The sequence below is a fragment of the Oratosquilla oratoria genome, chromosome 18 (assembly GCF_046742065.1).
Source record: "Oratosquilla oratoria isolate Oo_2021 chromosome 18, ASM4674206v1, whole genome shotgun sequence".
NCBI lineage: Eukaryota > Metazoa > Arthropoda > Malacostraca > Stomatopoda > Squillidae > Oratosquilla > Oratosquilla oratoria.
In genome coordinates, this window is record NC_134794.1 from 5,393,341 (window position 1) to 5,465,429 (window position 72,089).

The 72,089-nt window shown below is 43.3% G+C and overlaps 2 protein-coding genes across 4 annotated transcripts; both read right to left on the minus strand.

Moving 5' to 3' along the window:
- Window positions 1-3,086: 3,086 nt before the first annotated feature.
- Window positions 3,087-8,908, minus strand: LOC143035011 (uncharacterized). The gene is made up of 5 exons (XM_076201402.1): window positions 8,005-8,908; window positions 6,599-6,737; window positions 4,979-5,076; window positions 3,246-3,329; window positions 3,087-3,118 (listed from the first exon to the last, which is right to left on the minus strand). The coding sequence occupies exons 1-2, from the start codon at window positions 8,906-8,908 to the stop codon at window positions 6,721-6,723; spliced, it is 921 nt and encodes a 306-aa protein (XP_076057517.1). The 3' UTR covers window positions 3,087-3,118; window positions 3,246-3,329; window positions 4,979-5,076; window positions 6,599-6,720.
- LOC143035013 (uncharacterized) lies at window positions 8,788-28,137 on the minus strand. 3 transcript variants are annotated; one of them, XM_076201407.1, is made up of 6 exons: window positions 27,612-28,137; window positions 24,583-25,182; window positions 24,179-24,492; window positions 22,229-22,321; window positions 20,298-20,412; window positions 8,928-9,088 (listed from the first exon to the last, which is right to left on the minus strand). In XM_076201407.1, exons 3-6 carry the CDS (start codon window positions 24,434-24,436, stop codon window positions 8,928-8,930), a joined length of 627 nt encoding a protein of 208 aa, XP_076057522.1. In that variant the 5' UTR covers window positions 24,437-24,492; window positions 24,583-25,182; window positions 27,612-28,137. The 3 variants fall into 3 exon arrangements, with proteins under 3 accessions (XP_076057520.1, XP_076057522.1, XP_076057521.1); XM_076201405.1 differs by lacking the exon at window positions 24,583-25,182 and having other exon boundaries at window positions 8,788-9,088; XM_076201406.1 differs by having other exon boundaries at window positions 24,179-25,182.
- Window positions 28,138-72,089: the final 43,952 nt, after the last annotated feature.

The following is a 72,089-nucleotide window of genomic DNA, read 5'->3' on the forward strand; positions in this document are numbered from 1 at the left end:
CAAGAGAAACACAAGAGGACATGGAAGGAAATTAAGAAAACATAGCTATAGAAGAGAACTGAACAAAAACAGTTTTCCACATAGAGTTTTAGACACTTGGAACAAACTGGATAATGAAATAGTAAGCGCAAAAACCATTCACAAGTTTAAAAGCAAACTAGACACTGAGAGATACAATGGCGGGACAACACGAGCATAGCTCCCCTTCCCGCAAAATACAATTAGGTAAATACAACTAGGTAAATACAGTCTCCTCTTAGCATCCATTCCCAGATGTCTATTTCTCATTACCGTATTTTTCGGACCATAAGGCGTGGGCAAAATCCTTAAAATCGGCCAAAACCAGGTGGTGCGCCTTATCGTGAGGGGCACCTTATGTGTGGCTTAAGTGAGAAAAAAAAAAAAGGCCTCGAACAGTGACATAGTATTTTGACACGTTTCGTAGCTAGCCTGCTGACGGCGACAGTGCATAGACCTAGCAAATGTTACAACCAAGTTATAACCAAGATGCATGTATCTTGACAAGAGAATTGCGAAAACTTCGACAGCTTTCGAGTCCATACCACCGCATTCATTCACGCTATCATGGCTATGACATGATAGCGTCCACAACACAGACAGCCATTTTGCATTGGTCTAGTCTTGCTCCACTCCGACTGTAGTCATTTGGGTATTTTTTTAGTTTCGACCATGGGCACAATATAGCAATAGAAAATTAATTATTAATTTTTTAAATTAAAATGTATCAACGTAATGTGCAATTTTGAGGGCGGAAATGAAAATAAAAAATACCTTGCTACAAGCAAATATGCTAATGAACGAAGTCAGTAGCATAGGATCGGGACACCGTCTTGTCTGTCAATTGACGGCCTCGGTACTAACGACAGTACCTTGCCAGGTACATTTTCTTGAAAGAATGTTATGGAGTGGAGATACATGCATTCCTTCAAGCTGCAAGAACTTTGTATACCCCGCAATCTGAGAGAGTGGTTGAAAAGCCCATCAACGTCTCTCAAGACGACGACAACGAGGACGAGCTGGATGACATTTAATTTGCAGATAATGATTTATTAAACACAGGTTAGGTTAGGTGAATTCATCATACTTTCATTTCTTCGATGTCGGCATCTATCATAACAAGCATGGCGTACCATTCGTCCTACACGGCTTCGTTACTTAGGAAATCTGTTTTAGCACCTTTTGTTTTTTATTTCCGATCACAAAATTGCATATTACGTTGATACATTATGATTCACAAAATTAATAATTAATTTTCTATTGCTATATTGTGCCCATGGTCGAAACTAAGAATTTACCGTCATTTGTAATAAATCTTGTGTTTTTAAGTGAATAGAAAATTGCGGGAATAAAACTGCTGTTGGTTTTATTCCCCACAATTCCCGTAACGTGTTTATGTTGTTTTTTAGGGGTATTGGTAGGGCAGACCGTCCATGGAGGTGGTCTGATCTCACTGACCAAAATAAAAAAGTATATCATTTATTTTTGTAATTTTGCTAAATCCCAACAGATTTTTCTCATTCAACAATGAAAATGTTCAGTTCTGAATGCACTCACATATGCATGATTATCTGATGACGAGACCAGGTGCGCCTTATAGTCAGGCACGCCTTATGTAAGGACGGAGAATAGCAAATTATGGGTGCGCCTTCTGGTAAGAAGCGCCTTATGGTCCGAAAAATACGGGAAACTTTTCAATCCACCAAGGCATTTACTTGCTTCTCTCAATCTACATTCTACCTCCACCCTCACTCCTCCCTTTCCTGCCACATTTGCACCCAAGTATCTGAAACTATCCACTTCCTCCAGTTTCTCACCCTTGATGCTCACTTCCAGCCTGCTGCCACTCTCTCCCCTTGTATACATCTCATCACCTTACTTTTGCCCACATCTATCTTCAGCTTCCTTCTTTCACACACCTTCTCAAATTCTGTCACTAACTTCCTCAATCCTTCCTCTGATCCTGCTACAAGTGCAGTGTCATCAGCAAACAACAACTGGCTCACCTCCCACTTTTCTCCATTTTCTTTAATCATCTCCAACCCCTGACCCACTACCCTTGCATTCACCTCTCTCACCATGTATAGATTAAACAGCCAGGGTGACATAACACATCCCTGACGAAGTCCCACCTTTACCTCAAACCACCCACTCTCTCCATTTCTAATCCTAACACAAGCTCTATTACTCTCGTAAAAACTCTTAACTACTCTTAACAGCTTCCCTCCTATCCCATATATCTGCAGTATGCAGTGTCTTCCTGTCTACCATGTCGTAAGCCTTTTCCAGATCCATAAAAGCCCAAAAGACATCCTTACCTTTTTCTATAGCTTTCTCACATATCTGTCTCACCACAAAAATCTGATCTACACAACCCCTACCTGTCCTAAACCCACACTGTTCCTCACCATTACTCCCTCTGTTCCTCTCCTAATCTTCTCAATCAAGACCCACCCATAAGCCTTCCCAACTACACTTAACAAGCTGATCCCTCTGAAACTACTACAATCACACTTGTCCCACTTTCCCTTGTAAAGTGGAACTATACAGGCACTCCTCTGGCACTCTATCCTCTCTCCAGCAAACATTAAATAACCTCACCAACCAGTCCACCATCACTGTACCTCCTTTCTTCAGACATTCTGCATAGCATCCATCCAACAAAGGTGCCTTACCTGCTCTCATCATCTTAACTGCTGCTTTCACTTCATCTTTCCTTATTTCTCCTCCATTTTCCTCACTCATCACTCTCATTTTCTTTGCACTTCCGACTGCAACTATCTTTCCCTCCCTATCCTCCTTCACATTTAGCAACTCCCTAAAATACTCTGCCCATCTTCCTCTTACTGCCTTCTCTTCCATTATCATCTCACCATCTGCACCTATTAACCTTTCCTTCTCTACTTGATTCGCCTCCTCTTCCTCTCTTAATTTCTTTCCAAAACATCTTTTTATTACTTTCAAAATTTTCTGTCATACTCTTACCCCATTTCACATCTGCTCTCCTCTTTGCTTCCTTTATCTTATGCTTAACTTCCCTTCTCTTTACTTTGTACCTCTCATACGATTCCCTTGTCCTATTTTGTAACCAATTTCATGCCTGGAATAAAAAAAGGGAAATCAATTGATCCGTTAATACAAATGCAGTACATTTGAAGAAGCTGAGGAAACGAAGTTCTGATGCAAATTTTATGTCCACAGGTCACAAGAGACGAACAAAATCTCACCTCCAGAGTCAAACGTCTTTCTTCTGGACCGTACTGATGCACCTCGACTAGGAATCAGCAAACTTGAACCAGACTCTCGTTTTCCTGAAGACGAAAAACAATGGCAGATTTCTTCAACCATAATTTCAAACAAGGTTCTTCCATTAGAATATATGGCACACTCTCTTAAAAAAAAATAAACAAATGATAAAAACAAATAAACAAATAATAATACATACATACATATACCAAAGTCTTTTTGGCCAAAAAAACAAAGGCATAAAATCCACTCCCACCCATTCCATCCCCAACATACTCCACTCCCATCCACCCTCTACCCTCCCTCTTATCTTGGCACCTCCTGGATGACGGGTCATCCCTGCATCCTGCCCTGGGTCATAAGCAATGCAGCAAGAGACAGCACATCCATAGCAAGGGCACTGAATGATAATAATGATAAAAAAAAAATAAATAAATAAATAAAAAATAAATACATACATACATATACCAAGGCTTTTTCCCCCTTCCAAGGGAGGTAGCCAAAAAGGGAAAGGCATAAAAACACTCCCACCCATTTCATCCCTAAATACACTCAAAATAAAACACACTCAAAATAAAACATAAAAGACGCAGATTCCAAAAACTTGTTGGCTCATCCTAACAACTGCCTGCAGTCAATCACGTCTAGCGACTTGTGACGGCTTTGTCCATCTGCGGAGGGCAACTGACTCTCTCTGTCCTCGGTGGCTGCCGTCTGCAGTTGTTCGTCCATACGGCAGAGAGTTAATCCACAATGGACAAATTCGAACTTACAAAACCATTCCGAGACCCTCTACCTTACCTTCACGGTTGTCATCACACGCTCCAACACACAGTGCATCTGCCAAGAGGCGAAGGAGGGTTTGACCTCTTCAATATGAGTCAAATATTCGTGTGCACGTCAGGTTGCCTGATGTACAACGATGCATCACAATGCATGTATTATAAAATACGTAGTGGGCACTTGTAAAGTATGTTGTATTTGTACATACATGCATAAATACGTATACCAAAGGCTTTTTCCCTCTTACACGGGAGGTAGCCAAAAAGAAAAAGGCATGGAAACCACTCCCACCCATGCCATCCCCACATACTCCACTCCCATTCACCACCCCTCCCTCCCTTCCTCTTTTCTTGACTTCTCCTGGATGACAGGTCATCACGGCATCTCACCCACTGCCCTGGGTCAGAAGCAATGCAGCAAGACACAGCACATTCACACCAAGGCCACTTCATTATATCGGCGATCCCCCCACTCCGTCCCCTCAAGCAGAAAAGGAGAAGACGGGGAGAAATACCTTCGGGCTGTGTCAGATTATTTTTCACACATACTCCCTCACTCCCTCTCATCCATCACAACATCATCCATACACAACCATTTTCCATTCACCCTTATTCCTCAACAGACATTCCTCTTTTGCAATGCCCCTTTTACCCCATCCATCCATCTCATCCTAAGTCGCCCCCTCATGTTCACTCCTTCCACCTCTGCCTTCCAAACCTCTTTTACTAGTCTTTCTTCACTTATTCTTTCCACGTGTCCAAACCATCCCAATACTCTTTCATCCACTTTATCTCCCAACTCCCCTACCACCCCTGTTCTCTTCCTCACCTCCTCATTTATCACTAAATCCAACCTAGTAACCCCTACCATACTTCTCAGACACCTCATCTCAAACAGAAAAATAAATAAGTAAAATAAAGTCATTTTCCACCTTATTGACAGGCCCTGCCTGTCCATGAGCGTCATTCCTCCTGATAATTAAGCAGCAATCCAGCCCAGATGGTGCTGTACAGTGACGTCGCGGTCATCCTGAAAACAGAGAAACATTCTTATTCGGCAGTGTGGCCACTCTTTGGCTTTTTTCCCAAGATCTTGGGATTTTTGCCATCATCTTGGAATCTTAGATATAAATGGTAAAAAATGAACAAATCTTGGTGAAAAAAATAAAAGATTCGTTACTTTTTTACAATTCATATCCAAGTTTCCAAGATGATGGCAAAAATCCCAAGATCTTGGGGGGAAAAGCCAAGGAGAGGCCACACTGTTATTCGGAACGTAATATTCAGAAAGTCTCCACCCCCGTTCCTTGTACTGACTTTCACCCGAGCAAACAAGAGATTTTCTTCACATATTAAGTCGCAGACATGCAGATTTTTTTTTTTTTTTTTATTCAATTATCTTATTTATTTTCTAAATCCTGCCCTAGCTACAAATTCATGTGTGGTTTCATCTTGGTTTATATCTTTAAATTCCAACAGTCATATCAAGATTTGGGTTATATCATCCAAGTTATTCCAAGTAGAAATGTTTAAGGTATCAGTCTGGGGGTATTTGCATTTGGGGACAGAGACAATGGTGGTGGTGGGGGGTACTGTAAGTGAATTGGCCCTGCTGCATATGTGCTGTGCCTTGCTGCATTGCTTCTGGCCCAAGGCATTGGGCGGGAGACAGGATGACCCGTCATCCAAGAGGAGCCAAGATGAGAGGGTGGAATGGGTGGGACTGGGTGCGTGCCCTTTGATTTGGCTATCTCCCTTATAAGGGGGAAAAAGCTCTTGGTGTGTATATATATATATATATATATATATATATATATATATATATATATATATATATATATATATATATATGTATATATATAGATCAAACTGAGTAAATACAACAGGCATGATAGTGGGTAAAAAAAAAAAAATACATTGGCCGGGGGTCCAGGGGCAGGGGCAGAGCCCCCAGTGGGGGTCAGGGGGTCTGCGGGCCTAGGCTGAATCCCTGGGGGGCTGAATCACTAGTAAACAAATGCATGCAAGCTGTTCCGTTGATGTTACTATTGATATAATTCAGCCAAAATAAAATCTACCCCAGTCATCACCTTGCTATACATACACATGCGCACCACACCACGTAATGCTCCACAAAACGAATCACTTGCGGGCCAGCACAAAATAAACTGCTTACACACAGGTACAGCCGACATACGATTCGCCCAAAACTTCACATCAACCAAAAATCATTCGACCACAACAATTTTTTTTTATCAAGATCATTTATTAAAATCATTAAGATGATGTTCTCAGTTTTTTGGAAACCAAGTTGCAACCGTCACAAGATAAACTTCCCCTTTCAGTTTCTAAATTGATTAGTTTAACACGTCTTTGTATTACCTCCAATGTTTTCTCCTTCAAAAATTCTTTTTTCAGGCAAAGGTACGGTTAATGACAATCAGGAATTAATGACAAAAAATCGAGCTCATTGTCAGGAAAAGAAAAAAATCGGAATTCCGATTTAAATTGGAAGAATATCATGCCTGATACAAGATAAGTCAATAACCCACCATTGGATAGCTCTGTAGAACTCTGTGCCCTGGGTCCGTGGAGGAACTTGTCGAGTACCTTTTCTCCAAGTCGTCCCACTCCAGTCGAAGATTCTGCTGGTACAAACGGACCTCCCTGTGGCTCAGGATTTGGCTCGTGCTGTACGGAGAACCACAAGAATTATAAGGCACCTTAACTTACACTCTCTGGAAAGATGCAGAGTGCAGGGTGATCTAATAGGTGTTCAAGTGGATCAAAGGCTTTAACAAGGGTGATGCAAACAAGGTCATCATATCAAAACAACAGGGCAGGACTCACAGTAATGGTTATAAACTGGACAAAATTAGATTTCAGAAGGAAATAGGCAAGAATTGGTTTACTAATAGGGTGGTCGACGAATGGAATAGACTTAGTAACCATGTAGTGAGTGCTGAAACTATCAGTTGTTTTAAGAAACGGTTAGACAACTTTATGGATGGGGATGACAGGTGGTGATGGATACGGAGCTGCCTAGTGTAGGCCTCATGGTCTCTTGCAGTCTCCTTCATTCTTATGTTCTTATGAGAACGATGCAGATTCGCAAATAAATACAAATGCACTTTGGTGTGGCTCGGCTTTAGGCTCGTGCTGTACGGAGAACCACAAGAAGGTCAAGAATTAGGAAGATATAATGTAGCAGCACATTTGTAAAATGAGACTTATTAACTCACTGTCGGAGAACGAGATAAGACAGAAGATCCGTATATTTCGACCACTATCTGTGGTCTCCTTCATCGATCTGCTGAAGAGGACCACAGATAGTGGTCAAAATATACGGATCTCCGGTCTTTCTTATCTCATTCTTCAACAGTGGGTTAACGTGTCTCGAGGACAAGAATGATGAAGATTTGCAATACCCTCAATCCCTTCCACAAAACGGCAAACTTATGCGGTTTAATCCAATCCAGCTTACGAGACAGCAATGACGATATGGTTTAACGTCACAAACTTGCCCCCTATCAGGAGGCTAGGACGGGGCCCTGTAGTGGACTTTGTAGCGTGGAATCTAATGAACCATGCCTTTGCTTCAACTCGCCCTACACCTTCCCAAATTCTGTCACTAAATTCCTCAATCCCTCCTCTGATCCTACTACAAGTGCAGAAAATGAGATGACAGAGAGAAATCCCTTCGGGATATGTCAAATTATTAGTCACACATAAAATATATATATATATATATATATGTATATATATATATATATATATATTTATATATATATATAGACAGATATATATTTATATATAGATATATATATATATATATATATATTTATATATATATATATATATATATATATGTATATATATATATATATATATCGTATACTGATGAAACGTCACTAACCTCAAGGGAAGAACCTGTGGTGTAGAAAAAGGTACGACTCACCTGACCTCCAATCCAGTTTCTTGTACGATACGGTACACTTCGGAAGACCTCTTTCGTTACCGCTGGCTCCTGAGACTGGGGTCACTGTTGCGGCAGGTGCCCCGTGCCAGCCAAAAAGTGGTTCCTTGGTAAAACCCTGAGGTCTCTGAGGATGAGTCAAGTGTCTGCCTGGTCCCTTCTTCCCTTTGAAGTTGTACCTGGCTTTGGTTGTCTTTGGTGAGGCCTTCTGGCATGGGGATGTGGATCGCACTCGAGAGGAGCAGGTCTCCGATGGTGGGGAGACACCAGGTGGATGGGACGGTTGGACGACAAGACCCAGGGATGTTTCTTGTGCACACTGCTGGGCCAACACTCCGCTTGACCGAGACGGTAACGAGCACAGTCGGGACCGAGGTTCACAGGAATGGACTGAAGACAACGTTGCGAGCTGCTGAGTCGGTGACACGTGAGGATGAGGCAGTGAAACAAGTGGCGGTGGTGGAGACACGTACGGTTGGTGTGACGAGAGAGGAGCTTGAAATCGGGGTGACACACAACTTTGGAATGCTGATGCATACCCTTTGGACGAAGGCACGTGTAGCAGAGGTGGCAGGGGGCACGGGTGCGAGGGTGATCCGACGGGGTTGGGTAGAGGGGGGCAAGGCTGACCTGTCGTAATATACCCCTGGTGTGTCGGCATGCACGGCTGTGGAGAGGACCCAGAGGGACGAGGGTGTACTGTGGAGGGCTGGGATGAAGCCTGTGGCTGTACTCCATCCTCCTCCTCCTCCTGGAGCAGCACAATATCCGAAGAAGAAACAGTACTCCCATCCCTCATAGTTGGCTCTTCGTATGCCACACGACTCTCTGTAATGGAACAATCATCTACTGCAGCTGTCTGTCCGCTACGATCCGGGAGATTCATGTCCAAAGGTGGTGGCTCCTCATGTTACAGTTCCTCGCCTTCCAACAGGTCCTCTTCTGACAGGGTAGGTTCCTCCCAGCTTGAGTACAAGTCCATCACCAAGGATTCTGGCGAAGGAGGACCGCCGCTCTGCCTGTCCCCGTGGTCGTCCGATGGAGGTTGGAAGGTCAAGGTGTCCACCTGAGGGAGATTTTAGATATTGCCATTAGGTCTCTATATACCAGGGGTGGCCAAACCGTGGCTCTATATGCTGCTCATGGAAATATGATGGCTGATTTTTTTTATCACAGTTAACGTAAAAGGTACATACAAACATATACTAAAGGCTTTTTCCCCCTCACAAGGGAGGTAGCCAAAATACAAAGGCATAGAAACCACTCCCGCCTATTCCATCCCCACATACTCTACTCCCATCCACCCCACCTCCCTCCCTCCCTCCCTCTTATCTTGGCTCCTCCTGGATGACGAGTCATCCCTCACATCTCTTGTGTACTGTAAGGTCTCCATTTACCAAGGGCCACTTGCCACATTCTGTTGACTCCAAACAGTTCTTGGAGTTCTCTGCCCCAGCCCCAATCCCACAGAACCTGAAATGGAGAGGAACCTGTACATTCAAACTCCAAACTGTTCTTGGAGTCTCCAAACCGTTCTTGGAGTCTCTGCCCCAGCTCCCATCCCACAGAACCTGAAATGGAAAGGAACCTGGACATTCAAACTCCAAAACCGTTCTTAGAGTCTCCGCCCCAGCCCCAATCCCACCCCAACACAACCTGAAATGGAGAGGAACCTCCGCGTGCACAATAGGCAGTGCAGGGCTCCTCCAAAGTACATACATACATACATATACCAAGGCTTTTTCCCCCTTACCAGGGAGGTAGCCAAAAAGGACAAGGCATAAAATCATTCCCACCCATTCCATCCCCGAAAACACTCCACACCCCTCCACCTTCCCTCCCATCTTAGCACCTCCTAGATGACGGGTCATCCCTGCACCCTGTCCACTGCCCTAGGTCAGAAGCAGTGTCGCAGGACACAGCACATCCACAGCAAGGCCGCTTCATTAAATTGGTGATCCCCCCTCTCCGTCCCCCCATATAAAGGAGAGGACGGGGAGAAATCCCTTCGGGCTGCGTCAAAATTTTTGCTCACACACACTACCTCACCCCCCATTCCCCCGTCCATTCCACCTCATGCTTCACAACATCTTCCATATACAACCATTCTCCATTCACCCCTGTCTTCTGTCCTCTCCCGTCCTTCCTCAACAGACATTCCCCTCTTCCCCAAAGCCCCCTTCACCCCATCCATCCATCTCATCCTAGGACGTCCCCTCATGTTCACTCCCTCCACATCTGCCTTCCATACCTCCTTTACTAGTCTTTCTTCACTCATTCTTTCCATGTGTCCAAACCATCCTAATACTCTTTCATCAACCCTATCTCCCAACTCCTTTTCCACCCCTGTTCTCCTCCTCACCTCCTCATTTTTCACTCTATCAAGCCTAGTAACCCCCATCATACTTCTCAGACACTTCATCTCAAACACATTCAAGTTCCTTCTCTCTTCCTCTCTTATGTTTCATGTTTCTGCTCCATACAGTGCTGTTGGCACAATCACTCCTTCATACAGTCTCCTCTTAGCATCCATTCCCAAATTTCTATTCCTCATTACACTTGGAAGGCTCCCCCAAAGTGCCGTCAATAAATACCTGGAGAGAGAAAGAGAAGGTAATTTTTCCTTTCTTAGCTCAGGAAAGCTCTTTTGAAACATTTTGAAGTGAAAGGGGGGAGGAGGGAGGGGGGAGAGAGAGGGAGGGGGAGAGGAGGGGAGGGAGAGGGGAGGGAGAGGAGGGGAGGGAGGGGGAGAGAGGAGGGGAGGGAGGAGGGGAGGGAGGGGGAGAGAGGAGGGGCAGGAGGGGGAGAGAGAGGGAGGAGGAGAGGAAGGGAGGGGATGGGGTAGAGGAAGGGGATGGGGGAGGTGGAGGGGGGGAGGAGGGGGAGGTGAAGGGGGTGGGGGAGAGGAAAGGGGTAGGGGAAGAGGATGGGGGAGAGGGAGGGGGTAGGGGGCGAGGGAGGTGGGGGAGAGGGAGGGGGTGGGGGAGAGGGAGGGGGTGGGGGAGAGGAAGGGGGTGGGGGAGAGGAAGGGGGTGGGGGAGAGGAAGGGGGTGGGGGAGAGGAAGGGGGTGGGGGAGAGGAAGGGGGTGGGGGAGAGGAAGGGGGTGGGGGAGGAAGGGGGGGGGAGACAGGGGGTGGGAGAGGGAGAGGATGGGGAGGTGAGGGAGAGGAGAGAGAGGGGGGAAGAGGGGGGAGAGGGAGAGAGGAGAGAGAGGGGGAGAGGAAGGAGAGAAGAGAGAGGGGGAGAAGAGAGGGAGAGAGGAGAGAGAGGGAGAGGGAAAGAGGAGAGGGGTGAGGGATAGGAGAGAGGGGGAGAGGGGTGAAGGATAGAGGAGAGAGGGGGAGAGGAGTGAGGGATAGAGGTGAGAGGGGGAGAGGGGTGAGGGATAGAGGAAAGAGAAGGGGAGAGGAGGAGAGAGGGGAAGAGGGGAGAGGAGAGAGGGGAGAAAAGAGAAGGGGGAAAGGGGGAGAGGAGAGAGGGGGAGAGGAGGAAAAGAGGGAAGAGAGAGGGGGGAGAGGAGGAGAGAAGGGAGAGAGGAGAGAGAAAAGGGAGAGAGGAGAAAGAGGGGGGAAGAGGAGAGAGAGAAGGTAGAAAGGAGCGAGAGGGGGAGAGAGAAGAGAGAGAAGGGGGAGAGAGAAGGGAAAGAGGAGAGGGGGGAGAGGAGAGTGAGGGAGAGAGGGGGAGATGGGGTGAGGAGAGGAGAGAGAGGGAGGAGAGGGGGAGAGAGGAGAGAGGGGGAGAAAGAGGAGGGAGAGAGGGGGAAGGGAGAGGAGGGAGAGAGGGGAGAGAGGAGGGAGAGGGGGAAGAGATAGGAGAGAGAAGAGGGGGAAGAAGGAGGGAAGAGGGGAAGGGAGGAGAGAGAAGAGGGGGGGAAGAGGAGAAGAGGGGGAAGGGAAAGGAGAGAGAAGAGGGGGAGAGAGGAGAGGCGAGAGGAGAGGAGAGAGAAGGGAGAGAGGAGAGAGAGGGGGAAAGAGAGAAGGGAGAGAGGAGAGGAGAGAGAAGGGAGAGAGGAGAGGGGGAAAGAGAGAAGGGAGAGAGGAGAGGGGGAAAAAGAATGGAGAGAGGAGCAGGAGAGAGGAGAGAGAAAAGGGGAAGAGGAGAGGGGGGAGAGGAGAGAGAGGGAGAGAGGGGGAGATAGGGGGTGAGGAGAGGAAAGGGGCAGAGGAGGGAGAGAGGGGGAGGGAGAGGAGAGAGGGGGAGGGGAGGGAGAGGAGAGAGGGGGAGGGGAGGGAGAGGAGAGAGGGGGAGGGGAGAGGATGGAGAGAGGGGGAAGGGAGAGAAGGGAGAGAGGGGGAGGGGAGAGGATGGAGAGAGGGGGAGGGGAGAGGAGGGAGAGGAGGGAGACAGTGGGAGGGGAGAGGAGGGAGAGAGGGGGAGGGGAGAGGAGGGAGACAGAGGGAGGGGAGAGGAGGGAGAGAGGGGGAGGGGAGAGGAGGGAGAGAGGGGGAGGGGAGAGGAGGGAGAGAGGGGGAGGGGAGAGGAGGGAGAGAGGCGAGGGGAGAGTGGAGGAGAGAGGAGAGAAATGAGAGATGGGGAGAAAGGAGATGGGGAGAAAGGAGAGGGGGAGAAGGGAGCGAAGGGGAGAGGAGGAGGGGGAGAGAGGGGGAGAAAGAGGAGGGAGAGAGGAGAGAGGGGAGAGAAGAGAGAGGAGAGAGGGGAGAGAAGAGAGATGGAGGAAGAGAAAGGAGAGACAAGAGAGGGGAGAGAGGAGAGAGAAGAGTGGAGAGAGGAGAGAGAAGAGGGGGAGAGGAGAGAGAAGAGGGAGAAGGGGGAGAGGAGAGAGAAGAGGGAGAGGGGGGAGAGGAGAGAGATGGGGAGGAATGAAGGGGAGAGAGGAGAGCGGGGGAGAGAGGAGGGGGGAAAGAGGAGAGAGAGGAGAGACGGGGGAGAGAGGAGAGACAGGGGAGAGAGGAGAGACGGGAGAGTGAGGAGAAAGGGGCGAGAGGGGGAGAGGGGGAGAGAGAGAGGAGGGGAGAGAGGAGGGGAGAGATAGAGTAGAGGAGGGAGAGGAGACAGAGGAGAGGGGGAGAGGAGAGGTGGAGGAAGGAGAGGTGGAGGAAAGAGAGATGGGGAGGAAAGAGAGAGGGGTAGAGAGGAGAGAGAAGAGTGAGGGGGGAGAGAGGAGGGAGGGGGGAGAGACAAGTGATAGAAAGGGGGGAGAGAGGAGAGGGGGAGGAAAGAGGGGGGAGAGAGGAGAGGGGTGGAAAGAGGGGGGAGAGAGGAGAGGGGGGAAAGAAGAGATGGAGAGAGAGAAGAGAGTTGGGGGAAGAGAGAAGAGAGGAGAAAAAGGGGGAGAGGGGGAGAGAGGAGAAAAAGGGGGGAGAGAGGAGAGAAGAGGGAGAGGGGGAGAGAAGAGGGAGAGGGGGAGAAGAGGGAGAGGGGGAGAGAGGAGAGAAGAGGGAGAGGGGGAGAGAGGAGAGAAGAGGGAGAGGGGGAGAGAAGAGGGAGAGGGGGAGAGAAGAGGGAGAGGGGGAGAAGAGGGAGAGGGGGAGAGGAGAGAGAGGGGGAGGAGAGAGATGGGGAGGAAAGAGGGGAGAGGAGAGAGAAGAGGGGAGAGGAGAGAGAAGAGAGGGGGGAGAGAGGAAAGAGGGGGGAGAGAGGACAGAGGGGGAGAGAGGACAGAGGGGGAGAGAGGACAGAGGGGGAGAGAGGACAGAGGGGGAGAGAGGAGGGGGGAGAGGAGGGGAGAGAAGAGAGGGGGGAGCAGAGAGAGTAGTGAGGAGAAAGGAGAGAAGGGGAAGAATGGAGAGAGGGGGGAGAAAGGAGAGAGGGGGAGAGGAGAGGGGAAGAGAGGAGGGAGAGGAGAGGGGAAGAGAAGAGGGAGAGGAGAGAGATGGGGAGGAAAGAGATAGGGAGAGAGGGGGAGAGAGGAGAGAGAAGAGAGGGGGAGAGGAGAGAAGAGAGGGGGAGAGGAGAGAGTAGTGAGGAGAAAGGAGAGAAGGTGGAGAATGGAGAGGGGGAGAAAGGAGAGAGGGGGAGAAGAGAGAGGAGAGGAGGGAGAGGAGAGGAGGGAGAGGAGAGAAGGGGAGGAAATAGAGGGGTAGAGAGGAGAGACGGGGAGAGAGGAAAGGGGGAGAGAGGGGGGAGAGAGGAGAGATGGGGAGAGAGGAGAAAGGAGAGATGGGGAGAGAGGAGAAAGGAGAGAGGAGAAAGGAGAGATGGGGAGAGAGGAGAAAGGAGAGAGGAGAAAGGAGAGAGGGGGAGAAAGGAGAGAGGGGAGAATGAGAGGGAGAGAGGGGAGAATGAGAGGGGGAGAGAAGAGTCATGGGGGAAGAGAAAGGAGGAGAGAGAAGAGAGGGGAGGAGAGAGAAGAGAGGGGAGAGGAGAGAAGAGAGGGGGGAGGAGTGAGGGAGAGGGGGGAAAGGAGATGGGGAGAAAGGGGGAGAAGTGAGAGAGGAGAGGGAGAGGGGGGAGAATGGGAGAGGAGACGGGAGAGGGGGAGAGAGGAGAGAGGGGAGAAGGGGGAAAGCAGAGGGGGAGAAGGGAGAGAGGGGGAGAAGGGAGAGAGGGGGAGAAAGGGGAGTGGGGGGATGGAGAGAGGAGAGTGGGGGGAGAAGGAAGAGAGAGGAGAGAGGGAGAGAGAGGGAAAGGGGAGAGAGAGGGAAAGGGGAGAGAGGGGGAAAGGGGGGAGAGAGGGGGAAAGGGGGGAGAGAGAGGGAAAGGGGAGAGAGGGGGAAAGGGGGGAGAGAGGGAGAGAAATGGGGGAGAGAGGGGGAGAGAAGAGGGGGGAAAGAGGAGAGGGGGGAAAGAGGAGAGGGGGGAAAGAGGAGAGGGGGGAAAGAGGAGAGGGGGGAGAGAGGGGGAGAAATGAGAAAGGGGAGAAATGAGAAAGGGGGAGAAATGAGAAAGGGGAGAAGGGAGAAAGGGGGAGAAGGGAGAAAGGGGGAGAAGGGAGAAAGGGGAAGGGAGAAAGGGGAAGGGAGAAGGGAGAGAGGGGGAGAAGGGAGAGAGGGGGAGAAGGGAGAGAGGGGGAGAAGGGAGAGAGGAGAGAGGGGGAGAGGAGAGGGGGAGAGAAGGGAGAGAGGAGAGGGGGAGAGGAGAGGGGGAGAGGAGGAGAGAGAAGGGAGAGGAGGAGAGAGAAGGGAGAGGAGGAGGAGAGAGAAGGGAGAGGAGGAGGAGAGAGAAGGGAGAGGAGAGGAGGGGGAGAGAGGAGAGTGGGGGAAGAGTGGAGAGAGGAGAGGAGAGTGGGGGAAGAGTGGAAAGAGGAGAGGAGAGAGGGGGGAGAGACGGTGAGAGGAGAGAGGGGGGAGAGACGGTGAGAGGAGAGAGGGGGAGAGACGGAGAGAGGAAAGGAGAGAAGGGGGAGAAAGCAGAGAGGGGGAGAAGGGAGAGAGGGGGAGAAGGGAGAGAGGGGGAGAAGGGAGAGAGGGGGAGAAGGGAGAGAGGGGGAGAAGGGAGAGAGGGGGAGAAGGGAGAGAGGGGGAGAAAGGAGAGAGGGGGGGAGAGTGGGGGAGAGACGGAGAGGAGAGAGGGGAGAGTGGGGGAGAAAGCAGAGAGAGGAGGGGGAGAGGGAGAGGGGAGAGGGGAGAGGGAGAGAGGAGAGGGAGAGAGGAGAGGGGGAACGAGAGGAGAGGGGGAGAGAGGAGAGGGGGAGAGAGGGGGAGAGAGGAGGAAAGAGGGGGAAGAGAGGAGAGAGAAGAGAGGGGGAGAGAGGGGGAGAAAGGAGAAAGGGAGAAATGGGGAGAAGGGAGGAGAGGAGAGGGGGAGAGAGGAGAGTGGAGAGGAGAGAGGGAGAGAGGAGAGAGGGAGAGAGGAGAGAGGGAGAGAGGAGAGAGGAGAGAGGAGAAAGGAGAGAGGAGAGGGGGAGAGAGAGGAGAGAGGAGAAAGGAGAGAGGAGAGGGGGAGAGAGGGGGAGAGAGGGAGGAGACATGAGGAGAAAGCAGAGAGGGGGGAGAGGGAGGAAAGATGGGGAGAAAGCAGAGAGAGGAGAGAGGGGGAATGGGAGAGGGAGGTAGAGGGAGAGAGGGGGATAGGGAGAGAGGAGAGGAGAGAGAAGGGGAGAGGGGGGAGAGAGAAGAGAGAGGGGGGAGAGAGAAGAGAGGGGGGAAAGAGAAGAGGGGGAGAGAGGAGAGAGGGAGAGAGGAAGGGGAGAGAAGAGAGGGAGAGAGGAGAGAGGAAGGGGAGAGAAGAGGGGGAGAAAGGAGAGAGAGAAGCGGGAGATGAGGGGGAGAAAGGAGAGAGAGAAGCGGGAGATGAGAGGGGTAGAGGAGAAGGGGGAGGAGAGGGATAGGGGGGAATGGAGAGGGGGAAAGGGAGGGGGAAAGGGAGGGGGGAGAGGAGAATGGAGAGAGGAGAGGGGGAGAGAGAAGAGGGGGAGAGAGGAGAGGGGGAGAGAGGAGAGGGGGAGAGAGAAGAGGGGGAGAGAGGAGAGGGGGAGAGAGAAGAGGGGGAGAGAGGAGAGTGGGGGAAGTGAGGAGAGAGGCAAGGGGGAGAAGTGGGAGAGAGGAAAGGGGGAGAAGTGGGAGAGACAGAGAGGGGGAGAAGTGGGAGAGACAGAGAGGGGGAGAATTGGGAGAAAGGAGAGAAGGGGAGAAAGCAGAGAGGGGGAGAAGGGGAGAAGGGAGAGAGGGGGAGGGTAGGGGAGAGACGGAGAGAGGAGAGAGTGGGGGGGAGGAGGAGAGTGGGGGGGGAGATGGAGAGAGGGGAGAGTGGGGAGAGTGGGGGGAGAGGGAGGGAAGAAGGAGAGATGGGGGAGAAAGCAGATAGAGGAGAGGGAGAGAGGAGAGGGGGGAGAGAGGAGAGGGGGGGAGAGAGAGGAGAGGGGGGAGAGAGGAGAGGGGGGAGAGAGGAGAGGGGGAGAGGGGGGAGAGAGGAGAGGGGGAGAGAGGGGGAGAGAGGAGAGGGGGGGAGAGAGGAGAGAGGGGGGAGAGAGGAGAGGGGGGGAGAGAGGAGAGGGGGGGAGAGAGGAGAGGGGGGAGAGAGGAGAGGGGGGAGAGAGGAGAGGGGGGAGAGAGGAGAGAGAGGAGAGAGGAGGGAGAGGGGGGAGAGAGAGAGGGGGGAGAGAGGAGGGAGAGAGAGAGGGGGGAGAGAGGAGAGAGAGAGAGAAAGAGGGAGAGGGGGGGAGAGGAGAGGGAGAGGAGAGGGGGAGGAAAGAGAGGGGGAGAGAGGAGAGAGGGGGAGAGAAGAGAGGGGGAGAGAGGAGATAGGGGGAGAGAGAGGAGAGAGGGGGGAGAGAGGAGAGAGGAGAGAGGGGGAGAGAGGAGAGAGGGAGGGAGAGAGAGGGGGAGAGAGGAGAGAGAGGGGGAGAGAGGAGAGAGGGGGAGAGAGGGGGAGAGAGGAGAGAGGGGGAGAGAGGAGAGAGGGGGAGAGGAGAGAGGGGGGGAGAGAGGAGAGAGGGGGAGAGAGGAGAGAGGGGGAGAGAGGAGAGAGAGAGAGGAGAGAGAGGGGGGAGAGAGGAGAGGGGGGAGAGAGGAGAGGGGGGAGAGAGGAGAGAGAGGGGGAGAAATGGGGGAGAGGGGGAGAGAGAGGAGAGAGAGAAGAGAGATGGGGGAGAGAAGAGGGGGAGAGAGAAAAGAGAAGAGAGCAGGGGAGAGAAGAGAGCAGGGGAGAGAAGAGAGAGGGGGAGAGAGAAGAGAGAGGGGGGAGAGAAAGAGAGAGGGGGAGAGAAAGAGGAGAGAGGGGGAAAGAAGAGGGGGAGAGAAAAGAGAGGGGGGAGAAAAGAGAGGGGGGAGAGAAGAGAGGGGGAGAGAAGAGAGAGGGGGGAGAGAAGAGAGAGGGGGGAGAGAAGAGAGAGGGGGGAGAGAAGAGAGGGGGGAGAGAAGAGAGGGGGGAGAGAAGAGAGGGGGGAGAGAAGAGGGGGGGAGAGAGAGGAGAGGGGGAGAGAGAGGAGAGGGGGAGAGAGGGGAGAGGGGGAGAGAGAGGAGAGGGGGAGAAAGAGGAGAGGGGGAGAGAGAGGAGAGGGGGAGAGAGAGGAGAGGGGGAGAGAGAGAAGAGAGGGGGGAGAGAGAGAAGAGAGGGGGGAGAGAGAGAAGAGAGAGGGGGAGAGAGAAGAGAGGGGGAGAGAGAGAAGAGAGAGGGGGAGAGAGGAGAGAGGGGGAGAGAGGAGAGAGGGGGAGAGAGGAGAGAGGGGGAGAGAGGAGAGAGGGGGAGAGAGGAGAGAGGGGGAGAGAAGAGAAAGGGGAAGAGAAGAGAAAGGGGAAGAGAAGAGAAAGGGGGAGAGAAGAGAGAGGGGAGAGAGGAGAGGGGAGAGAGGAGAGGAGAGAGAGAGAGGGGAGAGAGGAAAGGAAGGATAGAGAGGGGGAGAGTGGAGAGAGGGGGAAGAGAGGAGGAGAGAGAAGAGAGAGGGGGGAGAGACACGTGATAGAACGGGGTGAGAGAGGGGGAAGAGACACGTGATAGAAAGGGGGAGAGAGGGGGAAGAGACAAGTGATAGAAAGGGGGAGAGAGGGGGGAGACAGGAGAGGAGAGAGGGGAAAGACAGAGAGAGAGGAGAGAGAGAGAGAGAGGAGAGAGGGAGAGAGAGGGGAGAGAGAGAGGGGAGAGAGGAGAGGGGGAGAGAGGAGAGGGGAGAGAGAGAAGAGAGGGGGAGAGAGAAGAGATGGGGGAGAGAGAAAAGAGAGGGGAGAGAGAAGAGAGAGGGTGAGAGAGAGAAGAGAGAGGGTGAGAGAGAGAAGAGAGGGTGAGAGAGAGAAGAGAGAGAAGAGAGGGGGAGAGAAGAGAGAGAAGAGAGGGGGAGAGAAGAGAGAGAAGAGAGAGAAGAGAGGGGGAGAGAGAAGAGAGGGGGGAGAGAGAAGAGAGGGGGGAGAGAGAAGAGAGGGGGGAGAGAGAATAGAGGGGGGAGAGAGAAGAGAGGGAGAGAGAAGAGAGGGGGAGAGAAGAGAGGGGGAGAGAGGAAAGGGGGGAGAGAGGAGAGAGGAGGAGACAGAGGGGGAGAGAGGAGGAGACAGAGGGGGAGAGAGGAGAGAGGGGGGAAAGAGATGAGAGAGAGAAGAGAGGGGAGAGACAAGTGATAGAAAGGGGGGAGAGAGGAGAGAGAGAGGAGAAGACAAAGACAGAGAGAGAAAGAGAGAGGAGAGAAGATAGGGGAAGAGAGAAAAGAGGGGGGAGAGAGAAAAGAGGGGGGAGAGAGAAGAGAGAGGAGAGGGAGAGAAAGGGTGGAGAGGGGGTAGAGAAGAGGGAAAGAGAGAAGAGAGAGAGGGAGAGGGGGGAGAGGAGAGGGAGAGAGGGAGAGGGGGGAGAGGAGAGGGAGAGAGGGGAGAGAGAGAAGAGAGAGGGGGAGAGAAAAGAGAGGGGGGAGAGAGAGAAAAGAGGGAGAGAGAGAGAAGAGAGGGGGAGAGAGAAGAGAGGGGGAGAGAGAAGAGAGGGGGAGAGAGAAGAGAGGGAGGGGGAGAGAGAAGGGAGGGGGAGAGAGAAGGGAGGGGGAGAGAGAGAAGAGAGATGGGGAGAGAGAAGAGAAGAGGGGGAGAGAGAAGAGAAGAGGGGGAGAGAAGAGAAGAGGGGGAGAGAAGAGAGAGGGGGAGAGAGAGGGGGAGAGAGAAGAGAGAGGGGGAGAGAGAAGAGAGAGGGGGAGAGAGAAGAGAGAGGGGGAGAGGAAAGGGGGGAAAGAGGAGAAAGGGGGGAAAGAGGAGAGAGGGGGGAAAGAGGAGAGGGGGGAAAGAGGAGAGAGGGCAAGAGAGGAGAGAGGGCGAGAGAGGAGAGAGGGCGAGAGAGGAGAGAGGGCGAGAGAGGAGAGAGGGGGAGAGAGGAGAGAGGGGGAGAGAGAGGAGAGAGGGGGAGAGAGAGGAGAGAGGGGGGAGAGAGAGGAGAGAGGGGGGAGAGAGAGGAGAGAGGGGGGAGAGAGAGGAGAGAGGGGGGAGAGAGAGGAGAGAGGGGGGAGAGAGAGGAGAGAGGGGGGAGAGAGGAGAGAGGGGGGAGAGAGAGGAGAGAGGGGGGAGAGAGAGGAGAGAGGGGGGAGAGAGGAGAGAGGGGGGAAAGGGATGAGAGGGGGAGAGAGAAGAGAGAGGGGGGAGAGACAAGTGATAGAAAGGGGGGAGAGAGGAGAGAGAGGAGAGAGAGGGAGAGGGGAGAGGAGAGAGGGGAAAGACAGAGAGAGAGACAGAGAGAGAGACAGAGAGAGAGAGAGAGAGAGAGAGACAGAGAGAGAGAGAGAGAGAGAGGAGAGAGAAAGAGAGAGAGAGAGAGAGAGAGAGAGAGAGAGAGAGAGAGAGAGAGAGAGAGAGAGAGAGAGAGAGAGAGAGAGAGAGAGAGAGAGAGAGAGAGAGAGAGAGAGAGAGAGAGAGAGGAGAGAGAGAGAGAGGGTGGGGAAGAGAGAGAGGAAGAGAGAGAGAGACCATACCTTGCTCATCAGGTCCCCACTCTTCTTCTTGGGGGCGGCCACAGCGTGACCCCGTCTGTAGCCCTTCACGATGATTTCTTGACCACCGATGTCGTGCGCGCGCGCCCACGTTCACCTGCAAAGTCTGTTACACTTCTGTGGATCCACTCCCTCCCCCCCTGATGCCCCCTTTCTGGGCAACGGACGGAGTGATCATCTTTGTCACAATTAATATGTAACTGGCGACGAATGCCAAGGGCCTTCCATTCAAGATGATTCGATTCCTACGTAAACATCACGAGGTGCGAGTGGGTATGTGTGGATGCCGGCGTCAGCATCTTGATTATACATTTTCTTTTTCGTAGTTGTACACGAGTTACCCCCAGATTCTGTGAGCTGGTTTGATCACCTTTCCTGGGTTTATTATTACTCGGAGTAAAAGAGAACGAGTAATACGGCAGCAGTGGCTTTATATTTTAGAATGCGAGTAGTGTGATGCATCGTACATATGACAGCCAATGCTGTGTGCGAGAATTTGACTCGTGCTGAAGTGGTTAATACGTATCTGGGAACAACTGCCGAGGGCACTGCGCTCAAGAAGACCTTGTATTTAAAAGCGGCAGAAAGGAAGTTGAGGGGGGGTGAGGGAGTATGCATGAGAAATAAATTTGGCGCAGCCCGAAGGAATTTCTCCCCATCTTCTCCCTTTCTGCATGAGGGAACAGAGAGGGGGGGGGGGTCGCCGAATTAATGAAGCGACCTTGCTGAGGATGTGCTGTGTCTTGCAACACCGCTTGTGACCCAGGGCAGTGGGCGAGATGCAGGGATGACCCATTGTCATCCAGGAGGTGCCAAGATAAGAGGGAGGGTAGAGGGTAGAGGGTGGAGGGGAGTGGAGTGTATCAGGGATGGAATGGGTGGGAGTGGTTTCCATGCCCTTTTCTTTTTGGCTACCTCCCGTGTGAGGCCTTTGGTAGATGTATGTAATGTACAGAAAGGAAGATCCATAATACGGGGGGGGGGGGGGATTCAGAGGAAGGAAATGGCTAACCTCTTCAATAGGAGTCAAATCCTCTCTCGCGCAGCATTGGGTGCCTAATGCACGATGCATCACACTACTGGCGTCATAAAACATGAAGTCACTGCTGGTATTAATCATTCTCTTTCACCGAGTATTAACAAACGCAGAAAACACGATCAAACCAGCAGTTCACAGAATGGGGGGTTCACTCGGCTACGACTACAAAATGAATATAATCAAGACGCCAACATCCTCGTATATCCACTCACGTCTCATGACGCCTACGTGGGCATCATCACATCGAAGAGATTAATTAAGAAGTACGGGGTGCAGTGCAGGTTACGACGATAGATACGAGAAAAAATGTGGAAGTGAGAGCAGGGGGTCAGTACATCTGATAAATTGATTAAAGTGCATACCTAACACAATATAGCAATAGGAAATAAAATTTTAATTTTGTAAACCATAATACATCAATGTAATACATGGCCATTGTTGGCAGAAATTAATAATAGAAAAGGTTGCTAAAAACTATAGACAAACGTAACCACTTTGGTTAGTTGAGACACCATCTTTCTTTTGGCAGTGGAGGCTGAAGAAATTAAAGTATGATATTTTTGTCTATTCTAGCCCTTACCTGACCTACCAACCTAACCAAACCTGCATTTAGTAATGCAATACCTGTAATTCTTGAGGTCATTAGGGTTGTCATCATCTCAGACCTCCAAATCTATCAAAACAAAGTTGGCATCTAAAGGAGTCTAAGCGACTTTGTTCATTTCTGTACAGGTTACAACGTTTTCCGATAACGATTTCTGCTGAGAAAAATATCTATTACATTGATGTATTGTAATTTACAAAAAAAAAATTTTTTTCTGGTGCTATACTACTTCTAAGAAAAATAGCGTACATCCGTGTTACGAGAACTTACCTGGACAATGCCGTTTCTGTAATCTGGATTCCCGATGCAATGAAGCTCCAGCTCTTTGCCTCCTCTGAGCCTCTCCGTGAGCCATTCCCGTCCCTGCATGGTGAAAGGAGGGCGTGGTGAAAGACAGTGATGGTGTCCAGAAGTGATGGGGATTGTTCACTTCTGGCATCGTAACTCTTATGGCCATTGATGTTACGCCCCAAGAAAACCATGCAGGAGGGCCTCACATGGGGGTGCATTTGCCATAGGACGGTACATTTAGGGGGGTGGCGGCAATTCTAGTCTGGACGTGCCACCCAGAAGGCTGACAAAATAATCATATTAAATAAAAAGGTCAAAGGAACCCTCAATATTTTACCATAATATACGAATTTTGCGTTAAGACTCAACAGAATACGAAATTTTTTCCCTTAACCCCTTCCATACGGTGCCGCACATGTAGGCGTCATGGGGAGCGAGTGTATTCGCGAGGCTGCCATATCGGCGTCTTGATTATATTTATTGTAGTCGCCCCTCCATAATGACATTCTTTCTAATTCTTTTGTAATCGCATTTTCTATGGTTATCAAAATTCACGGGTGAAGAGAGAACGATCGATATAAGCGGTGACTATATTTTATGATGCGAGTATTATTACGACACACGTCGTGCATTGGCACTGCACCGGAATCGCTACGTGTGCGGCACCGTATGGAAGGGGTTAACCTTTCTGCAATAGGGACATTAAATAATATTTATAAATCTGTTTAATTATTTCGCATGCCAACAGCTACAATAGGCGCATTAAGGGATGGTGGAGATGATAAGTGGTGATGGGGGAAAGGAGGGGGGCATCCCTGAGTCCTTTGCTGGGGGGGGGGGCACTTAGGCACGTAATGGCTCTGAAACTACGAACTTTGTTCCAACTTGAAACGAGGCATCGAGAATCGAGAGGGGTAAATGCCACACCTCCTCTGTACGGAAATAGGGTTCTTAAAGCATCTGACGTTAACCTCTTCAATACAAATTAAATACTTGTGCCTGACGTACAACGATGCATCACAATACTTGCACTATAAAATGTAAAGCTACAGCTGCTGTTATATTCATTCTCTTTCACACAAAATGTTCATGTCCACAGAAAATGTGATCAAGCCTGTTCACATAATACTGGGGTCACTAGTCGACTCCATCTAAAAAATAAAGATTATCAGGACACTCACAGCAGCATCTTTGTATACTCACGTCTCATGACGCCTATGCAGTCACATCGTATTCTAGGAGTTAAGAGGCAAGATGTCTTACACATGATGCCCGCATTTTCCCCGATTGTAGATGCCTCAAATGCATTCGTGATCTTTGCCAATTCTGCATTTCCCCCTTTCTATTCTAGACGCATCAAATGCATTCATGATCTTTGCCAATTCCGCCATTACTGTCAAAAGGTTTTCCTCATTTGATCTCTTGATTATCAATCACTGTTGCCATTAGGTTCAACTGTGATCTTGGAGTGAAGGAAAGGAGGGGGAAAGGGAGGGAAGGAGACATGAGGAAGAGAGGGAGACAGGTAGGGAGGTGTTTGATAGAAAGAGAGAGGCGAGAGGCATAGAGAGAGATACGAGAGAGAATGATTGTGATGATGCCATTCAGTTCAACATCACAAACTCCCCCCTATCAGGGAGGCTAAGACAGTGCTCCTTACGGTGGGCCTTGTAACGTGGAATCTAATGAACTATACCCCAAGCAGGGTTCGAATCGTCATCATCTCTACCTTCGCCGCAAGTGATTTGGTTTAATGTCACAAACTCCCCCTATTGGAAGGCTAGGACAGTGCCCCTCAAAGAGGACTTCGTATCGTAACGACACCCTAACCCACTTGGCTAGTGAGATACAAGAGAGATAACACATTATGACATCAACCCTTAGAGCAAACTTTAGACAGACAAGGAAGTCTGTAGTAGGTCGCGTTACCTGCCGCAGAAGGTCTGGATCTGCCTTGCGTAGGGGGCTGACGTTCTTGAGCACCAACTCCGTCAGGAACGGAGTGAAGTCCTTCGTGCTCCTGGGCAGGAGGGGTAAGTCGTCCTTCCTCACAACAACCGAACGACCGTTGTCGACCAAAGTCACCAAGAACTCCTCCACTTCCCACAGCTTCTCTTCCAGTTCACCTTCCTGCCGTTTCCCTTCCTCATTGTCATCCTGCTGCACCTCCTCTTTACGATCCTCCATCCCGGGGGACACAATTTGCACTCATTCCAAATGTCCTCGACCTGGAGTCCATAAATCTGGAAAAAAAAAAATAATAATAATAATAATAATAAATAAAAAATAAATAAATAAATAAAAAAAATGAACCACAAAGGTTACATATTTACCTAGTTGTATTTTACGGGATGAGAGCTATGCTCGTAGTGACCCGTTTTCGTATCTCTCCGCATCCAGTTTATTCTTAAAATTGTGTATAGTTTTTGCATTCACTGTTTCTCCATTCAGTTTGTTCCAGACATCAATCACTCTGTGTGGGAAGCTATTCTCTTTCAGGTCTCTTCTGTAACTGTTCTTCTTTAGTTTCTTTTTGTGTCCTTTTGTTTATCTTCTGTCCCACTTTAGCAAGTTGTCTCTATCGAGAATTTCCATCCCTTTCATATTTCTGTAAATGGTCAACAAATCACCTCTTTCTCTTCTCTGTACCAGTGTTGACAGATGTAATTTCTCCAATCTTTGTTCATATGTCAGATTTGACAATGTAGGTGCCATTTTTGTCGCTGCTCTTTGGATTCTTTCTAAAAATATTTGTGCTCTTTCTCCTCCGCCCAACTTACGATGTACCAAATTCCTCACCCCGCTATTTATATAAACGACATGGATGAAGGAATTAAATGCTACATAAACTTCTTTGCAGATGATGCAAAACTACTGAAGAGAGTGAGTAACGAGGAAGACTGTAAATCTTTTCAGGGAGATCTGGACAACGTCTGGAATTGGAGTAAAAAGAACAAAGTGAATTTCAACATTCAAAAATGTAGTATAATGGAATTTGGAAAAAGCAAAAATAGAATATCCGGTAAATACAAAATTGGAACAAAAAAGTTACAAAAGTAAATTCAGAAAGAGACCTAAGAGTGATCATTTCAAATGACATGACACTAGACAAACATGTGAACAAAATAGTTGGAGAAACCTACAACTTAATAAGATCAATGAAAGTGGCTTTTGACTACATAGATGAGGAGATGGTGAAGAAAATCCTAGTTACACTGATAAGACCAAAATTAGAGTATCCAGTACAAAAAACTAGAAAGAATTCAAAGAGCACTAACAAAGATGGCACCAACACTCAGTATGCTGACATATGAACAAAGATTGGACAAACTAAAATTAATAACTCTGGAACAAAGAAGAGAAAGAGGAGATTTGATATCCATATATAGAATTATGAAAGGGATGGAAATCCTTGACAGGGATGATCTACTTAAATGGGACAATAGAAATATAAGGGGACACAAGAAACTTAAGAAGGACAGTTACAGAAGAGATATGAAAAAGAATAGCTTTCCACATAGAGTGTTAGATACATGGAATAAATTGAAAGAGAAAACAGCGAGTACTAAAACTATACACAACTTTAAGAAAGAACTGGATGCGGAAAGATACAACTGCGGGTCCCTAGGGACGAGCATAGCTCTTCTCCCGCAAAATACAACTACGTAAATACACACACACAATAGAATATAAGGACAATATAAAATTGGAGCTAAGGAGGTAAAGAAAGTGGGATCCGAAAAAGATTTGGGAGTAATTATCTCAAACGACTTGTCCTATAATAAACAAATAAACAAAATTCTCAGAGAATCCTATAACTTGTTAAGATCAATAAAAGTGACATTTACATATTTGGACAAAGAAATTATTGAAAAAATATTAGTCACACTGATAAGGCTAGACTAGAATATGCAGCGACATTGTGGTCACCCAGTACCAAAAAGAATATAAAGAAAATAGAAAGAACCCAGAGAGCAGCCACAAAAATGGCCCCTGCATTTTCAAAATTGTCATATGAAGAGAGACTGGCTAACTTGGAGTTACCGATTCTGGAGCAAAGAAGAGAGAGAGGCACCCTACTGACTATCTACAGAATCATGAAGGGCATAGAAATACTTGATAGAGAGGACTTGTTAAACTGGGACAAGAGAAACACAAGAGGACATGGAAAGAAAGCCAAAAAACAGTTATACAAGAGATCTGAAGAACAGCTTTCCACACAGAGTAGTGGACACTTGGAACAAACTGGACAAAAAAATAGTGTGTGCAAAAGCCATTCATGAATTTAAGAGCAAACTAGACACTGCGAGATACAAAGGCAGGACACCATGTGCGTAGCTCCCCCTTCCCGTAAAATACAACTAGGTAAACTACAGAGTCCTCTGTGAGGGGCACCGTCCTAGCCCTCTGATAGGTAGGGGGGAGTTTGAGATGTAATACCATATCATTATTATCATTTTTAATCAATGTAGGCCTAATCATACTTGATATCAAATCTTCTAGTTTGCGGAAAACTTTTGACTGCCTTGGGGTCTTTAAAGGGTTTTTACTGCCATGCAAAACTTCTTTTGACATTCCCGGTAACAGATCATACAATTCCCAAGTAAATGCTCTTCAGGGCTCTGAAGTCATGAACACACTTAAAACAAGTGCTCCAAAGCCGGGTATGTTACTTATTTTCTTTTCAGATAATAAGACAGTGCTGTCACTATTGACTTATCATTTGTTTCTTTACAGAACTGAAGAAAAGGTGAAAGAATCTAACTTAAAATATTTGCATTAAGGGAAGCAAAAACCTACCCAAATCTTTAAATAGAAATTATTCCCATACCATATGAGCAAGTTTAACAATAACCACAAACTCAATAATAAAAAATCAAATAAACTAAGGAATAAAATACAACATATTAATATAAATGTGTCATTTACCTAATTTTAAAATTAGACAAGACTGGATAACCTTTTATGTACAACTCTCATTGATAACTGCAACCTCTGCCATTTTTGTACAAAGATTTAATTTAATCAAAATAATCTTACTTTTGTAAATTGTACTGACAGTCACCAGTAGAAAGCTACTGGGCAATGCAGCCAATACAATACAGAATTACTGTATTCACAAAATACATATTTCTGCATTGCATTGTCGTAAGCCAAATCAGTGTATTATTCTTATTTTTCTCCCTATATTCAGTATTTAAATCATGACTTTAAATCTTATATGAATTGATCGACACACCAATCAACTGGTCCTCCATTTGTTTTGTTACAATTTTGTGACAAGTAGTTCCATAAATTTTCAGTTTTGTTGATAAAATAATTCAACTTTACGTTAGCTATTGTTGATGTCACTATTTCTTACCTCTGTAATATCCGGGGGAAGGTTTTCAGTCTTTATGCTTGGATATTTGTACCATTTTCTTTCCATTTTGAATAATTTTGTATCTGTCGACCTACCACTTTCTGCCTGACACTCACTTTCGCCTGCATTGTTTCTATGCGCAGTCGCATTTGCTAAAAATGCAACGTTTGATATATGAAATTAAATAGTTCATGAATAGTTTTCACTGTGAAGAAATACTTGGGAAAATAAGAGGAGTTATTTATTAGACTGAATAAGCTAGCGTGACAAAAGTAAAATAATATGAATGTGTACACACACACACACACATATGAGCAGAAGGTATTGCATGACAAGTTGGTATTTATCGAATTTTGTAAGGGAATGGGAATCACCTGTTATGAAAGTGAGATAGAAGAAATAAGGAGATTGGGAAAGTATGAAGGATCAGATGAAGGTAGAGCGAGACCTATCTTGGTGACTCTGTATTATATGTTTGGTTCTCTCGCATTACGGACAAGAGGGCAGTTAAATTACATTTGGGACTGGGGGGGTTTTGTCGGGTGTCTGGTCGTTTCGCTACATTCTTTGGCCGTTTCGCTACATTTCTTCGGTCGTTTCGCTACATTCTTTGGTCGTTTCGCTACATCCTTTCGGTCGTTTCGCTACATTCTTCGGTCGTTTCGCTACACTGTTTTTATTCGCATTTGAGATACGAATATGATAAAAAATACAATGTGTGTAGGTTTATAAAGTACCTATAACCCATTGGACGTTTCGCTACATGGCCAGTTTGGTAGCGAAACGACCAAAGAATGTAGCGAACTGGTTGGTAGCGAACTGGCAATGTAGCGAAACGACATGTAATTCTTCAGTCGTTTCGCTACATTGCCAGTTCGCTACATTCTTTGGTCGTTTCGCTACATTTCTTCGGTCGTTTCGCTACATTTCTTTGGTCGTTTCGCTACATTTCTTCGGTAGTTTCGCTACATTTCTTCGGTCGTTTCGCTACATTGTTTTTTCACATTTTAAATACGAATATGATAAAAATACAATAAGTGCAGGTTTATACGATATATTGATAAATAAGTAAATGTCTTTTTTGCATATTAGTTTGACTATAGAGAGAGAGAGAGAGAGAGAGAGAAAGAGAGAATTTTTTTTTTAGTACATCAAGCAATCATTTCCAAACTTAACGCGTACACAAGCTTATGCAATTATTTTCAAATGAAACCTTGCCGCTTAATTTCAGAGCATTACATAATCGTCATATATATTTTCCCATATCGCCATTATATCTTTTCATGCTTTTTTAATTGATTAGTCATACTAGTTAAGTTCGATCATAAAGATGAGAGAAAACGGAGGCAGGGATAACATTAGAAAAAAATATATACATATGTGTATATATATATATATATATATGTTTATATATACATGTTTATATGTTTAAATATAAATGTTTATATGTTTTATATATGTTTATATAATGCTTATACGCTATATATACATATACCCATGTATGGTTTATGCTTATATGTTAATTTATATCTATATGTATATATATATATTCTTTTCTAAGCCCACGAGTGTGTGTGTGTATATTTATATATAGAGAAAGTTTTATATATATATGTTTATATACGTATATATATACGATATATTGATAAATAAGTAAATGTCTTTTTTGCATACTAGTTTGACATTATATATATATATATATATATATATATAGAGAGAGAGAGAGAGAGAGAGAGAGAGGGAGAGAGAGAATTTTTTTTGAGTACATCAAGCAATCATTTCCAAACTTAACGCCTACACAAGCTTATGCAATTATTTTCAAATGAAACCTTGTCGCTTAATTTCACAGCATTACATAATCGTCATATATATTTTCCCATATCGCCATTATATATTTTCATGCTTTTTAAATCGATTATTAAGTTTGATAAAAAAGATAAGAGAAAACGGAGGAAGGGATAACGTTAGAAAAAATATATATAAATATATATATATATACGATATAATGATTAATAGATAAATGTCTATTTTTTGCATACTAGTATGACTTTTTATTTATTTTATATATATACATATATATATATATATAAATATGCATATATATATATATATATATATATATATATATTAGAGAGAGAGAGAGAGAGTTTTTTTTTTTTGTTTTTTTTGTTTTTTGTTTGACAGCATTAACCGTTTCTGGCCAAACTTAACACCTGTACACGCTTATGCAATTTAGAAAAAATATATATATTTATTTATATACGCATATATATACGATATATTGATAAATAGATAAATGTCTTTTTTGCATACTAGTTTGACTTGTATATATATATATATAGAAAGAGATTTGTGTATATATATATATATATATATATATATATATATATATATATATATATATATATATATACAGGGTGTTCCAAAAAATTTGACGTCATTTCGCAGGCCAATAATTTTGGCAATTTTCGTTGAAACCTCAAATTTTCACAGCTTGCATAGAAACAGTTCAAGATTTTATGTTTAATGTTTGACATTTATCTCTTTTCAGGTTGAGAAATGCCGTTCACTTCAAAAGAAAAGTCATTTTGAGTGTTGGAATATGCTCACAGTCAGCCAAGACCGTGCAGCGTGCCTTCTTTGCAAAATTTGCCAAAAATGCACCAACTAGTAAACAAATTTGGACCTGGCACCAAAAATTTAAAGAGGAAGGCTGCTTATGCATGGCTAAAGGATCTGGACGGCCATCAACATCGGAAGAGAAGGTCGAGAAAGTTCGTGAAACATTCCTGCGAAGTCCCCGGAAGTCTGTAAGAAGAGTAAGTGTGGAAACCCAGATTCCTCGAACAACAGTTTGGCGCGTTCTGAGGAAACGATTGCAAATGAAACCCTACAGGCTGCAGCTCCTTCAGGCTTTAAAGGAAGATGACAAGCGAAAACGTAAAGAATTCTGCTATGATATGCTAGAGAAACTTGAAGAAGACGAGTTCGATGAGCGTCTAATTTTTAGTGATGAAGCCACGTTTCATACGAATGGCAAAGTCAATAAGCATTATGTTCGGATTTGGGGCGAAGAAAATCCCCATGCCACAATTGAGCACGAGAGGGACTCACCAAAAGTGAATGTGTTTTGCGCCATCTCCAAGAATCAAATTTATGGACCGTTTTTCTTTGAAGGAAATGTGAACGGGGATGTTTATCTGCAAATGCTTCAGAACTGGCTATTTGATCAGCTCATTGAAAATGAACATGAAAGCTTCATTTTTCAACAGGACGGGGCTCCACCTCACTGGAAGCTCACTGTACGGGCCTATCTCAATGAGAATCTGCCAAAGAGATGGATCGGGCGTGGTGGTGAGGAAGACAATTTGCTGCTGAAATGGCCACCACGATCACCTGACCTGACACCGTGTGATTTTTTCCTCTGGGGGTTTGTGAAAGGACTCGTCTATGTCCCCCCTCTTCCTGCTAACGTTGAAGAACTCAAGCAGAGAATCACTGCCGCACTGGAGAATGTTACCAAAAACATGCTGCAGCGTGTTTGGCACGAGTTTGAGTACCGACTTGACGTGCGCAGTCACAGGCGGCGCTCATATTGAACATTTGTGAAATCGGTCATAGAATCTACAAATCTTTGTTTTTTTCTTTGAAATGTCAACCAATAAAACTTATGATGTTCAACATAAAGTTTGTGCAGTTTCATTGAGATGCACTGAGTAGTTTCCTAGATATTGGCATTTAAAATGACGTCAAATTTTTTGATCGATCATAAAGATGAGAGAAAACGGAGGCAGGGATAACGTTAGAAAAAAAATATATACACATATATATATATGTTTATATATACGTTTATGTTTAAATATAAATGTTTATATGTTTTATATATGTTTATATAATGCTTATACGCTACATATACATATACCAATGTATGGTTTATGCTTATATGTTAATTTATATCTATATATATATATTCTTTTCTAAGCCCACGAGTGTATATATATACATATATATAGTTTTATATATATATATGTATATATATGTTTATATACGTATATATATACGATATATTGATAAATAAGTAAATGTCTTTTTTGCATACTAGTTTGACTTTATTTATATATATATATATATATAGCGAGAGAGAGAGAGAGAGAGAGAGTTTTTTTTTTGTGTGTGTGTTTGACAGAGTTAAGAATTAGTGCTCTAGACGATCGTTTGACGATCATGGTTGAGCCATAAACGATCATCGTTGAGCGATAATCGTAACGAGCAAAATGTACCTTTAGTCCTGGTATATGGCAAGTATCAATCTAAGGCGACCTTACATGACCCTTTTCCTCCTAACCTTGCTGCTCCGGCCACATTCAAGTGGAGACCGTCGTCCTCAAAAAGAGTTTTATCAAAGTAGAAGTTGTCCCAGAAGTTGACAAAGTGTACTTTTTCCTTTTCACAGAGGGATTTTACTCTGTTGTTCGCACTGAATGCTTTGTCGTAGAATCTGTCTATGTCGAAATATTTTCCCCTTCTCTGGAATCTGGGAAGGATCCCTGAGATGACAAGGTTTTTCCCGGGAACCTTTTCTTTATATTTCCTGATTGTACTCCGGTACTTTTCGATGAGGACTTCCGATCGAGTTGATTCGACGTCATTCGTACCGGCGTGGATGATGAATAGCGTATTTGCGCCCGCTTCTTTTGTGACTTCGTCACAGGACTCGGCGATGTCATCGAGTCCGGCGCCTCTATACATATAGCACCTTCTGCGGCCATTTGAAGAGCGGCCACAGAACTCTTCGGATTGGTGCCTCACTATGGAGTCTCCTACTAAACGAGTCTCAAACTCGTCCTCCTTGGCTAGTTCTAAAACTTTAAATCTGTTGGAGGTGGTGGGTCCTGATGATATCTGTGCCCTCCGGCGGGGTTTGGCACCTCTATTGACCATTTGCCATTCCCCATCCCGTGTAGCGGGTGGGGGGGCTTCCTGCAGTACAGGTTGGGGACCATCCCGTGAAGCAGGAATGTCATTTTTGGGGACTGCAATTTCACGCGAGTGTCTCGGTGCCTGTAGTGCCGGTTCGGGACTATCCTGTGAAGCAGGAATGTCATTTTGGGGGACCGCATTTTCATTCGGGTGTATCGGAGCCAGCAATTGTGGGGCTGTCCCCACGTTCTCGGTCACGAATGCCACAAGGGCCTCATATCTTGTCTTGATCATTTCAACAAGGGCCTCATATTTCGCCTTCAGGGAGTCACACTTCTCCTTCATAGCCTTGATCTGTTGGGAGTTTTTGTCTTGACCATTTTTAAAGACACACATGCGGCAAATAGACGAGTTTTTTAAATACTGCTTTGCCATCCTGCATCTGCAGCCCTCGCAGGGTCATAAGGTAGAAGGCATTTTGACTGATTTAGATGTTTGTCTTGATATGCTTGAGAAAAGAAAAGAAAAAATCTTAAATTTGTACTCACCACTTTCGGATGCTCCTCTCTCTGAACGATAAATAAACACCGATTTCCCTATCCGGATCGACTGCGGTAGCTAGTGTTAATACAGTCCCTAATAATGATTCCTAATAATACTTAGGTATACAGATGAAAAGAATCCCTATTAGTAATCCCTAATAACAATATCTTATGTATACAGATGCAAAGAAGGGTAATAGGAGAAAGAGGAGAGAGAGAGAAGAGAGAGAGGAGAGAGAAGAGAGAGAGGAGAGAGGCGAGAGGAGAGAGAGCTAGCAAGAGAGGAAGAGAAGAGAGAGAGGAGAGAAGAGAGAGAGCTAGCAAGAGAGAGAGCTAGCAAGAGAGAGAGAGAAGAGAGAGAGGAGAGAGAGAGGAGAGAGAGAGAGAAGAGAGAGAGAAGAGAGGAGAGAGGCGAGAGAGAGAGAAAGAGAGAAAGAGAGAGAGAGAGAGGAAGAGGGACGGTCATTTCATATTGCCCTAGGCGTGGGAAGATGAAGGAGGGACTGGGGGTCGGGGGGGTTCGGGGTTGGGACGAGGATAGGGGGCCGGAGGCCGGAGGGGGGATGGGGGTTGGATCAAGTGGACAGAGGTTGGCGGGGGTGTTAGGTCACTGCTTTTTAAGGTCGTCCCATTTTAGTTCTTGCAACAGCTGGACAGGGGTTGGCGGGGGTCACTTAATTCTTCTTCGGGATGCAACTTGGTTACGCTTTTGGACTTCGGCCTACGACACGACCGCTTGGGGAGTGGGGGGTTGGTGGTACTTCGGCTCGCACATGTGCGCGCGGTCAGCCTACAGACTATTTTACGACCACCTTAGGAGAGGGGAAGAGAGGAGACAGGGGGAGCAAGGAGAGAGGGGGAGCAAGGAGAGAGGAGACAGGGGGAGCAAGGAGAGAGGGGGAGCAAGGAGAGAGGAGACAGGGGGAGCAAGGAGAGAGGGGGAGAGTAGGGGGAGGGGGAGAGTAGGGGGAAGGGGAGAGTAGGGGGAAGGGGAGAGGAGAGAGTAGGGGGAGAGGGTAGAGTAGGGGGAGAGGGTGGAGTAGGGGGAGAGAGTGGAGTAGGGGGAGAGGGTAGAGTAGGGGGAGAGGGGAGAGTTGGGGGAGAGGGGAGAGTTGGGGGAGAGGGGAGAGTTGGGGGAGAGGGGAGAGAGTGAGAGAGGAGAAAGGAGAGAGGGAGAGAGAGAAAAAAGGGGGAGAGAGAAAAGAGGGGGAGAGAGAGAAAAGAGGGGGAGAGAGAGAAGAGAGGGGGAGAGAGAAGAGATGGGGGAGAGAGAGAAGAGAGGGGGGAAGAGAAGAGAGGGGGAAGAGAGGAGGGAGAGTGAAGAGAGGAGGGAGAGAGAAGAGAGGAGGGAGAGAGAAGAGAGGAGGGAGAGAGTAGAGAGGAGAGGAAGGGGGAGAGAGGAGAGGGGGAGATGAGAGAGGGTGAGGGAGGAGAGAGAAGGGGGAGAGAGAGGAAGAGTGGGAGAGCAGTAGGTAGGAAAGAGAGGGGAGGAGAGGAGAGAGTAAAGGAAAGGGGGGAGAAAGGAGGGGGAGAAAGAAGAGAGGGGGAGAGAAGAGAGATGGGGAAGAGAAAGAAGAGAGAAGAGGGGGAGAGAGGAGAGAGAAGAGGGGGAGAGAGGAGAGAAGAGAGGGGGAGAGAAGAGAGGGGGAGAGAAGAGAGATGAGGAGAGAGGAGAGAAGGGGAGAGAAGAGAGAGGGGAGAGAAGAGAGGGGGGAGAGGAGAGAGTAGTGAGGAAAAAGGAGAGAAGGGGAGAATGGAGAGAGGGGGGAGAAAGGAGTTAGGGGGAGAATGGAGAGAGGGGGAGAAGAGAGGGGGAGAAGAGAGAGTGGGGGAGAAGGGAGAGAGAAGAGGGGGAGGGGAGGAAAGAGATGGGGAGAGAGGAGAGTGGGGGAGAGAGGAGAGAGGGGGGAGAGAGGAGAGAGGGGGAGAGAGGAGAGAGGGGGGAGAGATGAGGGGGGAAAGATGTGGGAGAGAGGAGAGAGGAGGGGGAGAGGAGAGAGTAGTGAGGAGAAAGGAGAGAAGGGGGAGGGGGGGAGAAACGAGGGGGAGAGGAAAGGGGGAGAGGAAAGGGGGAGATAGGAAAGGGTGAGAGGAGAGAGGAAAAAGGAGAGGGAGGAGAGAAAGGAGAGAGGGGGAGAAAGGAGAGAGGGGGGAGAAAGGAGAGGGGGGAGAGAAGAGACATGGGGGTAGAGAAAGGAGAGAGAAGAGGGAGAGGGGGAGAGAGGAGAGAGATGGGGAGGAAGGAGAGATGGGGAGAGAGGAGAGGGGGAGAAAGGAGAGAGTGGAGTGAGGGGGAGAGTGGAGAGGGGGAGAGAGGAGAGAGGGGGAGCGAGGAGGGGAGAGAAGAGAGAGGAGGGGAGAGAAGAGAGGGCGAGAGAGGAGGGGGAGAAAGAGGGGGGAGAAAGGGGAGAGGACAGGGGGAGGAAAGATAGGGGGGAGGAAAGAGGGGGGAGGAAAGAGGGGGGAGGGGGGAGGAAAGAGGGGGGAGGGGGGAGGAAAGAGGGGGGAGAGGGAAGAGGGGGAGGGGAGACAGGAGAGAGGGGAGAGAGGAGAGGGGGAAAGATGAGAGGGGGAGGATCGAGGAGCGGGGGGGGGGAGAGATGGGGAGAAGGGGGAGAGACGGAGGAGAGATGGGGAGAAGGGGGAGAGACGGAGGAGAGATGGGGAGAAAGGAGAGAAGGGGAGAAAGCAGAGAGGGGGAGAGGGGGAGAGACGGAGAGAGGGAGAGACGGAGAGAGGAGAGGGGGAGAGGGGGAGAGAGGAGAGAGTGGGTGGGGGAAGGGGGAGAGAGGAGAGAGTGGGGGGAGAAGGGGAGAGTGCGGGAGAGACGGCGAGAGGAGAGGGGGAGTGGGGGAGAGGGAGGGAGGAGAGATGGGGAGAAAGCAGAGAGGGAGAGAAGGGGGGAGAGGAGAGTGGGGGGAGAGAGAGGAGAGTGGGGGGAGAGAGGAGAGTGGGGGGAGAGAGGAGAGTGGGGGGAGAGAGAGGAGAGTGGGGGGAGAGAGAGGAGAGTGGGGGGAGAGAGAGGAGAGTGGGGGGAGAGAGGAGAGTGGGGGGAGAGAGAGGAGATTGGGGGAAAGAGAGAAGAGAGAGGGGGGAGAGAGAGAAGAGAGAGGGGGAGAGAGAGGAGAGAGAGGGGGAGAGAGAAGAGAGAGGGGGAGAGAGAGAAGAGAGGGGGAGTGAGAGAGAAGAGAGGGGGAGAGAAGAGAGAGGGGGAGAGAAGAGGGAGCGGGGGGAGAGAAGAGAGATGGGGAGAGAGGAGAGATGAGAGGGGGGGGGTCGCCGAATTAATGAAGCGACCTTGCTGAGGATGTGCTGTGTCTTGCAACACCGCTTGTGACCCAGGGCAGTGGGCGAGATGCAGGGATGACCCATTGTCATCCAGGAGGTGCCAAGATAAGAGGGAGGGTAGAGGGTAGAGGGTGGAGGGGAGTGGAGTGTATCAGGGATGGAATGGGTGGGAGTGGTTTCCATGCCCTTTTCTTTTTGGCTACCTCCCGTGTGAGGCCTTTGGTAGATGTATGTAATGTATGTATGTATACAAAGGAAGATCCATAATAAGGGGGGGGGATTCAGAGGAAGGAAATGGCTAACCTCTTCAATAGGAGTCAAATCCTCTCTCGCACAGCATCGGGTGCCTAATGCACGATGCATCACACTACTGGCGTCATAAAACATGAAGTCACTGCTGGTATTAATTATTCTCTTTCACCGAGTATTAACAAACGCAGAAAACACAATCAAACCAGTTCACAGAATGTGGAGTTCACTCGGCTACGACTACAAAATGAATATAATCAAGACGCCAACATCCTCGTATATCCACTCACGCCTCATGACGCCTACGTGGGCGTCATCACATCGAAGATCTTAAGAAGTACGGGGTGCACTGCAGGTTACAAGGATAGATACGAGAAGAAATGTGGAAGTGAGAGCAGGGGGTCAGTACATCTGATAAATTGATAAAAGTGCATACCTAACGCAATATAGTAATAGGAAATAAAATTTTAATTTTGTAAATCATAATACATCAATGTAATATATGGTCATTCTTGGCAGAAATTAATAGTAGAAAAGGTTGCTAAAAACTATAAACAAACATAACCACTTTGGTTAGTTGAGACACCATCTTTCTTTTGGCAGTGGAGGCTGAAGAAATTAAAGTATGATATTTTCGTCTATTCTAGCCCTTACCTAACCTACCAACCTAACTGAACCTGCATTTAGTAATGCAATACCTGTAATTCTTGAGGTCATTAGGGTTGTTGCTGACGGTCAACTTGAATATTCAAATGAAGGAATGTGTAATATCTTAAACAATTATTTTAGTTCAGTATTTGTAAACAAAACACTTCAAAGTGAATTCTAAACTGAAACCTGTGAAAAGTCTAGGGTAAACTTACTCACTATGGTAAATATAACAACACAGCAAACTACAGCTATTCACACAACACTATACCCGACATCTGGAAGCATGGTAAAATAATCACCATTCCAAAACCGAACAAAGACCCAACAATCCCAACATCGCACCGCCCAATCACACTTCTCTGCACCCCCTCTAAAGTCATTGAACGCCTAATACTTAAACTTGTCACACCATATATTCCCCTTGCTGACTCACAACACGGTTTTAGGCCACTACACTCCACAAACACTCTTCTGACAAACCTCACACAAAGAATTTTAGATGGCATCAATTCAGATAGGCCCCACCACAGAACACTTCTTATAACATTGGACATTAGTAAAGCTTTTGATGCTATCCCCCGCCACAACCTAACAAATAAAATATATAACACAGACATGCACAATAACACCAAAAGATGGCTGGCCAATTATCTGGCAGGCAGGAATGCTCATGTGTCATATAATGGCCAATCATCGCACATCAGAAACATTAAGAACGGAGTACCACAGGGCTCAGTTCTATCCCCCACATTATTTAATCTATACATGCATGACTTACCCACGCCAGACACCTCAGAAATACAAATCTCTTCCTACGCAGACGACATGACAATCACATGCACACATCGTAACACAGACAAAGCTGCAGAAATAATCCAGCCTTACCTTGACACACTCAACACATGGTTCATCACAAACAGACTCAAAATAGCTCCAACCAAATCTACAGCAACACTTCTCACCAACTGGACAAAAGAACACAAATACATACCTCATCTCTACATCAACAACACACTAATACCACACACAAACACACCGAAAATTCTTGGTGTAACATACGATACATCCATGTCTTTCAAACAACACCTCACAAACATAAAAAACAAATGCACACCTAGACTTAACGCACTTAAGTCAATCACTGGAACAACATTTGGACAAAACAAAGAAACTAATATAACAATATACAAACAATGCATACGCTCAGTGATGAATTATGCGAGTCCTGCATGGGCTCCTAATCTCAGTGAGACACACCATGACACCCTTCAAATCATACAAAACAAAGCCCTAAAAACAATTACAGGCTGCACAAATACATCACCTACAGACCATTTACACCATGAAACAAAAGTCCTCAAAGTCAAGGACCACCTCGACATGAGAGGCACACAAACACTTGCTGCAGCCACCACAAACACATCACACCCGCTACACTACATAGCAGAACACCCACACACACCAAGAAACATTAAAACTACACCCAAAGACCTTTATTACGCACAGATACTCTCTTCTCTTCCTCCACAACCACCAAATACCAGCCTCCGGAAACATATTCATAATCATATCACTCACCGCTCCATTAACACACTGAAAGACAACACACTGCTGCATGCCAGACCCCCTGATATCCACCCTTCTGAATCCTCTCTCCCACGAAAGGACAGAGTCCACTTGGCCAGACTGCGATGCGGTCACCACCCAGCACTTCTAAGCTACCAGAAGAGGCTGGACGACCGTGTTGTGAACAGCTGCCCAGGATGTAACACTTCACCCCATACCATACAACACATAATGGAAGACTGCATTATACACAATCATGCACGCAAACAACACAACATACACTCTATAAAGGATCTGTGGGAAAACCCAGTTTCGGCTGTGGCCTTCCTTGGGGAGACGGGACTGCTCGGACAGACAGTCTAGGGAACGACAACAACAACAACAACACAGCTAATAGGACATGTAGGAAAAAGTGGAACTTACCTAATACTACATCACTCAGAAGAAGAGCCTTGAAACTTGTTAAACCAGTTAAATTGGAGAGCAAGTTCACTGGTCAACAATGCCTTTAGCATCCTATTTGTTGCTTCGGTTGTATTGGCTCCTCCAAGGATACTCAGGTTTGCAACCTGGAAATTAAACAAATTATTACTTGTATCAGCATTGACGATGTGAGCATCACATGTAAAAATATGACTTTTTTATTGCCTAAGACAACACTGTATAAGAAAAAGTGGGACATTGAAAGTTGTGTATACCGTGGACCTAATAACTAATACCTAATCATACCTAAATACTAATGTAATTTTTTTTTTGTTTACTAAAAAAAAGTAGGAATGTACATGTACGTCATTAATAACAAAATGTGATGTGAAGTACGTTCAGAAATGCAAGCCTTAATTAAGGCACCTGTCAACATGGTCAAGGACTATATCAGGCACCAAACGGACTTTCAAAGGCACATTTTGGTTACTGTCCCACATGTTGGCATGTACATTGCAATTTTTACAACAGTTTGCCATTGCATGTCAGAGACGAGATAAAAACACAATTTGACAGACACAGAACAAACCGATACCTTGACCGGTACTTAACAAAACTAATTTGGGATGTGAACATTCTCTACAATTAAATGTGTGTTTGATAAAAGCTTGCATCTCTGGTCATGCAACTGCACAGGTAAGAATTTCAGCAAAGCTCACTCACTAGATTTCCCTTGAAGGCCTTATCTTTTAGCCTCTCTTCCAGATCTACAATTTGAGGAAGGGATGCCAAGGGCAGATTCACCCCCAATCTCTTCTATATCTTCTTCACTTATACTTGTAGCTTGCCTGTCACCAGACCGCTGAATTGCGTGTAGCAATTGTGTGTTCTCCAGGGCCCGTGCATTTACTGTTTCTAAGAGTAGGATTATTTGGCGTTCTGCAGCTGCATGTAAATAAAATTAATAAACTATTATAAAATATGTGTCTGATCAGCCTGAAAAAAAATGTTCCTCCAGAATTATTTCAAGAATTGAAATAGTATGTCAACTGACAGCCAGTTAGCCAGTAGACATTTTCTACCTGCAAAACCAGGAACCTATCTGAAAGGGGGGGGGGGTTTGAAGTCTTAGCCTTAAGCCTTAGGGAGTTCTGGTTAAAAAGATTGAGGAAAATGACAATGTTATAGGTACTATGCTATTATGTAGCATAGTAGCTGTTTTAGGTTTTAAACATGCTTTCTGAGCTATTTCGGGGTGTACTGGAAGCGAGCCACAGGATAGGGCTTGATACTGCAGTGAATATAAACACACCTACGAGTGCAAGCAACTGGTGCAAGAATGGCTTCTCCCACTTCTGAAGATTGCATCGTGCAGCAGGTTTGTGTGGAGTAGAAATTTGTGGCAGCTTTGGAAGCTGTGCACCTCCAGGACAGGCATGACTGGTGCTTGCGATTTCAAGACTTGGAGGTACTCTTTGTGGCAGTGTTGGCAGCACTACTATCGATCTTCTTCAAGGATTTGGAGGAGGGCTTGGTGGTGATGGTGACAACTTTTTTTTTTTTTTATGACATGTATGTTATCATCCTCTTCTTCACTTTTGCTACTTGTTAGATAGTGAGCAGCAGGTCTGTTATACAATGAGACAAAGGATCAATTAATTACAACCAGTAAGATGAACTTTGCATCAGGAAATTGTTCAGATATCAAGTACATACATGTATAGTAGTATATACATTAGCCTACTTGTACATGTACACTGTCAACAATAATGGGTTAATCAAAATACTTGTGCATATCACGTGAACATGACAGAAGGACAGCAAAGTGATATCCTGCATTGGAGCATTCTTAAATCTGTTGTGTTGTAGGAGGGCATATCAATTGTGAGTACAAATCTAGTTAAATGTAAATGCATACAATTTTGTGCTAAATTTATTTAGATTCCACCAGAAATATTGCATTTTAAGAATGTATGATTTACAGACCACATCAGCATGCCATAGTTTCAATGTATAGAAAACTATACCGGTACAGGTAAAATACAGCACAAATCCTGCATCACTCTTGTCAGGCAGTTGACACCGAGCAGTTTATTTGATCACATTCACTTTTAGAATTTGGTTTTAATGCTATCACATGAATACGATAATTCTCGAGATGCCTTTAGCTATTGCTCAGCTGCCTAGTTATCTTTGCTTCCTTTTGGGGGGGGGGAGGATGTCATTCTCCTCATCAGCTGTAGAAAGCAAGGTCTGATGTAATTTCGGCTCTAGAGAACTTTTTCCGACATGCCTCGTAGATGCCTTAAAATAAAGAGCATTTGAAATGCTTAAATAAATTGGATACTATGTTATAGAAAAGATAAAGATCCAACCTCAATGTCATGAAACTGTCACTTGTCGGGAATGAACTGTGGCCAGACCATTGTCTTGCAATGTGGTGAATACAATGTGTATTATTGTCAGGCCCTACATGTAACACAACCTTCAGACTGCCTTGCAAATGGCCAACTTCATGAAACTTTGTTTTAAAGCTATGCCTATGTCCATGCTTTTCTGAAGGCCAGGGCAGTGCATTTACATGTACATCAAAAACCTACCCCTGCATGCAACAAGTGTACAACACGAGGAACACAACTGAATCTATTCAACTCACCTGCTTGATGAATAACCCTTACTTCATATGTTTCCCATCCTTGTATCAGATCTGCCTGTTCTTGTACTGCTGCCCTGCGCAATTTCGATTCTGTAAGGTTGCTCAGCCAGTAACAATACGACTTTTTCTCCTTTGCAAAGATCAATTTTGTTGGGACCATGTCCACGTTAACCTCGTCCAAAAATACCACTACAGAATATTTTTTATCTTTACCTACAATACAGAAAGGTACCCACTGTCAGATTACTTGCAATTATCAATAAAGATGGAAATTTGATAATTTCAGCTTCCATGTAAGGCACCAAAACTGAGAACTAATGGATGAGGACTAAGAAGTTTCATTCTTGTTCAAGTGACTCCAAGCAATTTATCATATATAGCAACATTCAAAGGGATTGTGATGATCTAGGCCTATATCACATGGCTCCTACAAAATTTTAGTTAGCAACAAGAGTCCAGCCCTACAATTTAGGTTGTGAAAATTAACCCAAGTGTCCATATGACCACAGTAGTGAAGAAGAAAATGACAGACAATGGTGAAAAAATGACCAGATGGCTTGTCTGGAGATACTGACTGAGAGCTGAAACTACCAATTTACACTACACGTAAACACACAATTTCTACATGCACCTACTCTAACCAACAGACTTAGTATAGGCCTATATTGGGAGAGGGATAAAAATACTTAAGTGCTCTTCAGATTCATCAAAGGTACATGTACATCATGTACTGGGTACATACATGTACTGACACTATTGTTCACAAAATGCATTTTTTTAAACGGGCATGCATGCTCTGACATCACATTGATGTTTTCCAATAACATGAATAATAGACGAGAATTTTGCCCATCCAGGTAAAAGAAAAGTTTTCAAATTTAAAGATATCCATCCATAAACATGCAACCTTAAATTAAATGGAGTGCAAAAATGTGATGCAAACCCATTCATTATGATATGGAAAAAGAACAAACTTAGCTGTAACATCCTGAACAAGTACAGTGCAAAGCTCACGAGACAATTTGGAAACCCTATGTATTCCTAAATCCTGCGAATTCAGTGGATAGGTAAAAAAATTCTATTTTCTTGGTGAACTTGTTTATAATAAGGTAGTAGCCAGATTCATTCTGAAGGATATTCTTGACAACTGTGACATTGTTTCCAACCTTGATGCAGTTGTTACCCTGGTATGTTGAAATCAATTCTAGGTTGCTGCCTAGACTCGCATGTACTTCTTTGTACTGAACACTGCAACAAAAACCAGCTGGAATAGGGCCTGCAAAATACATTATTATTATTATTATTATTATTTTTTTTTTACCAGTAACAGCTACCTGTTCTTCCTTGGGTGAATTGCAGAACATGCTGTACTCAGAAAGGCATCGAATAACCTGCTGAGGAGGGAACTTGGGTTTTCGAACCAACTTCTGAAGGAAGTGTTTAAGTGGGAAGGCTGAGACATTATTTAAATTGCCAAACAACCTGACATCTTCAGCCAGGTGAATTAGTCCATGCACATTATAGACAATTTGATCCTTACCATACATGTCTGACAATTTTTTTACAAATAATAGAATGAGCTTATGGGCATAATTAGAGTACTGCATTGAAAGTGAAGGGCTCAACATAATGCAGATAGCAACAGAAAACAAAAGGAAGTTTTTGTACATCTTGTCAGGTAGCTCATCAGCTAAAACAACAGGCTCCGTAAAGTAAGAACTGATGAAATTCAGTAGCTTTCCAACAATCTTTCTCCTGAATTCGTCTGGGTTTTCTAGCAAACTCTCTTGGAACATAGTTCCTCATATTGCATAACAAGTCTGACAAAACAGCAGCAGACCTTGAACCTAACCTAACATTTCGAGGACCTTTGAACCAAAGATTAAGCAGTCGTCTAGTGACACCAAGGCACATATAATCTAGTAGAAATTCAGAGATGCCTACAAGGGGTGATGGGCCAAGGTGATGCTCTTCATCAATTTGATGGGCAAATTCATAATCAGTCCTGTGGGGTGCATCTAGTACCAGAAATGTCATCTTCTTCAACCAGACACCGACTTGTTTGCATCTTTCACAGCCACTCGAACCAGAATGCCCCTTACAGTTCTTTAAACAAAGGCTCGGGCTGGTGCATCACAAATGAATGCTGAAATACGAACTGGTATGACTCTACCATCAAATGTAACACCTTCACATTGGACAAGTTTCATATCTTCAATGAACTGTTTCAAGAATGCTGACGGTGGATCACTTGGCTTAGAAGAACCATAAACCAACCCTACAATAAATGGGTCTTTGTGAACTGGATGCTCTAGCATGCCTAAAATAGGCCAGAACTGATCAAGTGAACTCTTCCATATTGGAAGTGATCAAGTTTGAGCTGCCAATGATGGATACATTTTCAATCTTGAAATTATTCCTGGTTCCAAACCAAAATGATAGTATGACCCACCAGCAACCTCTCTTATACCTGTTACTGTCTCAGTGCGCATTGATGTCCTCGGGTCTTTGGGAAGGTCACGATGACTTTCCCATAATATGCCAAGAAGGGAATACAGGGCAATGTGTGAAATTTTAAATTTACTGGTCCATTCTGCCAAATTTTCACAGATACATTCAGTTTCTCCCACTTTGTCCTCCAAGTCAGATGAAGAATAAAAAATTTCATCTGAAAAAATTGCTTAATGAACTTCCTGCATAATCATTGTCAAGGTCACCCACATCACCAACCAAATAGCAAACTGCATTCTCACATGTTGAAATGTAATCATACAAGGAACCAGTCATGCCAGTACTTCCACTAGTGACTATACGTCATGGCTGTTTAAATTATCAAAACCTTTCTGAACAAAAAGTGAATCAATCATCAGCAATGCTTTCACAGCTGTCCAGACTATATTCAGATACAGCAGGCATGGTAAAAACTATCATTGTTTTCACAGCTATCAGCAATTTCCAGAAGATGCCGTGAAACCCCAGCGAAAATCCTTCTATGCTATGTTGAGTCCAATAGGACACAGGTTTGAACTCAGACATTTTCAATTTAAAAACTGGCTCTAAATCCAAATGCAAACCAATATAGTTATGTATATATGCCAATATCATAAAATGTTAAATATATAAAAACCCAAGCCTAGGCATGCTAGATTTAGGCCTAGCGCCTATACGCCTATACTGCAAACACCATTGATCCAATCTCGCTGTCTTTAAGGCAGAGATGCCTAATCCCAGCGACGGGCCCAAAATAGCTTGAAATCAAGTGCACAGATGGATGGATGGGGGGGGGTTTCTTCTGTAGCACACAGCAGTCAGTATGTGGATATATTTAGTTTTGATAAAAGGATAGAATTAAGTAATAGAATAAGTGAATTGGAAAATACACCTCATATCATAGCTCTGCAGGAGGTCAAACCAAAAATTTTTAGATATGAAAGGACCAATGCAGATTATAACATGGAAGGACACGATCTTATTGAACAGAACTTACATAATAACATAGGAAGGGGACTTATTATCTACATTAAGAAAGGTACAAAGTTTAATCTAGTTGATCTGAAAACCAAATATTGTGAATACTGTGGCATACTGATAGAATGCGGAAATGAGAAGTTAATGGTCATACCTATATACAGAAGCCCAAACAGCGATGAAAGCAATAATGCTGGGCTGCTCCAACTGATGCAGGAAGTAAGTGATATGAATGTGCAATATACGATACTACTAGGGGACTTTAACCTTCCCAACATTAATTGGAGCAACTATACAACAGAATCTAGTCATATGGATTACAACAGTCAATTTATTGAGAAAGTGAGAGATTGCTTTTTTACCCACCAGCACATACTTGATATCACCAGAATAAGAGGGGACAACACTGGAAACACAATAGACCTAATATTTACTGATGATGAAACAATAATTGGAGAAATCAGTGTAGAAAGCCCGCTGGGAAAAAGTGATCACGCAAGCATTCTGTTCACTTGTGACACTCAGGAGCAGATGGATAACAGTAAGCGACAAATTTATGTGTATGAGAAGGCAGATTATCAGCTCATGAAAGAGAGGCTTGCAATTGACAGGAACCAGTATTTACAGGATTTGGGTACAGAGGAAATGTGGAAGAAATTCACCAATAAATTACACGAAGTGATTGAGGAAGGTGTTCCCAGGAAACATATTTCAGCAGTAAATAATAATAGTACAAGAATAAATGAAAACCTACCAATGACCAGGAAACTATGGGTTAAGATTAAAAGGAAACAAAGAATGTGGGAAAAATTGAAGAAAATGAAACAGGAAAATGACAGAACACTAAACAGGACATACCAGGACACGGTGCAGAAGAGTCAATAACCAAGTCAGAAGACAAACTAGGAATGCTGTGAAATCAAAAGAGGGAAATAGCAAGGTGTGTGAAGAATCCGAACGTGTTCTGGAAGTATGTAACATTGAAGACAAGAACAAAGGCCTGCATTGGAGAACTGTATAAGAATGAAGAAAGAACTCAAAAGGCATTAAGTGACAAGGAAAGAGCTGACATACTCTCAGAGCACTTCTCAAAGGTTTTCATACATGAATCAGATGAAGATCCACCTAGGGCGGCTACAAGGGAGGCAACAACACTGGATAGTATGGAAATCACTGTAGACAAAATAAGGAATGCCCTGCAAAAGCTGAAGAGGAACAAATCACCCGGACCCATTGGGATACATCCAAGGGTAATTAAGGAACTGATGGAGGACTTACTGGAACCACTGAGAATTATATATAACAGCTCATTGCAGGACGGAGTGGTACCCGAGGACTGGCGTATTGCCCATGTCACGACCATCTACAAGAGAGGCAACAAATGCAATCCAGGAAACTACAGATCTGTCAGCCTAACAAGTGTCCTATGCAAGGTTATGGAGTCACTGTTGCGGGAGGAGATAATTAGACATATGAAGGAGAATAAGTTATTTAGTGAGAAACAGTTTGGCTTCATTTCTGGGAGATTAACTACACTACAGTTAATAAAGGTACTGGATGACTGGACTGAGGCAATGGATGAAGGGTTGGCTGTGGATGTGGTATATTTGGACTTTATGAAAGCCTTCGACCGAGTACCACACAAATATCTGATGGAAAAAAAATATCAAGCTACATGGTAGAAGGTAAAATATTAAGATGGATTCAGAACTTTCTAACAGGGAGAAAACAGAGGGTGTTGATAAATGGAGAGCCCTCTAGATGGAAGGAAGTAACAAGCGGAGTCCCGCAGGGCTCTGTTCTTGGCCCCATGCTCTTTGTAATATTCATAAATGACCTGCCAGAAGCAGCAGTGAATGGAAGTAAAGTGTATCTATATGCAGATGACACTAAGATATACGACAATACAAAGCAATGAAGACTGTGATAGGTTACAATGGGACCTGGGCGAACTCAAAGAATGGACAGAGAGGTGGCTCCTAAGTTTTCATACAGAGAAGAGCAAGTATATGAGGATAGGGAGGACCACAATGGAAGAGAAGGGTTATAGTTTGTACAGCAAAATCAGTAAGACAAGAAATGAAAAAGACATAGGGGTGATCATAGATGATAAACTAAATTTCTCCAGCCACATGGCAGAAAAAATCAATAAAGCCAATATGTTAGTAGGGCTGATCAGAAGGACCTTTCAACATTTAGAACCAAACATTCTCAAGCCTCTGTACACAGCTCTTGTAAGGCCACACTTGGAGTACGCCAGCCGGTGTGGTGTCCCCATCTGTTGAAGGATTTGGAGGCTGTGGAGAATGTGCAGCAGAGAGCAACTAAATTATTGCCATCCCTCAACGAGTTATCGTATGAAGAGAGACTGAGGAAGATGAACTTGCCCACCTTGGCGTACAAGAGATCCCAGGGGACCAAATTGAGACATACAAAATTGTCACTGGTGTATATGACAGAAACTGCACTGAGGGTCTCTGAATTTAGAGAGGGGTCCAGTACAAGGGGAAATAGTCGGAAAATATTTAAGGAATAAGCCAGGAGCACGGTTGGACCTGAGAAAGTACTCCTTTAATAACAGTCATTAATAATTGGAATGAGCTGCCAGAATAATAACAGAGTCATTAATAATTGGAATGAGCTGCCAGAATGGGTGGTAAATGCAGACACAGGCACAAGTTTTGAGGCAAGGCTAGACAAATTCTGGGAGGGACAAGAGCAAATATATTATATAATTATAGAGCACAAATTAACACTGCACGCGGCCAGCACCAACATCATACTAGAAATCAGGTTGCCACACTGGAGTCACAGGCCACATAAGGCCTCTTCCAGTAAACTTCAAATGTTACTGTAATCAACTGTATCCTAGGACTAGGCTACATGCATCCCTACATAAACATGTGAAAACTAGAACGCTAGACCTAAATAGTTGTTTACGTAGTGTAAATGTACTCTACAACAGCAATCATAGCAGCGTGACTAATCATTTGGCCTACATAACGTCATAACCCTGCATGCCTACACTCGCGCTGAACAATTACGGTAACGGTATTACCAAGTGTAGTTGCACGCATGGACGACAGTCGACACAGGCTTCGATCATGAATGATTAAGGTATAAACAATTAACAGGAATAATTCAAACCAAAGCATATAGACTAGTAAGTTACGACGAATTGTCAAAAAGATTATCCCAAAAACCTTAGTGACTAAAAAGGCAAGACGTCCATTACTTTACCAGAGAAAATTTACAGAATTTGAAATGCTGAGGCTGTTGACTCTCACAGACAGTCAATGGCGCATTGGCTGGCTGCGGTTTGGTGGCGCGATTCGAACAGTTCAACAAATTGCATGATTTCGCGTAGGTTTGAAATCAAATGTCAACATAAAGGTATTTTAAAATATAAAATAAATCCCTGTGACTAAACAACTGTAGGCCTAGAGGTGGAAAATACGTAGCATGCTTTACCACATTCGGAAACTGTCAGATTTGATCGGCACCAAAGACTATTATTATTATATACGAAAGACAGGAAGGCACGGAAAAGGTGTGTAAATAGCCTAACTGATTACTCATGAGTTTAGTTACTTCAATCAACGCTAGAAATCGCTGTGCTTCATTCGGAAAGAATTAGCGGGCTTTTTGAATCGTCTGCATATTTACATTTCAGCCATCTGTCACTTGGAACACATGGTTAGTTCAAACGGTCCAAAATATTACAAATTTCCTGGACAGTGGAAGGAGGAAGAGGTGGTTGAGGGGGCGTGGGGAAATACGTACCTCAAGGGAGTGAAGAATGGAGGAGGAGGATAATCTCAGTGGGGAAGCCGAAGTCCAGGAGGTTCGCATTACCACACGGGACCACGCGTGCTTCCTCACAGCAAGCGTGTATGTACGTAAATCAAAGAGGGGTGTGGGGACAACTCATAAAGATGACCGTCTTTGGGTAATGAAACCCAGAATTCCTAATGTGACTTTAATTGATAACTTGTTCAAATATCAAATATGGTTAGTATAATCTATAAAGGTTGGTCTAAAAGTTAATTAATGGTTCCTATCGTACTCTGTCTCCCTGCGCTTCAACTAAACATCTTACAGTAACATCAAATAAATTGAACTTAGCATCTACTGTTGGTTGTGGGAGTGGGTTCAGACGAGCACGGCTTCGCACCTCGGATGAGGCCTTTGTAGCGATGGGCGGGAACTGCCTGGTCACGGTTGGTATCTCCGAGCGGGCACTGAAGACGGCTGGGTAGGCGTCTCTCCGCAATTCTGCTAACGTCCTTCCGGTCTGGATGTCCCGAAAGGGGATGTATCTGCACCTCGCGACCTTGATGCGATGATCCTGGTAATCTACACGATGGCGATGAGATCCTGATCACAGGTAACACGGAACGCCGTAGCACTGAGTTCCTTGACACTTATATTTTAGTTACGCGTGTTCACCTGACACTAGGGGTCAATCGGTCTTGAATTTTGGATGGCGTTTAACTAGTTCGTATTAACGAAGTGAATCATCGCAGCCACTGTGCGAGACCAATGCACCTGAATCTTCCGAGACCGCGTAGGAGTTACTTCTTGTTCTCTGAGAACCCACGCTAGACTGACCTCTGTCTCAATAGTTCTATGTCTCCGTCCCTAGTTGTGAAGGGTACTACGAATAATGTTCATGTGGGAGGTGACACAGTTGCAATTGTTCCTTGAGGTAGACACTGTTCACGAGCGGGTTAGACACAATCCTAATTATTCTAATTGCCTAGCTTAAACAAATATGTGGCAGCGCGCATGGGGGGGGGGAGGGGGTGTGTTTGAGCGCTTTGTGTGGGCGCGAAAACCGTTGAGCATGGCTCTGAGAACACAAATCAAAAAGGGGGGGGGGTTCTAGATAATTAGAAGTCTCTCCCTTCGTTAAGGCACTGAAATTGATTGTCAAAAATGACATGACAGATAAAGAGGATAACGAGGAGGAGAAAGGACAGGATGTAGCTACTAGAAGTCTTAAGGACTCTGGAAATTCCCCCGAGTATAGGGAATGAAGGCTGAAACGGTGAGGGATCAGACGAGAAAATGGGAAGGAAGGACAGCGAGCCGGGTGTCACAATTTCAAAAATTGTGACACAAAAGTTCTCACCCTGAATTCATGTACCATCGGTTTCATAAAGAACCACAAAGGTAAGTGTATATTATAAGTGTCATTTTATTGATTAAGTAAACATGTAAATCAACATTATCTTCTTTTTGATAGATGTTCAAAGTGGATACAAGTAACCGGTATATCAACATTAAGGAAGAAAACACCTACACAATTAAATAAAAGTCAAAGGATATGTAGCCACCATTTTTCTCAACGGCAATATGCATCATCAACCCGTTTGTGCCCCAATGCATACCCAGATCAAAATCTGCCTGGTGAGTCAATGCAGTTTTATATATACATTATCATAAGATTACAATAATTAACATTGTTTGGTAAGAAGTAATGATTTTTTTATGCATTCTATTATCTATCAGATCCAGCACACCCAGATGAGCCAGAAACAACCAGTATGGATGCAGGTAAGTGCTTGATCAATGTGAAAATACTGAGAGTCCTGTATGTTCCCATTGCCAGACAGCCAGTTCAGTTTAGTTTCTTTTTCTTTTGTTAATGCTTGTAAGAGATTATATATAACTTGAAGACTACATTTAATTAGGTACCATTCCTCACATTGACATATAGGCCTCATATAGGCATATTTTCCAAGAAAATATTATCCTCGTGACAAGTATTCATTGAATCTAGAATAAAACTGGATCTGTAATTTTATTTCACAAAGTTTTCAGTTTTTTTGTCATAAAAAGTACTGTTTGGGTATTATGAAAGGATTCCTTTTTAATTTGTTTATACTTAGTACATTGCATCATTTATTCTCTTAAGGATTTGATCTTAGTAGTTGTTCAGTTAAATGTTGTGATTCTTTAACTTTGATGGGAAAAAGTGTTGTTTATATGTACATATATTTTTCTTTGCACAATTATTTATTCCTAGATTGCTTTATACATCAGTATTTTTATAATTTTAATAGTCAGCGAGGTTTTGAATAAATTCTTGTATTGGCTTCAGTAGAATAATGGTAATGGGTCTCAAGCACAATACCTACAATGCTCTTTTTGTGTTATGTAAGTTTTTTTTTGTACTATAAGCTAGGCTACCAGTTTAAAAAGTATGTTAAATTTTCTTTGGAATGAACATATTTTCATTTGTTAGTGTTAATACTTCAAGTGCAGAGTCCTGTATGTTCCCATTGCCAGCTAGCCAGTTCAGTTTAGTTTAGTTTTTTTTTTTTTTTTTTGTTAAAGGTTGTTAGTGATTATATCACCTGAAGACTGCATTCATTAGGTAGCATTCCTTACAGACATATATGCCACATATAGGCATATTCCCCCCGCCAAAAAAAAAATCCTTGTGGAAAATATGGTATTATACTGTAAAAATTTTGGTGTGACTAAAAAAAATTCGGTGTGACCGTAATTTTTTACAGTAGAAAGATGGAAGGCCCAGCTGCCAGTATAGTACCGTAAAATTACTGAAAATTTCTTAGAGTGCAGTGGCAATTGAAGTAATGGAGATTCCATGAAGATCAGCAACTTTTATATCCGGAAGGTGGATGGTGATTAGCTGGAATGCTGCGGGTTAGGTACGGTCTGTTCTCCCATTGGCTGAGCGGTGCGTGACGTCATCAGTTTGCTTCATAATTCTCTCATCTTCCTTGTATGCCGTGGAGAAGAATGATTTATGAAATATGTTAATGATATTTTCTGGTGTTTGGTCATCTTCCTTTTTTTAGGTACCACGTGCCCACTACCTTCGTAGTTATTCTTTCAATGTCTTTGTTGGCAAATCCGTTGTTGATGAGGACTTGCGTGGCCCTTCCTTTCCAACTCTGTTGCAGTTTGTCAGGGCTCTTCTAATAAAGGCAACTTTTGTCGAATCCTTGTACCTGTGAGGGCACTCACTCGCTTGATCCATTTAGGCGATGTCTTTGATTGGTGGATTTAACATAAACCGAGGTGTTGAAAGTTTCTTCTCCCTGTTTCACCAGAACATCAAGAAATGGGAGATAGACCCCCATAACCATATATAAATATTCTGATACCTTATCCCTCCAGGTACTTGGATAACTATATTTAATTTAGAAATATATATTCTGGTTAGGTTAAGGACTATTCATGTGTTAATCTATTTAGTTAAAAAAAAATAAGTCAAACATTTATTTTATATAAAAAACGTAAAACATATTTTCATAAAGTGATATACACGAGATATAACAGTTTATAAGATTTTTGTACTGCGAGAGCGACATGACGTCATAACGCGCGAAAGGATAATTTGTGTGGGTTTGTGTTAATCTATTTAGTTTTCATTTTGTAGTTTATTCAAATATATTTCCTTTATAAAAAAAACGTGAAAAATAATTTCATAAAGTGATAAACACGAGATATAACAGTTTATGAGATTTTTGTACTGCGAGTGGCATGACGTCATGACGTGCGAAAGGTTACTTTGCGTGAGTTTGTGTTAATCTATTTAGTTTTCATTTTGTAATTTATTCAAATGTATTTCTTTTATATAAAAAAACGTGAAATACAATTTCATAAAGTAATAAACACGAAATATGACATTTTATAAGATTTTTGTACTGCGAGAGCGACATTACTTCTTAACGAGCGAAAGGCTACTTTGCGTGGGTTTGTGTAAATCTATAAAGTTTTCATTTTGTAGTTAATTCGAATATATTTCTTTTATGTAAAAAACGTGAAATACAATTTCATAAAGTGATAAACACGAAATATAACAGTTGATAAGATATTTGTGCTACGAGAGCGACATGACTTCATAACGAGCGAAAGGTTACTTTGCGTGGGTTTGTGTTGATCTATTTAGTTTTCATTTTGTAATTTATTCATATAATTTTCTCTTAAGTAAAAAACGTGATATGCAATATCATAAAGTGATAAACACGAAATATAACAATCTATAAAATTTTTGTACTGCGAGAGCGACATGACGTCATAACGAGCGAAAGTTTACTTTGCATGGGTTTGTGTTAATCTATTTAGTTTTCATTTTGTAGCCTATTCGAATATATTTCTTTTATGTAAAAACGTGAAATATAATTTCATAAAGTGATAAACACGAAATATAGCAGTTAATAAGATTTTTGTACTGCGACAGCGACATTAAAGACATTGACAGACTGGAAAAAGTACAACGGCGAGCCACAAAACTGATTCCAAATATAAAAAATAAATCATACGAAAATCGACTAAAACACATGAATCTGTTTTCCCTAAAAAAGCGTAGACTCAGAGGTCACTTGATACAGGTCTTTAAGATTTTAAAGGGAATTGACATCAAAAGTGACAAAATTTTCACAATTGAATGAGAATCAGACAAGAAACAATGGTCTCAAACTATCCGGAAATAGATTCAATTTGGAAGTAGGTAGAAACAACTTTACCAACCGTGTAGTTAACGAATGGAATAAACTTCCTGCACAGGTAGTGCAATGTAGTTCAGTTCAAAGCTTTAAGAATCATTTAGATAAATACCTAAGTAAGATGCTGTAATGATTATAATTTATCTTATATTATTTGTTTTTGTTTTGTTATAATTTGTCTGTCTGATTTTCATTTATTATTAGTTATATGTCAATTTATAATCATTTACTATTTACCTTTTTGTTTGTTATTCAACTATACCTATGCATTTATTTATGTATTTTATTTGTTATTTTTACATTATTATAGTTTTAATTTATTATTAATATGATTTTTTTGCATCCGACCTAGATATGGATCAAAAGGTCTCCTGTCGGCATGCTCCGCCTTTGTAAAGAAGATGCTGCACTTCCTGGCACTGATGTGCTTGCACCATACGTTATAGTGGGAGATGAGGCTTTCCCGCTGAAGAGAAATTTGATGAGGCCCTACCCAGGTTCACAGACTGAACATAAGATAGAGAAGAGGATTTTTAATTATAGATTATCTAGAGCCAGGAGGATAGTTGAGTGCACATTTGGTATTCTAGTGCAAACCTTCAGAATATATTTAAGGAAACTTAAAGCTATGCCTTCTAACGCTAATGCAATCATTACAACAACATGCATACTTCACAATCTGATACACCCAAATGCTGTTGCATTACCAGATACTGTTGTCATGTCTCCATCAAACACAGTACGTCCAATGAGAGGAAGAGGGGGAAATGCTACAAAGGAGGCTTTTGGCGCGAGAGAAACACTGAAAGATTATTTCAGCTCCCCAGCTGGTTCAATGCCTTGGCAAAATGATAAAATATAAGTAGACAAACAAACTTGTGTAGGAATATTTGTTGAGTGAGCTAAGGAGATGCATTTCCGCAGTGGATAATAGGTTGTTATTATCCATATGGAATTTCTTTCTTCGGTTAATAATGTGTATTTTTTCTCTCGGTACCTTGGCAATATGATAAGTATGCAAACATTATCACTGTAGTGCAGCGAAGTCAGGTCATACAGCTCTGGTTTACCTTTTGACTAATTCTATTAGCATTTCATCTAAATCCACAAAATTAAAGTAAGTTTTGTAGGTTATATTGTATTCAGTTGGTGCTTATGAATATCCTCGCTGTACGCATTGTCATTGTATCAGTGATAAATAAAAAGAAAATGTATTTTTATCATTTTTCTAACTTTCTCATGATCCCATTGTGGTGTTTCCTTTGGATTATCCATGGTTTGGTAGGGCAGAGGGTAACACTACTTGCTTATATGAAGGCTGAATCTCGACTGGAGTGGAGCAGGACCGTGGCAAATGAGTTCACACTGGCGCTCACGGTCCAGTCTCGCTCCAGTAAAAATATCTTTTGACGGAACCGTGACCGGAGCGAGAGCGCCAGTGTGAATGCTTCCATTGAAATTAATGAGACAATATTGGACCGGACCGAGAGCGTAGCGGGAGTGGAGCTCGACCGGACCGATAGTGTGAATCAACCCTAAAGGTGGCAGAGAAACGATGAAGTGTTCACTTGTTCGTAACTTTTAATTTCACAGCGAAAATAACAGTACAGTATGTCTGTGTCTCACTCGGCTGCCTACAGCTCGTCTCTGTGACTGACTGACTGACTGACTGACTGCGTGATGCTATTTCACGCTCTTGGCGTGCCCAAGGCGGCAGTTGCTAATTTTAATTTTCCACAATTATTCCTTGTGCGCAGAATTTTGCACACATCCAATCTCAGTTATACAATAATTCAGTTTTGATAATAATAATCTATCTCATTTATTCAACTTTCGCATTACAAAATAAATGATAATTACGTAAACAGATTGGCAATTGTAAGTTCTCGAACATTCACGCTTGTCACACGCATGGACGCACGCACGCACACACATACAGACACAATGACACATCAATTGTCGTTGTACAGTACATCTATGCATAATGCTAACAGAAATTAGAATACAATAGGGGACGGAGAGAGAGAGAGAGAGAGAGAGAGAGAGAGAGAGAGAGAGAGAGAGAGAGAGAGAGAGAGAGAGAGAGAGAGAGAGAGAGAGAGAGAGAGAGCGGGAGGTGGAGAGCGAGATAGAGAGGGGGAGAGGGGAGAGAGAGAGAGAGAGAGAGAGAGAGAGAGAGAGAGAGAGAGAGAGAGAGAGAGAATGTATGGAAATATGTGATAGCATGTTTATTTTTACATTTCTTCCTTCAATATGAATGGAATTAGAAATCCAACCATCTATCTAAGTCATTCCTAGGATGTGTACAAAATGTGTGTTTATCGCTAAACTAAATATTTGTATGGAAATGGTAGTAGACCTCACGCTGCTAACGGGAGGTAGAAGATCTCACGCTAACTATAGTGTGGTACAAGACCTCACGCTGTAGTTAGTAGCAGCACCGCTTCTTGTCCCACAGAAGATCCAGTGTTGCAGGTACAGTAATTCAAAGTGAACATGATCATATTTCGTAGTGCTTGGAAACTGTTATTATTAATTAACGGTTACAGGGCGTTTCGCTACATGGCCAGTTCGCTAACAAAAATTTCGCTACATTGTTCGGCCGTTTCGCTACATTTCGTGCGTGAAATGAACGGGCATTAGTAATGTGCATTAGTCACTGTTTTATAATTATCTGCCGGATAATGTGCCTGACGATTGCATAAAACAAGACCCGATAAAAACAATTTTGTCTATCGCCGAATCGACTCATTAAGCAAATTCTTCTGTGGCTTATAAAGTTACTTTATAAACCTGCACACATTGTATTTTTTTTTTTCATATTCGGATCTCAAATGCGAAAACAACAGTGTAGCGAAATGTAGCGAAACGACCGAACAATGAAGCGAAATGGTTGGTATCGAACTGGCCATGTAGCGAAACGACCGGATACCGTTATTTATTATTTTGTTATTAACTATACGAGTAGGGATCTGCACCGACCAGGAACGGTGTCTGGTCGTTTCGCTACATTGCCAGTTCGCTACCAACCAGTTCGCTACATTCTTTGGTCGTTTCGCTACATTTCTTCGGTCGTTTCGCTACATTTCTTTGGTCGTTTCGCTACATTTCTTCGGTCGTTTCGCTACATTGTTTTTTCGCATTTGAAATACGAATATGATAAAAATACAATGTGTGCAGGTTTATAAGGTCATTTTCGTTTCACTGCATGGCCAGTTCGCTGCCTACCATTTCGATTCATTGCTCGTTCGTTTCGCTACATCCTTTAGGTTGTTTCGCTACATTCTTCGGTCGTTTCGCTACATTCTTCGGTCGTTTCGCTACATTGTATCGGTCGTTTCGCTACATTCTTCGGTCGTTTCGCTACATTTGTCTACATTGTTTGGTCGTTTCGCTACAATCTTTCGGTCGTTTCGCTACATTATTTGGTAGTTTCGCTACATTTCGCTTCAATGTTTTTTTTCGCATTTGAGATACGAATATGATAAAAAATACGATGTAGTCATTGTATCGGTCGTTTCGCTACATTCTTCGGTCGTTTCGCTACATTTGTCTACATTGGTCGTTTCGCTACAATCTTTCGGTCGTTTCGCTACATTATTTGGTCGTTTTGCTACATTTCGCTTCAATGTTTTTTTTTTTTTATCGCATTTGAGATACGAATATGATAAAAAATACGATGTCGTTTCGCTATATTGTTTTTTTTTCGTATTTGAGATACGAATATGATAAAAAATACAATGTGTGCAGGTTTATAAAGTAATTTTCTTTTCACTACATGGCCAGTTCGCTGCCAACCATTTCGAATACAGGTCGTTTCGCTACATTGCCAGTTCGCTACCAACCAGTTTGCTACATTCTTTGGTCGTTTCTCTACACATTCTTCGGTCGTTTCGCTACATTTCTTCGGTCATTTCGCTACATCCTATCGGTCGTTTCGCTACAGTCTTCGGTCGTTTCCCTACACTATTTTTTCGCATTTGAGATACGAATATGATAAAAAAAAATACAATGTGTGTAGGTCTATAAAGTACCTGTAACCCATTGGACGTTTCGCTACATGGCCAGTTGGCTACTAACAATTTGCTACATTCTTCGGTCGTTTCGCCACATTTGGCTACGTTGTTCGGTCGTTTCGCTACATTCTTTCGGTCGTTTCGCTACATTCTTCGGTCGTTTCGCTACATTGCTAGTTCGCTACCAACCATTTCGCTACATTCTTTGGTCGTTTCGCTACATTTGGCTACGTTGTTCGGTCATTTCGCTACATTCTTTCGGTCGTTTCGCTACATTCTTTGGTCGTTTCGCTACACTGTTTTTTAACGCATTTGAGATATGAATATGATAAAAAATACGATGTGTACAAATTCATAAAGTAATTTTGTAGGCTACGTTGTTCGGTCGTTTCGCTACATTCTTTCGGTCGTTTCGCTACATTCTTCGGTCGTTTCGCTACATTGCTAGTTCGCTACCAACCATTTCGCTACATTCTTTGGTCGTTTCGCTACATTTGGCTACGTTGTTCGGTCATTTCGCTACATTCTTTCGGTCGTTTCGCTACATTCTTTGGTCGTTTCGCTACACTGTTTTTTAACGCATTTGAGATATGAATATGATAAAAAATACGATGTGTACAAATTCATAAAGTAATTTTGTAGGCTACGGAAGCAGAATTTGCAAACTGACCATGTAGCGAAACAACCTGTAACCGCTACAATCTTCGGTCGTTTCGCTACATTTGGCTACATTGTTCGGTCGTTTCGCTACATTCTTTCGGTCGTTTCGCTACATTCTTTCGGTCGTTTCGCTATATTCTTTTGTCGTTTCGCTACATTTCGCTACACTGTTTTTTTTTTTCTTTATCGCATTTGAGATACGAATATGATATAAAATACGATGTGTGCAAATTTATAAAGTAATTTTGTAGGCTACGGAGGCAAAATTTGACTAATGAGGCGATTTGGCGATAGATAAAATTGTTTTTATCGGCCCTTGTTTTATGCAATCGTCAGGCAGATAATTATAAAAAAGTGACTTATCATGCACATTACCAGAGCTAGGCGCGTTCCGCTTTAGTTTCTCCGCGGTTAGCGCTCCCAAAATATTAAAGGAACATAGGTGCCGGTATAGTATGTGGCCTACGAAAATTTTCTTTGGTATAGTATGTGGCATACCGGAGTTTTATTTCGTTATGAACCTGTCCTTTAAGCTTTAATTGTTTGGGAGCGCTAACCGCGGCCAAACTAAAGCGGAACGCACCCAGCTCTGGTAATGTGCATGATAAGTCACTGTTTTATGATTATCTACCGGATAATCTGCCTGACGATTGCATAAAACAAGGGCCGATAAAAATAATTTTATCGCCAAATCGCCACATTAGGCAAATTCTGCTTCCGTAGCCTACACAAATTTTTTATAAATTTGCACACATCGCATTTTTCATCGTATTCGTATCTCAAATGCGATAAAAAAAAAAGTGTAGCGAATTGTAGCGATACGACGAAAGAATATAGCGAAACGACCGAAAGAATGTAGCGAAACGGCCGAACAATGTAGCCAAATGTAGCGAAACGACCAAACAATGTAGCCAAATGTAGCGAAACGACCAAAGAATGTAACGAAACGACCGAAGAATGTAGCGAAACGACCGAAAGGATGTAGCGAAACGACCAAGCAATGTATCGAAATGGTTGGTAGCAAACTGGCCATTTAGAGAAACGAAAATGACTTTATAAACCTACACACATTGTAATTTTTATCATATTCGTATCTCAAATGCACACATCGTATTTTTTATCATATTCGTATCTCAGATGCGATAAAAAAAATGTGTAGCGAAATGTAGCGAAACGACCAAAAAATATAGCGAAACGACCGAAGAATGTAGCGAAACGACCGAAGAAATGTAGCGAAATGGCCATGTAGCTTAACGACCAGATACCCCATTTCACTACATTCGGTCGTTTCGCTACATTCTTCGGTTGTTTCGCTACATTGTTTTTTTCGCATTTGAGATACCAATATGATAAAAAATACAATGTGTGCAGGTTTATAAAGTCATTTTCGTTTCACTACATGGCCAGTTCGCTACCAGCCATTTCGATACCTTGCTCGGTCGTTTTGCTACATACTTTGGTCGTTTCGCTACATTGTCTTGGTCGTTTCGCTACATTGCCTCGGTCGTTTCTCTACATCCTTTCGGTCGTTTCGCTACATTCATCGGTCGTTTCGCTACATTCTTTGGTCGTTTCGCTACATTCATCGGTCGTTTCGCTACATTGTCTCGGTCGTTTCGCTACATTCTTCGGTCGTTTCGCTACGTTCTTCGGTCGTTTCGCTACAGTCTTTCGGTCGTTTCGCTACATTCTTTGGTCGTTTCCCTACATTTCGCTACACTGTTTTTTATAGCATTTGATATACGAATATGATAAAAAACACGATGTGTGCAAATTTATAAAGTATTTTTGCAGGCTACGGAAGTAGAATTTACCTAATGGGCGATAAATAAATTTGTTTTTATCAGGCCTTGTTTTATGCAATCGTCAGGCAGATTATCGGGCCGATAATTATGAAAACAGTGACTTATCATGTACATTACCAGAGCCGGGCGCGTTCCTAGGTGAGTTCCACTTTAGTTTGGCCGAGGTTAGCGCTCCTAAGCTATTAAAGCAACGTAGTGTCGGTATAGTATTTGACCTACGAAAAATTTCTTTTGTATATTATGTGGCCTACCGGACTTTTATTTCGGAATGCACCGAAGAACGCGCACAGTTCTGTACATTACTGTTAGAATGCCCGTTCATTTCACGCACATGACACACTAATATATATGCCATGTGCGTGAAATGAACGGGCGTTCTAAAATGAAATATTTGTCATCTTCAGATTCAGTTGGAATTAGGGGGGACCTAAATTATTTAAAACTGGGATGAATAATTCTTAATTTGTAATTAATTTCCCTTTCTTTTATTCGAAATGTGCTTATTACAAAATAATGTGTATTGTTCAGTTTCAATAAACGTAATTGTAATATGATAGGCCGCGCCTATGCCATAGGCTTACTGTTTGCACTAAATGTTAGCCCTGGCAACATAATTCGAATCCTGCAACCTGATTGGTTCGAGCTTTAAACGTAATATTTTCTAATTAAAGTTGATATTGCAAGAATCTTGCAGTTCAACCGATTGTGTCTCCAGGGTCTGACGACTCGACCCGAGATTGGAGGAAGACCCTGGGTACAGAGCATTAGGTTTCATTGCTCCCATCCCAGTTTTGGTCTCCGTCCTACAGAATGGACATCAATTCACTAGAATTAGTACAGAGAAGAATGACCAAAATGATACATGGACTCAGAAATTTGCTTTACAAAGAGAGGCTTAGGCAAGTTAACTTACACTCTCTGGAAAGACGAAGAGTGCGGAGTGATCTAATAGAGGTGTTCAAGTGGATTAAAGGCTTTATCAAGGATGATGAAAACAAGGTCATTATATCAAAACAACAGGGCAGGACTCGCAGTAATGGTTATAAACTAGACAAATTTAAATTTAAGAAGGAAATAGGCAAGAATTGTTTTATTAAGAGGGTGGTCGACGAATGGAATAAACTCAGTAATCATGTAGTAAGCGCTGAAACTATCAATTGCTTTAAGAAACTATTAGACAACTTTATGGATGGGGATGACAGGTGGTGATGGATACGGAGCTGCCTAAAATAGGCCTTATGGTCTCTTGCAGTCTCCTTCATTCTTATGTTCTTATGAGGTTGATGCGCCCCTGGACCAGGTAACACTACCTCCATGGTTTAGGCATTTTCAGGCCTATAGAAAATATTTGTGATGATGCGTATCTTCGATTGCCTAAAAAGGCTTTTTCATATTTATATACATACATACATACATACATATATATATGTTTATATATATATATATATATCATTAAAAGTGATGACTAGTTTTGCATTAATTATTTTCTTATAGGTATTTTCCATATACCTTATTATAGATTTATGTTCCTTAGAAAGGAAATTTATGACTTGGTTGTATGTAGTCATATTAGCTAGATCGCGATTTCGGGTTCTAGACCCTTCTTCAGTAGCTATTGGGATGTACTATCTTATAGGATAAGAATTAATCCGATGAGTCTAATGAAAGTTCTAAGTTTTATACCAAGCCTTCAAACTGGCTGATCATACTAGGGGAGGTCACCCGGTATTCGGGCAGAGACGAAATGTCACGTGCACTAGGAGAGCCTCCGGGTCGTGTTGTGGCGGAATTTTGTCTCGTGTTTACATTGGTGATGTTTTGTCCCATATTGGCGTTTGTGGTGTTATGTCTCGTGTTTGGATTTGCACCAGTTTGCCTCATGCTTGGGAGGGCTCTAAGGTCGTCTGCTTGTTTATTTAGATCTGGGCTTAACTCTTTAATATATAATGCTTCTAAAATTGGGAGCCGTCTATCGTCAGTACATAAATCCAAAATTTCAGTGGTATATATATATAACTGTGCTCAAGGCCTCATCAGGTGGGAAGCGCAGTGCAAAATTATTTATTTATTTATTATTATTTTTTTTTTTATTTTTTTTTTTTTTTACAAAAAAAAAAAAAAAAAATGGAATTGGATTGTTCAGTTTTTGATCAACCCCCCAAAAACTTTGCTCAGGACCTCATCAGGTGGGAAGCACAGTGCAAAATTATTTTTCTTTAAATAAAAGAAAAAAAAAATAAGATAAATTAGATTGTTCAACTTTTGATCACCCCCCCAAATTGTTTCCCAAAAACTAGGCCAAAAATAGGTAAAATAAGCCGGAGTTTTATATCCTTAGTATGAAGTAGAACAGAATTTTCATTGTTTTGAAAAACAGGATTGGTAATTAAGGAAAAGAACACATATTAGTAAGAAAAAAATGGCATACCGTGAGCACATCGGATGGTCCTAATCAATGTTTCCCCACTAAAGATATCGACCAGCAGCAATCCAGCCACCAGTTGGTGGGGCACATTAAAAGGATTATAGGCCTATGCGTAAAAGTAGCACAATTGAAAAACAGAACAAAAATGTAGGCCTACAAAGAAAAAGTATCATAGGTATATGCCGTAAGCACATTAGATGGTCCTAATCAATGTTTCCCCCACCAAAGCTATCGACCAGTAGCAATGCAACCGACACTTAGTGGGGGCACATTAAAAAGACCGTAGACCATAAAAAAGTAGCATACTTGAAGAACAAATGATTGGTAACTACTAATATTCTATAAAAAAAAAATAGCACATTATACACTGTATACTGACATATGCTTTTTTTTTTTTTTTATCATATTCGGATCTCAACTTCGAAAAAAAATGGAGCGAAACGACCGAACAATGTAGCGAAACGACCGAACAATGTAGCGAAACGACCGAACAATGTAGCGAACTGGCCATGTAGCAAAACGACCAGTTACACGGTTGTTTCGCTACATTGTTTGGGTTGTTTAGCTACATTGTTCGATCGTTTCGCTATATTTCGCTACATTATATTTTTTCGCATTTGAGATCCGAATATGATAAAAAATACGATGTGTGCAGGTTTATAAAGTAACTCTATGTGAGACAGAAGAATTTGCCTAATCAGGCGATTTGGCGATAGATAAGATTAACAAATTAACTTAGAAATGAAAATTAATAACTTACACTTCAAACGGGGATGGAACAACTTTCATTGCAAGGAAAAGAAATTGGTCTGTTGCAAAGAAAAGAAATTGATTTGTCATCGCAAAGAAAATAAATATTTATGCTCTGGTTTGGACGGACAAGCACCCGTTAGACACTTCAAACGGGGATGAAACAACTTTCATTGCAAAGAAAAGAAATCGGTCTGTTGCAAAGAAAAGAAGTTTATTTGTTATCGCAAAGAAAAGAAATATTCATGCTCTGGTTTGGACGGACAAGCACCCGTTAAAGTACAATATGCCTGTTTGGACACTTCAAACGGGGATGAAACAGCTTTCATTGCAAAGAAAAGAAATTGGTCTGTTGCAAAGAAAAGAAATTGATTTGTTATCGCAAAGAAAAGAAGTATCTATGCTCTGGTTTGGACGGATAAGCACCCGTTAAAGTACAATATGCCTGTTTGGACACAACTACAAAAATTTTAGGGTCTATACCGGTATCAAAATAAATCCGGAATATAACTAAATTGGATCTAAGTGAACATAGGCCTAGTGGACGGACAGCTTGATGGGCCTACTGGTGATTGATCACGGGACCGTTCAAGTGAGAACAAGCATTCAGAAACTGTTCCGCCGTTTTCCTACCGTCGTTATAAGCTTGCCAAATATCGAAGATCTTCTTCTGCAACTGAATGTACTTCTTCCTCTGAATCCTACCTAGCTTACCATCCGATACGAGGCGGACTTGAAGGCTGGTGATTCTTGCCTCGTCATGAAGTAATTCAATGAGTTGGTAAAAAGGCAAGCCACACCTGTCACCTGCCCTACGGTTAATGGCATGATGCCACCCTTCGACATCGTTGTTCGTTCTCAGTGAAAGAGACAGCCGGTAATCTTGACCCCAGGAAAAACTCATGGAAAGGCTGTCCACATTGCAATCTCGAAGTCAGTCACAAGATTGCGAACATGGACAGTACCTAATTTTTCCTTGAGTTTCTTTAGTACGGCCTTGTAATCCTTTTTTTCTTCTTCCGGACATCAGTGCGAAGGCAAGTGGTATCTGTTTCGTGTTTTCCCCACTTTTTACGAGGGCGTTGATGGAGAACAGCTGCTTGAACGGGTCCCGGCACAATTTGAACGTTCCATCGGCGTACCATGTTTTCGCGTTACGCAGTAAATTCAGCTGCTCATCCGTAGAAAATATCAGATGGCGGCGGCCCTTTACTTTAACATCTCCCTTTAGAAATTCCACCGGTATATGGTCGTTCTGCAGTTCAAATTCAAGGTCTTTTGGATCTTTAGGCCTGTTCTTCTGTCGGATACTGTTCGTTGCTCTGGTCAGGTTTCGGAGTCTATAGCAGAGAGCTTGAGTCTGATGATCTTCCACGAAAAAAACAAAAACAAAAAAACAAAAAACATGAAGGTAGAATTTAAATAAAATTAAATAACTGCAGGAACCTTGTGTTAAAAGTTATGGGTATTATATAAACGCTTAGAAAAGTACTTAACTGTTTATTGTTCTTCATAGGCACAATGCACATGACACAACTAAGTTTATGTTCAGACAAAAATGTACACCTCAACCTCTCCACACGGTGGCTTCACTATGACTGACTTGTAGAAGCGTAATGTCTCCCTTAGCGCGGGAAATCTCTCAGGCCTAGCAACTGAACTTTCTTATACATGCAAATTAAGTACAGATTATACAATAAATCAAATGACAAAATTCTTACTATACATTGCATTATACATTCAATCATAAACAATACAAGATGCACAATAACAAATATTTATATTTCAACACCTTGTCATCTCATTTCAAAGAAGGAAAGAGATCCAATCCTCTAAGGGACTTGGCTTTCAGTTCTGACATTTGACTTGCAGCTTCCTAGCTAAAGAGGTCGTGGCAAAACAGCTCTTATATTACGCTCTGATCTGTTGCAGGAATTCCTTGGATTCTTGTGAAGCTCCATTCAAGAGTGACTGAAGAGGTTCTGGAGGACTTGGAAGCTCTTCCAAATGAATCTATCCTCTGTTGCAGCATAATCCATCCGACTCTCTTCTGAATTTCATTGGTCTAAGAGGTATTGATGTGAGTTCATTGTCATTTTCCTCATGATTACAAGAGAAAGCTAATACTCTTTCTGTGAGCAGAGTTCCTCTTGGTATTCTGTGCCTGGAAGCATCAGCAGGTTCCCTTTGCTGGGTTTGCTCTATAGTTTCAGGATCGCTGATTGGTTGAACGGCCGTGACGTCACGCGTACTCAGCAACCTATTATTGGTCGAACAAAATGGACCCCTTTGGCTGGGTGGGGGTCCATGGGGTCACGTGCTGGGCTCGTGATCAACGGCTATCACCCTCTCGGATGAGAGCTTAATGGATTGTATACATAACGAACTATGGGTAATGCTCACACACACACACACACACACACACACACACACACACACACACACACACACACACACACACACACACACACACGCATTCACATACCATCGCCTTTGCCTAAGGGGTACGGTAACAGCTTTTAAGAGTTTAAAAAAGACCTGAGTGGTCAACCGTGAAAGCTAACCACTATACCTTGTGTGTGTGTGTGTGTGTGTGTGTGTGTGTGTGTGTGTGTGTGTGTGTGTGTGTGTGTGTGTGTGTGTGTGTGTGTGTGTGTGTGTGTGTGTGTGTGTGTGTGTGTGTGTGTGTGTGTGTGTGTGTGTGTGTGTGTGTGTGTGTGTGTGTGTGTGTGTGTGCGTTTCTTGTTTCCCTTGGTGGGTTGGTTACTTGTCCTTGGAATCGACACACACACACACACACACACACACACACACACACACAGTATGTATACGTTTTGTATGTATGTATGTGTCTTGCATGTATGTGTATGAAAGCTTTACATTGTACGTATGTAAAGTTTTCTTCTATGTGCATTTTCATGTGTATGTGTATTTATTGTGTATGTATGTATGTATGTATGTATGTATGTATGTATGTATGCAGAAAGTGCACATTTGTGTGTCATGTAATTCTTATGCACATACACACTTGCTCACTGTGTGTATGTGTGATTCACAATGGTCTTGAATAACGTGTTGGACTCGTGATCGACAGCTACTACTCTTCTGCAAGAGAGCTCAGAGCTCGTATGACCGATCTATGGGTAATGCTGTGACCTTACACACACACACACACACACACACACACACACACACAACTCCCCTCCCACGAGATTTGGAGTAACGACTCGCAGCGCAGCGTTACTAAAATTATTTCAGCCCTGGGCGGGATTCGAACCCGGACCACCGTAGTGGTAACCGGGAACTCTAGAACTGCGCCATCGTGTGTGTGTGTGTGTGTATGTGTGTACGTATGTAAGTGTGTGCATGTGTGTGTATTCTTAAGCTGATGTGTACAATCATGTACACACATGAGAAGAAGAAGTGTGACAGAAACCTTTACGAGGAGGAACAGGAAGAGGAGGAAGAGAAGGAAGACGAGGAAAAGGAAGTGGAGGAGGAAGAGGAGAAAGAGGAGGGGGACGAGGAAGAGAAGAAGGAAGAGGGGGAGGAGGAGGAAGATGATGAGGAGGAAAAGGAGAAGGAGAAGGAGGAGGAGGAAGATGAGGAGGACGAGGGAGAGAAGGAGAGGGAAGAGGGGGAGGGGGAGGAAGAGGAGGAGAAGGAAGAGGAGGACGAGGAGAAAGATGATGATGAGGAGGAGGAGGAGAAGGGGGAAGAGGAGAAGGAGGAGGAAGAAGAAGAGGAGGAAGAAGCAAGCTTATGACCACTTGTTATTGTTGTAAAGAGTTGGGAGGGAGTGGGTGGAGGAGGAGGAGGAGGACGAGGAAGGGAGTGGGAGGGAGGAGGAGGAGGGGGAGGAATTGCGTCGGGAGGGAGTGGGAGGATGGAGGAGAAGGAAGAGGAAAGGAAGAGAGGAGGGAGTGGGAAGAAGAAGAAAAAGAAGGATGATGTGACACACACACACACGAACACACACACACACACACACACACACACACACACACACACACACACACACACACACACACACACACACACACACACACACACACACAAACACAAACACGACTCGGTGGCGCAGTTGGTAGAGCGCTGGACTGGGAAGTACGGTGGTGCTCGCAGTGCCCAGTTCGAATCCTGCCCAGGGCCGGAATTATTTCGGTATCGCTGTGCTTCGGGTCGTTACTCTGACTCTCGTGGGCGGGGAGTTGGGTGTATGTGTGTGTGAAAGGTCATAGCATTACCCATAGATCGGTCATACGAGCTCTGAGCTCTCTTCCGGGAGGGAAATAGCTGTCGATCACGAGTCCAACACGTGATCCAAAAGACCAAGACCAAGGTGAATACACACACACACACACACAAATTTCTTAGCTTCTTTTGTCCCCCCCCAAAAAAAAATCATAATTATGTTATTATATCACCTCTTTCTCTTGTTATTTATCTACCTATCTGTGTTTTGTGTATCAAAGTACGAAACACTTTTTCTCTAGATTAATTTCCACTCTAGGTTCGATTCCTATATTCTACTTAGAGTCTAGATTGTAGACCTTAGAAATTAAGAAAATATATATCACAATAATTGAAGAAAAAAAATTGTGTGTGTGTGTGTGTGTACGTATGTGTACGTATGTACGCGTGTGCGTGAGAAACTGTACTCAAGTACTGGCGAGTAGTATAACACACAAAGCGTGTATGTACATCTCATGACGTCACCACGTGATTCGCCAATGAGAGTGACTCACTAACCATGAATGACGTTATGGCAACATCGTCGTGTTGCCATATGACAAAAAGATAAAAATCTAAATAATTGTTCAAGAACCCTTTATAATTAAAGGGTCGACCTTTTTATACACATTACAAGCCTTTGTGGACCATATTTGTTTATTTATTTATTTATTATATATAGTTATTTTTATTATAATAATCTATTTTATTTATTCATTTATTCTTATTTATTTATTTATCTATTATTTATCACTTTTGTGCTGTTGTCATTATGTTGCCATTAACGATATCGTTATTGATGTTAATGTATAATTATCTAATTATTATTGTTTATTATTGATTACATTATTACAGTTATTATTATTGTTATTATTATTATTATCGTTATTATTGTTGTTGCTGTTGTTGTTATTACTATTATTATTATTATTGTTATTATTATTATTATTATTATTATTATTATTATTATTATTATTATTATTATTATTATTATTATTATTATTATTATTATTATTATTATTATTATTATTATTATTACTATTATCATTATTATCATTATTGTTATTACTATTGCTATTATTATTATATTTATCATTATTGTCATTATCACTGTTTTTATCATTATTATTACAATCGTTCTAAATTACCTCTAACCTGAACCATGTGCCAGGAGACGGGGATGACCTAAGAAAGGAAGGGACAACGAATGTTTGTATATATGCAGTGACACGGCTACCCCCCTGATATCAAGGGGGAATAGGCATTTTAGTACATACTGTTATTCATGTATTTATCTATTTACTTTTTATTATTTGTTTGTTTTTCATTTATTCATATGTTTATTATTTATTTATTCTTATTTATTTATTTGTTTTTCTATTTATAATTTATTTATCTATTATTTGTTTATTTACTTATTTTATTTATTTATGTTTATTATATATATTTTAATTGTCTATTTATCTATAATTTATTCATATACTATTTGTTTATTTATCGATTTCATTTATTTACTTATTTCTCTAATTATCTTTATTTATTTATTAATCTATCTATTTATCAAATTATTTATTCATTTATTTAGATAAAAAGGTCGAAGTAGATTCTCCACTCTACCCACTTCCTCATTGGTCTCTTAGAATTAATAAATGAAATAATAAATGATAAATAACAAATGATAACGTAAAGTTTCTATGTACTTTTTTGTTAGTAATATCTATCTATATTAATATATATTAATTTCGATCTATATTCTGTATATTTTTGTTTTTGATTGATGTACATATACTGTATATCTTATGAATGCAATTTGTTTTAATAAGTTTATTTCATTTTATCATTTTATTTATTTATCTACTTATTTACATATTGTTTTATGTGTTTTAATTTTTATTAATTCCTTTATTTTGTCTTTATCAATTATATTTGTATTTTCATTTTTTTTATTATTATTATTATTATTATTTATATTCTCAAGGGACAAAAACACCTTTACGGGCTTTCTGGGGGGAAAATATCGACTGTATTTAAGTCGATGTGAGGAAATTACTACAGTATTTCTTTCCCGTTAAAGGAACTCAATGTGGGATTTTTTATTTTATTTATTTATTTTTTTTTTTTTAAGACGCAAATAGAACAAAAAATTAACGATTTTTCTGCCAAATGTGAAGGAAAACATCGACATATAAAACCAAAATCGACGGCATTTTGCCTAGTGTGAAGATGGAAATCGACAGCATTTTTGCCGTCGATTTACATGAAAATCGACGGTAATTTTGCTTAGTGTGTAGATGGAAATCAAAGGAGGAAAACGACGGCATTTTTGACGTCTTTTTGCCCTGTGTGAAGGAGGAAATCGACGGCATTTTTACCTTGTGTGAAGATGGAAATCGACGGTATTTTGGCCTAGTGTGAAGATGGAAATCGACGGTGTTTTTGCCTATTTTAAGACGACATGAAAGGTAAAGATGTCATGGTTTTACGGAGGGAAATTTTCAGGTCAGCACGTGACCTTACGTAACACTGAACGAAACATTCTGAGAAAGCCGTGTAGAGAAAAAAAATTTAAGAAGAAAAGACGATGAATTTTGACAATTGTGTTCTTAATTAAACTGAGCTAAACATTCTGAGAAAATCCTTAGATACATGTAGAGAGAAACGTCTTAAAAATATAGAAGAGACGATGAATTTTGACAATTGTGTTGAACGAAACATTCTGAGAATATTTTTAAACACGTGGAAAAAAAGATGATGGATTTTGATGCGACTTGACGTCATAACGTCGGCATCAGAGCGCGGGAAAATTTTTCGGTCCTTGTGTAGGGTCATGGCGAATAAAACAAAAAATAAATGTGAAGCAAGACGTCGACATAGAAAACCAAAATCGACGGCATTTTGCCTAGTGTGAAGATGGAAATCGACGACATTTTTGCCTAGTGTGTACATGAAAATCGACGGTAATTTTGCCTAGTGTGAAGATGAAAATCGACGGTATTTTTGCCCTGCGTGAAGGAGAAAATCGACGGCAGTTTTGTTTAGTGTGAACATGGAAATCAACGGTATTTTTGCCCATTGTGTAGATGGAAATCGACGGCATTTTTGTCTAGTGTGAACATGAAAATCAACGGCAGTTTTGCCTAGTGTGAAGATGAAAATCGACGGCATTTTTGTCTAGTGTGAACATGAAAATCAACGGCAGTTTTGGCTAGTGTGAAGATGAAAATCGACGGTATTTTTGCTTAGTGTGAAGATGAAAATCAACGGTAATTTTGCCTAGTGTGAAGATGAAAATCAACGGTATTTTTGCCCTGTGTGAATGAGAAAATCGACGGCAGTTTTGCTTAGTGTGAATATGGAAATCAACGGTATTTTTGCCCAGTGTGTAGATGGAAATCGACGGCATTTTTGTCTAGTGTGAACATGAAAATCAACTGCAGTTTTGCCTAGTGTGATGAAAATCGACGGCATTTTTGTCTAGTGTGAACATGAAAATCAACGGCAGTTTTGCCTAGTGTGAAGATGAAAATCGACGGTATTTTTGCTTACTGTGAAGATGAAAATCAACGGTATTTTTGCTTAGTGTGAAGATGAAAATCAACGGTATTTTTGCTTAGTGTGAAGATGAAAATCGACGGCCGTTTTGCCTAGTGTGAAGCTGAAAATCGAAGGCAGTTTTGCCTAGTGTGAGCATGGAAATCAAAGGTATTTTTGCTTAGTGTGAAGATGAAAATCAACGGCAGTTTTGCCTAGTGTGAAGCTGAAAATCGACGGCAGTTTTGCCTAGTGTGTACATGGAAATCAAAGGTATTTTTGCCTAGTGTGAAGCTGAAAATCAACGACAGTTTTGCCTAGTGTGTACATGGAAATCAAAGGTATTTTTGTCTAGTGTGTAGATGGAAATCGACGGCAGTTTTGCCCTGTGTGAAGGAGGAAATCTACGACATTTTTGTCTAGTGTGAAGATGGAAGTCGACGGTATTTTTGCCTGGTGTGTACATGGTAATCGACGGTATTTTTGCCCTGTGTGAAGGAGGAAATCGACGGTATTTTTGCCTAGTGTGAAGATGGAATTCGACGGTGTTTTTGCCTAGTTTAAGACGACGTGAAAGGGAAATCAAGATATGGTATCAGGGAGCGAAATTATCAGGTCAGCACGTGGCCTTACGTAACACTGAACGAAACATTCTGAGAAAGCCGTGTAGAGACAAATGTTTAAAAATGTAAAAAAAGAATATAGAAAAGACGATGAATTTTGACAATTGTGTTCTGAGCGAAACATTCTGAGAAAATCTTTAAATACATGTGGAGAGAAACGTTTTAAAAAAGACGATGAATTTTGACAAT

Excerpts from the sequence above, each read along its gene's own strand:
- LOC143035011 (XM_076201402.1), bottom strand. The coding sequence starts at position 8,908 with ATGAATCTCCCGGATCGTAGCGGACAGACAGCTGCAGTAGATGATTGT.
- LOC143035013 (XM_076201405.1), bottom strand. The coding sequence starts at position 24,436 with ATGGAGGATCGTAAAGAGGAGGTGCAGCAGGATGACAATGAGGAAGGG. Across the intron at positions 22,322-24,178 it reads ATCCAGACCTTCTGCGGCAG|GGACGGGAATGGCTCACGGA; the intron begins GTAACGCGACCT and ends TTCACCATGCAG. Across the intron at positions 20,413-22,228 it reads ACAGAAACGGCATTGTCCAG|GTGAACGTGGGCGCGCGCGC; the intron begins GTAAGTTCTCGT and ends CAGACTTTGCAG.